Source organism: Castanea sativa, chromosome 3, assembly GCF_040712315.1.
Source record: "Castanea sativa cultivar Marrone di Chiusa Pesio chromosome 3, ASM4071231v1".
NCBI lineage: Eukaryota > Viridiplantae > Streptophyta > Magnoliopsida > Fagales > Fagaceae > Castanea > Castanea sativa.
Genome location: NC_134015.1, coordinates 39,921,142 through 39,993,230, shown reverse-complemented (window position 1 = coordinate 39,993,230; position 72,089 = coordinate 39,921,142). Strand labels below are relative to the sequence as shown.

At 32.7% G+C, this 72,089-nt stretch overlaps 1 pseudogene; it reads right to left on the bottom strand.

The window, feature by feature from the left end:
* Positions 1-31,241: 31,241 nt before the first annotated feature.
* Positions 31,242-32,992, bottom strand: LOC142628936 (uncharacterized; annotated as a pseudogene).
* Positions 32,993-72,089: the final 39,097 nt, after the last annotated feature.

Genomic DNA, 72,089 nt, shown 5'->3' with positions numbered 1-72,089 from the left:
AGAGAGAGAGAGAGAGAGAGAGAGAGAGAGAGAGAGAGAGAGAGAAAGAAAGAAAGCAAGAGGGGAGAATTTGGTTAAGATCTGAAGGAAGGCTGCAAAGAGGACCTAAGACCAACACTCAAGCCAGTAGCTCCAGTTCCAAGCCCATCACTCCCATCATAGTACTGAAGCCCGTGAGCATAGAGGAAACTCTGTTGCTGCAATATCACAATCCCATGTCTGACTTACGAGATACTTCAAACCTCAACCAAACAACCCAATACCTACAAATGGGGGGAGACACTTCAAACCCCGATCAAGCAACACAACATCCACAAATGGGGGGAGACACTTCAAACCCCAAGACACCAATCCTAATGACCCGACAAAAATTGCCCAAATTACAAGGGGGGGGACACTTCAAACCCCCACCTTTGGAGACAGACAACCCAAAGCCAAAGTCCATCGAGATTTCAACCTTTTGGATCATAAGTTCAAGCCCATCAAGCCCAAGAAATTTTCAATGCTAATGAGCCAAGAAAGAATTGAAGATGTTCTCAACTCCATCTTGGAAGGTCAAGAGAGAATAAATGAAGAGCCAGCCCAAATCTCCCAGATAGCCAACTCTGCATTACAAGTTAGCTTAGCCAATAATTCCATGCTCTCTACCTTGTGCAAGGATAATTCCCCAGAACCAGAAGAGATCCTACACTTCCATCTAAAGAAAAGAGCCAGGGATTTCAACAAGTTGTCTTCCCAACTATCCTCTCCAATTACAAGAACATGTCAATAGATTCAATCCCCAAGGAGGTAGTGTCTTATCACATCAGTAACGGTGCAATCAAACCATCAACTGGTGATTATCGGCATCGAAGAAATTTTTCAAAACTACACATGACTTTGAGTGAAGCCTTGGAGAAACTACAAGCTAAGGGATTACTGAAGCCATTGGATCCCAGGCCAACACCACATCCCGTGCCTCGAAGATACGATCTTAATGTTCATTGTAGATATCATCAAGGGAAAGGCCATACAACTAATAGATGTTATACCCTAAAGCATGCCTTTCAAGATCTGATTGACCAACAAGTCATTGTTCCACCATCATCAGCCAGTCATCTTGACTTTGTTTGAATTTCATTTTGGTTCCTTAGTTTTATTGTTTATTTAGGATTTGCTTTCTAGTTGGTTATTTGCTCAATAAAGTCCATGTTGTGTTTGATGCATTCATCATGTTGTTCATATGTACATAGAAAAAAAAATAAAAAAAAATTAAAAAGAAATAAAATCAAAAAAAAAAATTCAAAGAAAATTTTTTTTCGAAAAACTTTCTTGCACTAGGGGCATTGGGCCTTCTTCGTAATCTTTTTCTAGGAACCCTTTTCTTATTCCTTTAAAGACTCCAAATTTTTTCAAAAGCCTTCTTTTCAAGAGAACACAAGAAGATCCATTTGACAAAGCTTCTTCCAAATCATGATGATTAATTGCTCTACCAATCAATTTGTTCCAAGGAAGGATTTAACTTCATTCATCCAAATTCCTCAAACCACATACACTCAATCCTAATCTATACAAAATTTTTCACATTGTTGGAGCATTTATACTTCTATTCCAAGAATAATTTATTAAAAGAGTTTAAGTCGTTATGCTAGCAAGTAAGCATCACTAAGGATAGGAGGCCGCCTTGGGTAACCCACATTATTCCTTGACACCTATTACAATAATTATCCATTGCTAGCCAACTTGAGCCTTTAAACAGTTAGCCTATTTTTCGATGAACCCACTAAAAACTTGAACCTTGGGTAGGGAAATTAAGTATGCATGCTTAAATCTCAAGATGAGGAAGTGTTGACTTTATGGATCCAGCACCACTTGGTAAGGTCCTCAATGAAGACAATATGATAAGTTTAAAAGAGGAAGATTCATCAAGTTCAGAAAAGAGAGTTCATCAAAGCTAGGTAGAAAGGAAATCCATCAAGGAGAGATAAAATTTTAAAAAAGCATCAAACTGTGAGAAAAAGAGAAGGCCATCAAGCTAGAAAAGACTTCAACCAAAAACAAGGGAGAGAGAGAAGTGAATACAAGAATTTTCGTCGAGTTGTGAGAGAATACTAATTCATCAAAAGACACAAAAGATATGAGATTCCATGAAAGACCATTCAAGTTGAGAAGGATGAGCAACAATCAAGACTCATCAAGAGCAAAATCTAATCAAATTGAGGAAGATGAGGAAAAGAAAAAATAAGAAAAATTTCATACAAAAAAAAAGTGTGTTTAATCAAGTCAAGAAAAATGAAAGTGCATTCGAAAGGATAAAAGGGTATCAGGGAGAAATGCAAAATCATCCAGGAAAGATGGAAGTTTGTTAAATTGAAAAAAATGCAGTTAAGTGAAAGCCAATAAATTCCAAAAAAAAAAATTCAAAAAAAAAGAAGAAGAAGCTTGTTAGACTAAAAACCCGAAAGGGCGGTTTAGGCAAAAATTAGAGCAAAAAAAAAAAGCTAGGTTGAAAACCCAAAAGGGCAATCTACACAAAAGGAGAGCAAAAAAAAAAAAAAAAAAAAAGAGAGTGAGAGAGCCTACTAGGTCAAAAACCTGAAAGGGCAACCTAGGCAAAAATTAAGGGAAATAAAAAAAAATCAATGCAATACGTGATAATCTGATCCTTCTATCAAAAGGGGTACGTTGGCAACGATGCTTTGGTTTGGTCACAATTTCCAAAACCCACCATTTGCCCATTAACTGAAAATTTTCAACAAAAAAAAAATAAAAGAATTCTTTCACAAAAAAATGAGAGTGAGTGATTTGACCACAAGATAGGATGCTAAGAAGACCAAAAAGAAGGAGTTGAAAAAATTAAAAACCAAATGAAAGGAATCAATGAAGACCAATGAGAAGATGATGAACATGACAAGGATTTTAACACAAGAGTCAATGATGGGAGTTGTGAAAAATTTTTCCAATGCGTGAATTTAAAGTATTGCATACTTGGGGAAACATCATGAGGGTTTTTGGGCCTTTTATATCCTTCCTTTCAATAACCTAAACCCGCCCTACATTACAACCTTTGAATAAAGCCCTCCTTGAAGTCCTGCTGATTGAAAGCACACATTTAGCTCTGATGACATTTTCTCTTGGATTAAGAAGGAAATTGCTCAAGATTATCAAGTCCCACTGGCTAATATCTTTAAAAGACAAAATTCACAAATTCTTGAGTGACCAAATTTTTTTTCTAAGCCCCAAACACTCACTTTGTTTGCTCCCAATAAAAAATAACTCTTAAGAGAACAAATTTCCAAATTCTCAAAAATTTTCAAATCTTCAAACTTGGGATTTTTCCCTTTCTTGCTTACTCCCAATATGTGTGATTCCCAAGCATTTCATTTCTTTGATTGTCTTTGAAGACTTAATCTAAAAATTTTCAAAATGAAGAAGCAAATTTGATTACATGTTTTTAATGATTTCAAATCCTTTCTAGCCAATGAGATCAAGTTACCAATTGAGCATTATGATTGGTCAAAGAGGTTGTTCAAAGGATCACCTCTTGTTCATTTCAAAAAGATAAACTTTCAAAAAAAAATCTCATTCTAAGTAAACTGCTTTAAAAAAAAAAAGAAGATTCATTATAAAAAATTCATTTTTCAAAAAAACTTTCAAAACTTCATTTTTCAAAAAACTTTTGTTTCGAACTACGTTTAAACCTGATCCTCTATGAAAGAGGTACATAGGCAGCCTTTCCAAAGGCCCGGTCATAATCACTCAAGAAAATTTCTTTTTTCAAAGGCTCAAAATAAACAATAAAAATAAAAAATGTGTGAATTTAGGCTAGGAGCATTTGTTTTGCATTAAGCATATCATTGATTTTTTGTGCGAGCATGTCTAAACTAAGGGCATTGGCCCAAAACATTTTTATAATAACTAAGTACTTACAAGTTCATGAAAAGAATCTTTTGTAGGAGGTGGACATGGATCTTTCATCTACTCAACAATCATCATTAATCTTCAGTTTAGATGTGCCAATCGGCACTCCCACAGAGCCCATTGGCCCATCATCCCAGCAGTCCTTATTTTGCCCAGTTTTGTGATTTTGATCTTGTTTTACTCAAATTTTTCTTTATTGAGGTCATTACACAATAAGATTTTTCAAAATTCACATTGATTTTTAAACTAGGGGCATCCGGCCATGCCTCATTCATTTTCAAAAAAAAAAAATCATCATAACCAAGATTTCCAAAAATCATGCATTCATTTTAAACTAGGGGCATTCGGCTCTGCCTCATTCAAGTAAGTGCAAACTCCATCAAAGTCAATCAAGATAAATTTAAATTAGTGCTACAAGATTTCATCAGGTGAATTCTAAACTTATCTTGTTTAAAGTCTCTCCAAGATCCAAGAGGCAAAGAGCTAAACATGGAAATTAATACAAGATCGTCTCATGAACACTTCCTTTTCTTTTGTAGGAACATAAAAATACGAGTCATACATTGTTGGGACTTCGAGTCCACCTGCGTGAGGATCTTCTTGATCCACCTTTGGAGGAGCCGCCTTCAGTATTTCCTTCCTGACTTGTAAAAAAAGAGGATCGTACTGACGATTTTCAAGTTTGAGGCTCCTGATCCTTTTTCTCTAAAGCTCTCCTAGTAATGTCAGCAGTTTCCATTCGATGTGCTTGAAAAATCAGTAGAATCAAGTGTTAAGTCCACCATCAAGCACAATTCATGTAAGAGATGCTCAGAAAGAAACATGGCATACCCAATTCGCATCATTAAGCACATATTGGGAGGATTGAGTGCGAGCCAATGATTGTAAGCCTCCTATCATCCGCATGCTTTCCTCCACAAAATCCACATCAACCTGAAGCATAACCCTACCAGATTAGAAGCCATTCATCAAGCCAAGAAGAAATTAGAACAAAGACTGAACATTCAAGAACACACCGGATCGAGCCAAGGAATATTTGGTACATGCTCTGGCCTAGTCAAAGGCATGGAGCTGTATGTTCCATCAGGATTCATCACATCATATTGCCATGCCGGAAAATGAGGATAAGTTTCCGCAAAGGAACTAGAAGAACTACCAACAAGGTGAGGAAAGGGAATCTCTTCCTCTTCCTCTCCCCCTTCCTCTCCTTCAGAAGATGGAGGCTGAAAATACAACATGCAAGTATCGTTACCAAGCAGAAACATAAAAAGGAATTTGCCGAGTAAAAGGGAAGAAAAATACCATTCTGCCAACCATGCAGCCCTACAAGTGAGATAAGGAGGAATCGGAACTATGGTAGGAGGATAGACATGTTCAACTTGGGGCAACACCCGACCACCAAGATACCAATACTTTCCATGTCCACATTCAAACAATACTTGATGGCCATTCAGTTCTAAAGCCCGCCTACACTTAGCATGCCCCTCACATCCAACCCAAGGATTTAAGTTCATCTGAAAAATCACAAAAAAGAGCTCAGAAAGAGAAGAGACTGAATCATAACCAAGTGCTGAAGATTTAAAAGGAGAAGGAAAAATAACTCACATCATCAATGGTTAGATTGTCAATTACCAAGTGCCAAATCTCCAAAGAACACCTAGAGAGTATAGACATACAATACTGGGGCAACCAACGGTGAAATCTAGGAAAAATGCTAGCAACTTCCTCTTGTGTTTCATGGCCCACTCCAAAATACTCGTACATCTAGACCTGAAAACTCCACAACACCATCACCACAAAACCAAAATAATTTCCCAAAACTTACACATAGCAACAAAAAAAAAAAAAAAAAAAAATTTCCAAACCTCACCTACCATACAAATAGAGCTCCACCCAAGCTTGAGAGGCTCTGCCTAGAGAGTTGGGTCATGAAGTCCATTAGAGTAGCATAGGTCATGCCACCCTAGTCATAATTCTGGATATGTTCAATTTTTCTCAAGCTCTCCAAGTAGCGTAGATTCACAGTACCTCCCAAATCCGGACACAAGAAGGTCCCAATAATAAGAAGCATGAACATGCGGGCACTCTTTGCCACATCTCACATTGGGGAATATGCTCACATAGCCAAGACAAGGGGATGTTATTACTCTTCATTCTAGAAGGCACTACACCTAGAAGTTTTTTGAGTTCGGCTGAAGTAAATGAGTCATTGACAAAAATTCTTTCACCACCCAACCTCAAACCGATGATTATAGAAAAGTCATAAGGTGTCAACATTACCTCCCCAATACATGGAAAATGGAAGGTGCAAGTAGTGTCCCAAAAGCGCTCTGCCAAAGCAAGAAGCAACTGAAGATCTTTGTATTCATGTGTCTCATGATTTAATAGAGCTTCGAAGAAAGTATCAAAGCCTGCTTCATTGATGATGATTTTGATGTTAGGAGACAAGGATGCCCATGCACCTCTCAACATTTGGAGACTACCTCAACTCTTGAGGCAACACACAAATTCAGCTCATTAATTCACATGACCAAAATCTCATGCCTAAAAAAAATCCCACATGACCAAAACCACATGATCAAAAATTTCCATGTCCAAAAAAAAAAAAAAATTCATGACCAAAACCACATGATCAAAAATTTCCATGTCCCTAAAAAAAATCCCATGACCCAAAATCACAGGTCCAAAAAATTCTCATGCACCCAAAAAGTCAATGCCCCACAAAAAAGAAAACGAAAATTAATGCCCCACCAAAATTTCACCACAATCAAAATTCTTCACATATCCATACACAATTACCAAATTTTTCCATAGCCATGAAAAAAAAAAAAAAACCTACATGACCAAGAGAAAATCCCTCAAGCACATACACAAATAAATTCCCACATAGCCAAGATCATAACCACACAAATTTTCCAAGAATCAACATCACATGCCCAACAAAATTCTTTAAAAATTTCATGCCCATAAAATTTTTCCATGTCAAAATTTTTTTTTTCCATACCCACAAATTCACCCACAAAATTTTGCCATGTTCATAAAACAAAGTTTACACATGCCAATAGACTTTTTCCATACCTATCATGAATACATTCACATAAACTTACCACCAATTTTTTTTACAATGCCAATATTCCCAAAATCCAAAATCCAAAAAAAAAAAAATCATCCAACAACATCAATATCTACCTACATTGTCAAAATTCCATAAGCCACCCACATTATCCAAATTGCACCATGATCACAAAAATAATACTTCAAGAATGCTCCAAAACCAACACTTTCTAACATAACCAATCAAACAATGCCCCAAATTTCAAACAACCAAATGACAAAATCTCACCATGAAACTAATAATGAAACATGCAACAACATTTTCCAAGCAAAGAAACCCAAAGAAAAACTCACCTTGGTGTCTACATGACATTATGGAGCATGGGTCCTAGGGTCTTGAAGAAGTTCATCCTCCTAATGCCAATCAAATTTTGGATTATATTTCTTACCATGAAAAGTAAGAAAAGAAGGTCCTTTGGAAGAAGAAGTCATCTTGATCCAAAGAAAAATGGATTTGAAGGATGGGTTTTCACCAAAATGGGTGTGTGGAAAAAATGCTTAAAATATAAGGATCTAAAAAAATATTGATGGAGATAGATAAGGGAGAGTTGAGGAGCTTAGAAAAGTGTTTTTTGTGAGAAGAAATGGTGAAATGAAGAACAGAATCCAAGGGGAAGAAGAGAGTGAATAGTGACAATGGAGGAAGAGAGGTGAAGAAAAATGAAACAAAAGAAAAAAGAGAGACAAAAGAGAGTGGGGGGCCAAAAAATTCGACCCCCACACTTAAGACCCAGCAAAAGCTGAGTCAACTCAGTCAAAATGAGTTGACTCAGTCCACCCTAAAAAAAAATCTTTTGGACTCTAATTCTCAAAATTTCTACCTCCACATCGTTAAAAAAAAAAATTCACATTTTTCTCAAAACCTCTAGTTTTCAAAGGAAAAAAAAAATTCAAACCTTAGGTATCATGATCAAAATTTCAAATATTAAAATTTTAGATTTCATTTTCCAAATTTCAAATCAAAATCTCAAAATTTTAAATTTCAATTTCAAAATTCTGAGCTTCCAGAAAATCAAATATTTCTCAAAAATAAAATCTTTTTCAATCATAGCTTTTCTTGATAAAATTCAAAATCAAGAGTGAGCAAATAAAAATCACCCATCTCATAAATGGTAGGACAATGAAACAACTATCAGCTAAAGTCTAACTCTAAATTTTCACTTTTTTGCAAAAAGCAACTCCAGATTGAGGTAGAGAAGATCCCCTTCATCATCAGGTTATCAAAGTAGAGTAGATCCTTTTGATCATCACTTCAAAGCTAGATCGAGGTAGAGGAGATCCCTTTGATCATCAATTTATCAAAGTAGAGTAGATCCCTTTGATCATTTATTCCAAAGCCAGATCGAGGTAGAGGAGATCCCCTTGATCATTAGATTATCAAAGTAGAGTAGATGTCTTTGATCATAATTCCAAAGCCAGATCGAAGTAGAGGAGAACCTTTTGGTCATCATTTCAGTTCTAGATTATCAAAGAAAAGGAGATCCCTTTGATCATCATTCCAAAGCCAGATCGAAGTAGAGGAGATCCTCTTAATCATCAGATTATCAAAGTAAAGCAGATCCCTTTGATCATCATTCCAAAGCCAGATCGACGTAGAGGAGATCCCCTTAATCACCAGATTATCAAAGTAGAGTAGATCCCTTTGATCATCATTCCAAAGCCAGATCAAGATAGAGGAGATCCCCTTGATCATCAGATTATCAAAGTAGAGCAGATCCCTTTGATCATCATTCCAAAGCAAGATCAAAGTAGAGGAGATCCCTTTGGTCATCATTTCAGTTCCAGATTATCAAAGTAGAATAGATCCCTTTAATTGTCATCCCAGCAACTCTAAATCGAAGTAGAGGAGATCCCTTTGATCGTCATTCTAGCAACTTCAGATAAAAGTAGAAGGAGACCTTTGATTGACATTCTAGAAAACTCCATTTTTAAGATCAGGATAGAAAAGTCCTTTGGTCACCCCAATTGCCAAGAATCGTGTCAACTACCAACTGAGTCTGGTATTTTCATTTTGTTCTTGCATCACATGCATTAATTTGTCTTTGCATTACATGCATCATGTCATTCATTACATATCATCATAATGATCTTGAGTTTCTAACGGTCGCAACGGTGTTTCCAATTTCTAAATCAGACCATTGGATCGAAAGATATCGCATGATCAAGTTTGCACGGTCCATATGCATTGTGTCTAGGAGCAGTCGACCACACACGATTAATTTAAATTAATTCTGATTGGTCAAACAATTAAAATTAATTAAATAATTTTGTGATTGGTCCCCACTCACAGGGACGTCTCCCATGATAGGTCCCACAAAGGCCACTACAAACCAAGCGGCATAGTCTATGCTAGTGTCCACATATGCGTCAAAAGATCCCATCACATAAGCCTGATCATCCATCACAATGGACTCAAATGACAAGCTGAATAGAGGTGGATCTCTAGGTACTCCATAGACCAGCATTACCTGGTGGAAGGTCCTTTCAGCTTAAAAGAACTCCCAACTCGTCAAGGCCTAGAACCAGCGTCGTACTTTCAACTAGCCCATGGCAACAGTGAGCTCCGACCTCACCAGCAGTGATCCATCATAAGGGCGAACCACCATCTCGCCCCAAGTGACACAGTCCAACGCCATAGAGATAGTGACCGATTGCACCAAAACAACCCTGGTAATTGTGCAAATAGCCCAAGCATATGCTCGAGGGTACAAGGTCACGAACAAACCCGAGAACTGAGGTCGCAAAGCCGTGATGTACTCATATGTACACCATGTCAGAATCTACCAACATCCCTTCAGGCTCCTGAAATCCCGCTATGAAGCTCGCCTTAAGAAGGATATAAAGAAGCCATAAGTGATAGACCCCCAGTCATAGCTCCTAACATCTGAAACTGCCTTCAAAGTCCATAGTAACTGGCAGGTCAATACCGATCGGTTGTTGTTAAGGAAGCAACTACCAAGGAAGTACATGAAAAACCAGTAAAGATAGATGTCGGTCGGTGCTACACCCCAAGGGATACTACCCTTTAGCCATTCAGTATGGACCTGGGGTGATGTGGTGGGTCTGAAACACGCTCTCGTACCCTTGATCAATGGAAAGGGGATGCCCAAGAGCTCGCAGGCCATCTCAAAGCTCATATCATCGGTCGAGATCGGGTACCTACCAAATCTAATGCCTAGTATGGCTGTCCAGTCTAGTGGGAGAACTACATACTCCCCATAGCCTAGATGAAAGGTGCCAGTCTCAGCATGAAATCGCCGCACCAAAGCCTTCCTGATGCCGTGCCTCATAGTGTACAGAGGGATTCTCAAGAAGTCCTTGAATCCCTGTTCCTGCAGGAAATCCGCATAGCGCTGGTGGATCCCAGGAGCGAATAACAAATGTAGGAAAGTAGACCAAATGCCCCGACCACAGATCTTGTCGGGCCTCTACATTTTCAACACCAAAAGCTACCCTATTAGCACATGCATGCAACAGCAACCTAATTGATGAGAAATGAAGACAACATACTTGTCCCTTCTATGCCTAAGCAGAAGGATGCCTCTTCAGGCCTCGCTGAAGATGAGTGTCTCTGATGTGATCATTCACCGATCCAGTACAAGCATTAGCACGACACCGAAAGCTACCCGTTAGCACATGCATGCACCAGCAATCTAATTGATGAGAAATGAAGATAGCATACTTGTCCCTTCTGCGCCTGAACAAAAGGATGCCCCTTCAGCCCCCGCTGAAGATGAGTGTCTCTAATGTGATCATTCACCAATCCAATACAAGCAATAGCACTAGCCTGGCATAGTGGAAACCTTGGCCTCAAGCTACGCCTCCAAGGGCCCAAGTCTGGGTGAACCACATTTCCAGACAGATCATCTAAATCGATAAGGAGATCCTTAGCTCACGTCTCTTCTCCAGAGGTTCCTCTCCCTGTGGGCAGCACGCGCCATGAGGAAGCCCAACTAGAAATAATGCTTGACTCAGATGAAGCACTGGCTTTCCCAACTGAACGACGTCGCCTAGAATGGGTCTCTATAGGAATACTGCCAGTGGGCCTGACATCATCACCTCCACGATCGAAGTGGCTCTACAAGACTTGAGCCACCTGTTCTTCAACGGATGTGGTCTCATCATCAGAATAGGAATCCCCCTTATCAAACACATAGACAGGGGCCTTCCCCTAATCTCCTCCAGAACTCGCCGTGATATACTCTACACAACAACAAGAAAACCAAAGCAAATCAGTAAGCCCATAAGTTAAGTGGCAACATAAGTAGACTAATGCTATGTTCTAAACATGCCGATCTATACCCAACACACAATTGCGAAAAAATCCAAAAATCGAGACTGTTATTCAGATATCCTCTGTTTCTACCCAGCCTAAGTAAGAATGCTATTCAGATATCCTCTGTTTCTACTTGGCAAAAATCAAGACTACTCAAATATCCTCTGTTACTACCTGATGCTCAGTGGGATTGCTATTCAGATATCCTCTGTTTCTACTCAGCCTAAGTCCAAGATTGCTATTCAGATATCCTCTATTTCTACTTGGCAAAAAATCAAGACTGCAATTCATATATTCTCTGCTCCTACCTAACACCCATCAGGACTGCTATTCAGATATCTTTTGTTTTTACTCGGCCTAAGTCCAAGAATGCTATTCAGATATCCTTTGTTTCTACTTGGCAAAAATCAAGACTATTATCCAGATATCCTTCGTTCCTACCTAACACCAATCAGAACTGCTATTTAAATGTCCTTTGTTTCTACCCAGCCTAAGATCAAAATTGCATGCCTCACCGTTTTCACTAATCCTAACTACCAAGTAAGTCCCCTTACCTACGTCCCACATTTTATTTTTAGCATTCACAGGTTCATTATATCAAAGCATTCACACGTCCCACATTCCTGGCTGCCTAATATACTGAGATTTTGATCATGACTTTAGATCTCACCCTTGATAAATCAAAGCAACCTACACTTCATGATCAGGTTCATTATTCTCTCAGGATTGAGAGTTGATGTAAATAGAAGTTGTGAGATTTATTATTCATCTGACAGTTGTTAGTAGAATAATGAATAATAAATCTCACTGCGGTCCAGTTCATATGTCTTAACACTTAAAACATATTAGCATATCAACTAGAAGTCTCCACTTCCATAATCAAGACAAATCGTTTTTGTATATGTTATATTCTTCGCAAATGAAATGCCTAATTTCATCATCGCGCTACGAACTAAAATTCTGAGTTTACAAAGAACTTGTGATTTATATTTTCTGTAATTAAATCACATGCATCTTATGGACTATATGATAATGTCCAAATATTCATGTTACCATTATTTTAGATAATACTAAAACAACTTTATTAATCACAACATAATGTCATACATAACATCATACAATAGGATTTAAGGGCACTAATCCTAACAATCTCCTATTTGCCCTAAAGACTATTGTGCACTCTCATTCCCTCCAAATGTGACTCAAAAGTCCTTTGGGGCAAGACTTTGGTAAAAGGATCTGCTAGATTATTTGCACTATCAATCTTTGCTACTACTACATCTCCTCGAGCAACAATGTCTCGAATGATATGGTACTTTCTTTCAATATGTTGTCCTTTCTTATGATTTCTTGAATCCTTGGATTGTGCAACCACTCCACTATTGTTGTAGAACAATGTGATAGGAACTTGCTTTATTCTCACAACACCAAGATCAGAAAGGAATTTCTTGAGCCAAACAACGTCCTTTGCTGTTTCACAAGCAGCAACATATTCAGCTTCCATGGTGGAGTTAGCAATACAAGATTGCTTGACACTCCTCCAACTTATGGCTCCACCTCTTAAGGCGAACACACAACATGAAGTGAACTTTCTGAAATCAAGATTTGATTGAAAATCCAAATCTGTATAACCAATGGAAATCCTTAATATGGTAAACAAGCATATAATCTCTCATTCTCCTTAGATACTTGAGAATATGCTTTACAGCTTGCCAATGTTTAAATCTTGAATTTGATTGATATCAGCTGACCATGCCAACTAAATAACAGATATCTGGTCTAGTACAAAGCATGGCATACATTAGACTTCCCACTGCTGAAGCATAGAGAATTTGTCTCATCATATTTTCTTCCTTAAGAGTCTTAGGCCTTTGATCATCAGACGAAAGAAGTCCATGTCTAAAAGGGAGTAATCCACTTTTGGAAATTTGCGTGCTAAACCATTCTAGAACCTTATCCATATATCCAGCTTGTGGCAAGCCTAACATTCTATTCTTTCGATCTTGTCAAAGCTTGATCCTTAGAATAAAGTTAGCTTCGCCCAAGTCCTTCATATCAAATTGGCTTGACAACCAAATCTTTACTGATGACATTGCCCCTACATTATTTCCAATAAGTAGAATATTATCAACACAAAGCACTAAGACCATTACTACTTTATCTCGATGTCTTTTGTACACACATGGTTCTAGATTTTGTTCAAAACCAAATGACTTGATTGCTTGATCAAATTTGATATTCCATGATCTAGACGCCTGCCATTAAGAAATGCAGTCTTGACATTCATTTGCCAAATCTCATAATCATAATGAGCAGTAATGGATAAGAGAATTTTGATAGATTTAAGCATTGCTACTGATGAAAAGGTTTCTTCATAATCAATACCTTCTTTTTGTGTATACCCTTTCGCCACTAGCCTTGCTTTAAAGGTTTCAACCTTTCCATCTATCCCTCTCTTTCTCTTGTAAACCCATTTGCAACTAACAAGTTTAATGTCATTAGGCGTCTTTATAAGATCCCAAACTTGATTGAAATACATAGAATCCAATTCAGATTTCATAACTTTGACCCAATGATGTGCATCTATATCTTTCATTGCCTCTTCATAAGTGTGAGGATCAAATTCAGCCTCTTCGGAGAGAGCTTTATAAGTTTCTCCCAAACCTATAAATCTTACAGGTGGCCTTATAATCCTCCCACTACGACAAGGTTCTTGTGTACTAGTCATCTTATGAGTAATATATTGTGGTGTATCCAATACAACCACATCATCCCTAGTTTCATCTATTGGTTGTTCAACTACAGGTTCATCTATTTCAGCCAAGACAACTTTACTTCTAGGATTAAAATTATTCATATAATCATCTTCCAAAAATTTGGCAATAGTGCTAACAAACACTTTGTAGAATAAATAACCCTTAGTTTCCTTTGAATAACCTAAAAACATGCATACTTCTGTTTTTGCTTCCAACTTATCAGACTTCCCTTTCAACACATATGCTGGACATCCCCAAATGTGGAGGTATTTCATATTAGGCTTGTGTCCACTCCACGATTCCTTAGGTGTGTTGGGAATTTATTTTAACGGAACTAAATTTAAAATATGCATTGCAGTTTTTAATGCATATCCCCAAAAGGAAATCGGTAAAGTTGAATAACTCATCATGGACCTAACCATTTCTAAAAGAGTCTTGTTCCTTCTCTCTGCTACACCATTTTGTTAAGGAGTTCCAGGTGCAGTCAATTGGGATACAATCCCATTTTGAGTTAAGTAATCCTTGAAATCCCTAAGAAGGTATTCGCCACCTCGATCAGATCAAATGGCCTTTATGCGTTTACCCAATTGATTCTCAACTTTAGCCCTAAACTCTTTGAACTTTTCAAAGACTTCAGACTTCCATCTCATTAGGTACACATAACCATATCTTAAGTAATCATTCATAAAAGTGATGAAGTACTCATAACCTCCTTTTGCTTGGGTTGACATAGGACCACATACATCTGTATGAACTAATTCAAGCAACTCTTGGGCTCTTCTACCTTTTGCATTAAAAAGGTCTTTTGGTCATTTGTCCCTCCAAACAAGATTCACAAACTAGAAATCCATCAAAGTCCAATGGCTCTAAGAGTCCATCTTTGATCAGTCTTTGAATTCTATTTGAATTAATATGACCCAAACGCAAGTGCCAAAGATATGTATCATTAGTAGAAGGAAACTTTCTCTTTAATGATTTTACATGAGAATTATTATCTAATTCAGAATTGTATAACTCGTGCTTATCAGGAGTTAAAATATAAAGACCATCAACAATATTGCTAGAACAGATAAACACTTTATCATTTTTTATTACAACATTGTCTTTCAAGATAACATAATATCTATGTCTACCTAAATAGGTTGCAGAAATTAAATTCCTGCGAACATTAGGTACATACAAACAGTCTTTCAATATTAAAAATCTAGAACCAAAACACAAATTAAACACTCTAACAGCTACAACTGGAATTCTGCTTCTATCAGCCAAAGTAAGAAACATTTCCCCTTCATTCAGTTTTTTGGTCTCCTGAACCCTTTGCAAAGAATTACAGATATGATTAGTACAACCTGTATCCACACACCAGGAATCCATGGGATTCTGTACTAAACATGTTTCAAGAAGGAATGTACTTTTCATACCCTTATCACCAAACATCTAATTCAGACTTAGCATTATGTCTGAAGCTAGTTCTACATTCTGCATTTGATATTGTAGAACATTTGAGATAAATACTAGGATATAGCACTTGGTCATCTTATTAGATTTCTGCCAAAGATCATATCGCTGTTTTTCCTCAGGAGGAGCATCTAATGATGGGAAGTTAGGACAAGGTTCAAAAAGCACAAATTTGTGCTCTTCAGCAGTAAGTATAATGTCCAAGTTTCTTTTCCAGACAACATATAGTTGGATCTAGTTAGTTTGTTTTGATTAAGAATAGCAACAAGTGGGCTAAAAGATGCCATGATTTAAATTTGAAAATAACAAACATGAATATAATAAGTAAACCGGATATTATCAGTTTAGCATATAAACATATAGTATGGAACCTTGGTAAAACCATACCATAAAATATGCAACGACAACCCAGTCCATGTCTATAATTCCTTGGTAGCAAGTATATTATAAATATCATGATTGATTGGGAACTATTCTCATTATTATTGTTATCATGATAACTCTTATCAAACACTAATAATATGCAGTATGAACTTTAGCCTCTAAGTAAATAATGACATAGCTCCTTTGAGAGGTTAACATTACACTTAGTCTAGTGTACACCATTATCTAAAATCATGGTCTAGTGTACATTTCATCTCCCTTATAGTGTTTAAACTTGTAGTACCATGAAACAAAACACACTCCTTTGGGATCACGAGGCATATACGCCAAGACGAGGTGCTTTTTCTACTTTGAATGGGTAAGTTCAATCTTGTAGTACTATGAAGTAAACACCCTCCTTTGGGATCGCGAGGCATATACGCCAAGATGAGGTGCTTACCCATACTACTATGAACCGATAATGGAGGCCGTGGAATTCGACCCCTGTATCTCTCTCCCACTAGATATTTTAAAAGAAAGGTTTTTAATTAGAAATCATGTGTAATCTACACACACATAGCCTTGCACTTTTAAATGTGAAAATTCAAAATTCATAGCTTTCGATTGATTGAATGTATCCCTTGATTAATCAAAATTATGAAGAAAATCCTAACAAACTTTTTGCAAGACCCGATTGCTTCTTGATTGCTACTCGATCGATCGAAAAAGATCATCTGATTGATCGAAAACAATTCTCGACCAATTGAAAATTTAAAGAAAATCATCACAAACTTTCTATCCAATTCGATTGACTCTCGATTGCTAGTCGATTGATTGAAAAGGAACATTCGATCAATCCAAAATAAATTTCGATTGATCAAAATATGTGATGAAATCTTCCAAAAAGTTTCTATCTCACTCGATTGATTGAAACGTGAAACCGTATTTTCTAGAATTTTCACCAAACAATTTTTAATGGTTTTTCAGGGACAAACTACCATCATATGAACATAATATATTGAGTTTGAGATCAAAAACTGAATTCATTAATGCTATAGTCTTAAAGTTCAATCTAACATACTTAATATCAAACTTAAACAACATCATAACATCAATATTAGTTTTTATCAAACAATAATTTCAATAACCATGTAGAAAATTAATTGTAGAATCTTCTAACATCATGAAATTACTATCTTTGATTTCAAAACTCGCAAAACATGTAATACAAATTTGAAATTGAAAACCACTCTGATACTAATTGTTGGAAAAACACATGGAAAATATAGTTTTGTATCTCATACAAAACACATGCAGCGGAAAATTAACGGATCTACTTCATTCACAATTGATAACATGTACTATGTAAATTTCAGAATTTAAGAACAAGAAAGCGTACTTTGGTGAGGTGAAATTCAAAACCAAAGATTAGAAGTACTTGGGAACACTCTTAATCTTCACTCCAATTCCACTTATGCCGAAGAAGTGTGGTCTCTCAATCAGTTTACAAGTATGTGTTCAAGGGAGAATAAGAGAGTGGCTTACACTCACACACACACACACACACCATTTCATATATTATAGAATTTTGTATATTTCTCTCCTTATATATAACTGATTATCTAATTGGGCTAGCCTTTTGGGTCATTCCAATTGGGTTTTAGTATGTGGCTTGGAGTGGGACCAAAAGGGATAAATAAGACACTAGCTCCAATGGGTTTTGGGCATTTCTGTCAACTCTTGACAAGCCCAAAATTACCATTAATTATATTTAATACCACTATATAAATATAATTGCACTCTATGCTTTATTAATAAATTATATCCCAAGACTTTATTATACATTCAACCCCTTCTTTAAAATATTTGTAATAATACAAAGTCATGAATGTTGACTACCACTTTGAAGATTACTACATCTTAATCCTTAAGTACCCAGTTTAATCCTTTAAGTTATTCATCATATATTTATGAAATTCAATTTGATAAATATATACTTTAGTAACTTCTTACTAAAGTAGTTAGGCCTAACACTTTGAATAACCAAACCCATTAAACTTATCTCAATGGAATATTTTATATCTTCGTTAAGAGATTATGAATTCCATCTTGAGAATCTATGTTCATTCAACATAAAATATGGCTGCCCAACATACTAAGGTTTTGATCGTGACTTTAGATCTCACTCGTAATATATCAAAGCAACCTACACTTCATGATCAGGTTCATTATTCTCTCAGGATTGAGAGTTGATGTAAATAGAAGTCGTGAGATTTATTATTCATTTGAAAGTCGTTAGTAGAATAATAAATCTCACAGTGGTCCAGTTCAATATGTCTTAACTCTTGAAACATATCAACATATCAACTAGAAGTCTCCACTTTCACGATCAAGACAAATCATCTTAGTTGATATGTTATAGTCTTTGCAGATGAAATGCCCAATTTCATCACCGACTATGAACTAAAATTCTGAATTTACAAAGAACTTGTGATTTATAGCTTCTGTGACTAAATCACATAAACCATATACTATGCATCTCATGGACTATATGATAATGTCCAAATATTCATGTTACCATTATTTTAGATAATAATAAAACAACTTTATTAATCACAACATAATACCATACATAATGTCATACATAGCATCAAACAATAGGATTTAAAGTCAATAATCCTAACAATGCATTAATAAAGTTATTCGATAAGATTCATGCATTATACAAAACATGTGTTGTATGATACACGGTTATGGTTGATTCGCACAAATGAAAACAACATCCTTGCACGTACAAAAAATAAAAATCCCTTATTAGTATGTGGTGCATCACAAAGTTAGTACATTCAAGTCTACTTTAACAAATTACAATAAAAACAAGAATATGATCCTCAGTATTCACAACAAAAAAAAAGAGGTTTTGCCACTTATTTTTTTATTGGGTAAAGGAAAAACCATGTTTTGAATTTTTAAGTCAACAAGTCAAACCCATACTCGATCCATTATTTATGGGTTGGTTTGGAGTTGACCCATTTACTCATATGTCATACCCTCATACATCCCTCGATCCATCCCACAATTTTCATCATGTTCGGGAGGGTTGACAAATTTGGGTCCAATTTTGTTAGGTATATCTTTGCTCTAAATCTTGTCTTGTTTTTTTTTTTTTATAATTGTTTAGCATGGGCTAGTTTGAAAATTAAAAGCTATGACCACCAAATCTAACTCCCTTGATGATGATGATGATGATGATAAACATATTGTTAAAGCTGTCTTAGCATAAAAATTAATGTTCAAAAGGTAGCATACACAATCAAGGACCATATTTCATGCAGGAGAAATAACTAGTTCAACTTTATTTTTTGTCCCTCTCCTTAAGGTTATTTTTAATATTTTAGTTTGTGTGTATAAACATCCTATTTTGCAACCTTTTATTATTCCTTTTTTCCCCCACCTTTTTAAGTACTAGGGGTAAAATGGAAATTTTTTGTGTAAAAATTACATAAATGACCTATACCCTAAAATTAATATCCTCAAATGCTCATAGAGCAAATAGGGGTAAATTGGTATTTTTATTCCCGTATTCAAAATAGTGTTAGTATTTTTGTTTTAGTAATGCTTAAAATCTAATTAGTTGATCCATGATCTTATCATAGGCATACATGCATTTATCTTATGTCAACTTTTATTGGCCCTGAAAGGATTAATTAAAATATAATTGAAAGATAAAAGAATAACGTCATATTTTATTTTAAGATAATAATATTTATATTTTAGATTATCTATGTATCTTATAGTTTTAATAGTGGGAGAGCACAATCAAGAAAGAGCAATCTCATTGGGAATCAATCTTGCAAGAAACTAATTCCATTTGTACTTATTTGATAAGAAAATTTTCAATTTTATTTATATTTTTGTAAGAGCAAGACATAGATACAGTATTTAGGTGCTATTCCTTAGATTCCTCTCTTAAGATTTTGTCATGTGGGTTTTTTTTTTCATAAATGGAAGTATATTTTTTAAGTTAAGTAACCACATGACAGAATTTTAAGAGAATAACCTAAGGAACAGTACCTAAGATATTGTACATAAGTTTTGCCCTTTTGTAATTATTTTTTGGAAATCTTTTCAGACCTTTTTTGGAACTAAAAAATTTCTATTATAATACTAACAAATCAAACTCAACTATCAAAACCTTAATTTCAATAACCAGAAATGGAACCCTAGAATCAATGATAAGTATAGAGATATAATTAACGTAGGGTAAATTAGACTTTTCTACTCTAAATTGTCACTTTGGTTACACTTAACCTTCTAAACAATCAAAACATATGATCGATCCCCAAATTTTAAAAATACCTTACACTTAACTCCTGTCGTTTGTTTTATTGCTAAGTTTGACCAAATTTAGCATTAAAAGACTAATTTACCCATTTGTTTTCTATTTTGGAGATACAAGTAAATTGATCTTTCAATGCTAAATTCTATTATACTGAACACCAAAACAAATGATAGGGGCATATTGAAACCAAGTTATAATTTTGGGGGATCAATCATGCGTTGCGATAGTTCAATGGGTTAAGTGTACTCGAGGTGAAAGATTAGGATGAAAAAGTTTAATTTGCCCATTAACTTATTAGGAGTTCCCAAAATCAAAGAAGTGAGCTAGATAACCTAATAATAGGAGGTGTAGTTGGTTGAAGAGTTTGAATTACAAGTCTTCATTAACAACTTTTTCTCTTTTCCCCTATTTTCTCAGGAAAATCTTTTAAAAAAAATCTAAAATCTAGACCTTTTGTGAAAATTTCACCTAAAAACCCTAGATAGGATTTCCAAACAACAAACCAAAAAATAAAGAAAATGATAGCCTGGACTTCCTTTTATAAATTATATTTTGGTAACCAAGACCTACTAGACCATTTTTCTCATTGGTTAGAACTTAACTATGTTTGGGTTTTATAAATTATATTTTGGTAACCAAGACCTAGACCTGCTAGACCATTTTTATCATTGGTTAAAACTTAACTATGGTTGGGTTTTAGTTCTTAAGAGCAATTTACAACTTTGCCAACTATGGGAATTTGGCCTTTCTATGTTTTTATCTTCTGTGTTTTTGTTTTACAACTGTATGGTACTTGTATCTAGTGAAATAATATGGTTTTTTAAAGAGAAGTCAACTTCTGTTAGTGTTAGACAATTTTGAGGTCAATAGATATAAATAGTGTCGTGTACTATCATCGCTGCATTAATCGTTCCATTTTCTTCAACAATGATTCAAGAGTTCCCCTTGAAAAACAACGTAATCAGTAGCCAAAATATAAAAGAAATAGTAGAAAAACAAAGACAGATAAGAATGAAGTGATAAATAAGGACGAAAATGGCAGACCACGAAAATGCACCTCCAGTTTACTTAGTGGTAATGACTCAGAAGTGCCGGTGATTTTCATGAACATGTTGATCACTTGTTGTATTGGTGTTGAGATTGTCAGCGATTTTTTTCAAAAACAGAGGTGTGCGGTTGAAAAAGAGAAATTGCTTGCAAATCGCAGTTTTCTTGCAGTCCAGTTATATTTAACTATAAGATACAGAGTAACAACTTGTTTCTTTTGGTTGTTGTTAGTTATTTAAAATCCCAAAAGTCACAATTGTTCAGTGTCTTATTCTGGAAAACGAAAAGACACAATTGTTCAGTTTTTAAACATAGGTGTGTGGCATAAATTTATGTATCCACGTGGCGCAATAAGATATGGTCAACAAAAAGTCAAACGTTTTGACTATTAGTTATTACTAGCCTCTGAGCATGCGCGTGCTCAAAGGCTCTTCTATTTTTTGGATAAGGGTTAGTTTAAAGTATTTATTATAATTTGGGATTACTACATTTATTAATCACAAAAAAAAAAAAAAAAAACCTAAGAGTGTGATGAAAAATTATTTCACCACACATAATACTCATCACACTCCTAGGTTTTTTTTGTGATTGGAGAATGTATTAATCCCAAATTATAATAAATACTCTAAATTAACCCTTATCAAAAAAAATAGAAGAGCCTTTGAGCAATATTCCGTAATTATTATCCATTTTTGCAAATTTTGTTTATGTAGTAATCAACGTATTATTAATTGGAAGATGATGTTATACTTTAGTATTAACCATTATTGGGGGGAAAAAATCCTCTGAATAAATCTTATAAATAGTGCATATATTGAAAATGCATATGGAAAATGTAACAATAAAACTACTTACAAAATATATGTGATGACCTTTACAAAAGCTATTATGATAAAATTATAACTTTAGCATTTCAAAAAAAAAAAAAAAACACATAACAAATAAATATATGTAGTAAAATTCCTCCCACAATAAAAAGAAAAATGAGTGTGATGAAAATTATGCATTTTTTGTGTGTATTAATTACTCCGGTAACAAATTAGATTAGCATATAATGTCTTCTCAAAAAAGATTAGCATGTAATGTATTAATTAGATTCAAAAAAAATTACAAAACCAAGATAATTGATAGAGCCCCTCAAGACTCTCGGGAAAAAAATAACAAAATCGGAAATAGAAGTCTAAGAATGTAGGATGTCTAAAATCATTTTATTACTAAAAAAAAAAAATTCTCACTAAAGACCATTGTTGCACCCAATTTATTTTCTCAAACAAAAAAAGAGAGATCCTATCCAAAAATTATACTCTCTTTGTGATCATGGCTCGTACACCACTCAACTTTTGTAGGATAACCTAGATATGATGATTTGATTCACATGAAGCCACACATGTTTATCTACTAGTGCTTGCAGGGACAAATATTGTGTCAGTAAAACTTTTTTTTTGGTTAAAGTGTCAGTAGAACTTATTTGGGTCTAGATCCTTTCTCTCCAAACAAATTTTATGCATTTTGTTGTTTCGGGGCATAGTGGACACTGATCTTTAGATGCCATTTGAAAGAAATTTTCTAGAAGGTAAACCATTCACCACCAAAGGGTTCTCGGTTCAAAAGCTCTTGACAATGGCAAGGTTTTTGCCTGGATGCTCAGGAAATTCCTTGGTGATTTGTCACATTCATGTAGATGAAGTCAAATACAAAAATAAAAAGAGAGAGAGAAAGAGGAATTAAAAAATGCAATCAAGATCTCCATAATGTCTAGAAAATGCAATTTAGGCCAACATTGTTTTATACATATGGACCATACAGATCTACCGCAGAATACAGTTTTTCAGCAGAATGGCTTCGGCAGATAAAGATAAATTGGGCCGAAGACCCTTTTGATCCAGTTAACATTATTTGGTCCACAAAGGCCCAAATCCTTTTGTATAAAAAAGATAGGCGTGAAAGCTAATATGAAAAAGCACGATGAAAAGAAACAAGGAACAATAGGAAGTGTCAGTAGCAGGAATCATGTGAAGGAAAGAAAAGTCAAACCAAAGGAAATGACAAACGTAGTAGGAAACGAATGAAGAAATAAGACAAAAAACACGCAGCCGAACGAAACGAAACAAAACTAATTTGCTACAGCAGAAACAGCGTGGGAACAAAAGGAGACAAAAATAGAAGATAGTGGAGCAAGCATAAAAGGGCCGGAGCACCACCAACTTGTACCCAGCCAATACAAAGGAGGTGTCCCCACGGTCAAAGGGATTCAGAGGGTGTGGTTTGGTAGTGGGGGGAAAAAGGGATCTATATTTGGTTTCCTGCCATGACTTATTTTGGGAATATATCTTGCTGGGATGGTATCTTACCCAAAAGAAGTAATAGATGGTTGGGACCATTTGATGCATGCCATAGAGCTAGGTAGTGAGGTAGCCTAATCCTTATCCACCTACAAGTAGAGGTATATAGCAAGAACAAACGAAAGGAAATTTTGTTGTGAAATGAGTAGGGGTGCAGTAAACATGTACTGAGAAATGACAGTAGTCGGGACAACCAATGGGTTGGTGGGTAGCCCTAAAGGGATGCCCACAACAAACCAAAAATAATTGATGAAGCCCTAGGGGTAAAAGGGAGAAATCTTATTGAATTAGTTCACTATAAAAGGATGACTGAATAGGGACCAAAGGGAGGAGTACCTAAGGGAACAACCCACGGCAAGAGAGTAGTAAGAAACTAAGAGTAAAAAAAGAACGGAGAGAAAGAAAGAAAGTGGTAAAAAGAAGAGAGAAAACATGGCAGGAATAGGGACATGCATCAATAGACCATCTTTTCCCTCCCTTTTAAAAAACCCATTGTTTGAAATTTCCAAAAGTAATAGCTAGTGGCCATTTAGGCCTATTCTCCAAAATGCACAACGTTAATGGCAGAAAACTATGACAAGGTTGTTCAAGTTGGGGTTTGGGTTCCTTTTTGTTTTACTTATTATATGGGAAGATTCAATATTTGATTTCGATTGCAAATATATTTGATTTCACTCATTAGAACTTATATCTGCTGTATTTAGTTATTCTGTTGTAGCATATTTTTAGCACGTCTGCCGCATCAGTTGTCCTGATGTGGTATCTTTACTTGCTATACTAGTCATTCTGTTGTAACACACTTTTATTATATTTACCGTGTTAGCTATTATACTAGCTAAACCTTTTCTGCCGAAGCTTTTTTTTTTTTTTTGTTATTACGTGTTTTACTTTTGACTCATTATGCTGCCATAAGTATATATATACATATAACTTGTTTCTCATGTTCTGCAGAATATATTTTATAGATGTATATGTGCATACGTATAAGTATATTTATGAATATAAGTATGTATATATATGAGAATATGCTAACCCATGTAACCTAACGTTTGCTCGATTGGTATTTTCTTTGGGTTTTACATTTGTTTATGTGTAGGAAGTAGAAAAGTATTTCTGCCGTAAAAAATGAAGAGTAGTTATTCACATTGCGGAAGGCTTTAATGCACAGCAAACGGCTTTATTGCATAGCTACAGCAGACGGCTTTAATGCACAGCAAACGGCTTTATTGCACAACAAAAGGCTTTACAACAGACAGCTTTAATGCACAATAGACAGCTTTATTGCAGCAGAAGGCTTTATAGCAGACGATTTTAATGCATAGCAGAAGGCTTTACTACACAGCAGACGATTTTACTGCACCGCAAACAGTTTTACTGCACAGCAGAAAAGTTAGACCTGTGGCAGAAACTGGAGAAAAGTTCCATTTGCGGCAGAAACAAGGACTAAGCCCACTTTACAGCGTCTTTCCTTGGACTTGGACTCAACGTTTGCGCACAAATTGGCAGCGGCAAAATGGTACTTTGAAGCCCATTCCGTGAAGCGCCAGGCCCAACTTCCTTCTTAGAAAAAGCCTAGACCAAGTGTTGTCCAATAACATCAAAATGCGTGTCTAAGGTACAAGAAACGTAAAAAGAAACCCCGACAAACCTAAACCAACAAAGAATCTACAGGGTGCATAAAAGTAACAACATAAAACTAAACTGTGACCTATGGTTTTCAAAACAGCAGTAATGATTAAACCAACTAAAAAAAATCACACAAAAAAAAAAAACCTTGGATTTGAGTTTTTGAATCTATAGCAATGGAATTATCAACAATAAAGGAATAGATATTCTTGTCTTCTTGATCCAATGTTTGGAAACTCTTGGCTAGGAATGCACGTTAAAGAAGCATGAGTACATACGGGTTTCAAAGAGAATGAGGTATAGGATATGTAAAAAGTGTTTGAAATATATCTAAATATAGATAATGCATGCGAATTTTTAGGAAAAAAAGATGTGTTAAACTTTTGAAATTTGATAAACCGTTTAGTGATAAAAAGTTGTAGACAATTTCATCTTGGCAATTAGAAAAAAGAAAAAAGAGTACGTTTATGGGAGAAAAAAAAGTTTTATATATATATATATATATATATATATATATATTTTTTTTTTTTAAATGAAGAAGTTGTATTAGTACTTGACTACTAGCGTGAGAGAGAAATGTTAGTGATAAAAACTTGCGATCATTTCATTTTGGCAATTAAGAAAAAAAAGTACATTTGTTGAAAACGTTTAACCAAGAAAGTGGTCCTATTTTGTTAGAAATATTTTAGTAGAAGTTAAAAGACGTAGTTTTACCAAATTATCCTTTAGTTTTGTCTCTACTGAAACTTAGGAAAATATGAGTATTTTGGAACAAAAAAAAATCCGGTCCAAACAGGGAAGCCTCTTAAATAGTAACTAGCCTCAGAGCACGCGCTCACGTGCGTGCTCAAAGGCTCTTCTATTTTTTGGGTAAAAGTTAATTTAGAGCATTTATTATAATTTAGGATGACTACATTTTTCAATCACAAAAAAAACCAACGAGTGTGATGAGTATTATGTGTGGTAAAATAATTTTTCATCACACCTCTAGGTTTTTTTTGTGATTGAAAAATATAGTAATTCCAAATTATAATAAATACTCTAAATTAACCCTTACCCAAAAAATAGAAGAGCCTCTGAACACACGCGTGAACGCGTGCTCTGAGGCTAGTATTTTATAAGGTACGTAACATTTTCTATAGAATAGTATATTAATAAGTTATTAATACTTATATTGTATTTTATAAGGTATGTAACATTTTCAAATTTTATGTATGACAGTTATCATTTTTTGTCTAATCCTAAAATGTAGTTTTTTTAATCCTAAAATTTAGTCATTTACTACACATCCATAACATAAGTAAAATTTAATAACATTTATCAATTTTTGTTTAATCCAAAAATTTAGTTTTTTAGTCCTAAAAGTTAGCCACTTACTACATATCCATAACAAAAGTTAAAAATCTAACCCACAATCCCACGTTTTATTTTTTTTTTTTTTTTTTTTTAATTTTTAAACAACCTCAGGTTTCCTTTCGGTTTGTTCAAAATCCAAATAATGCTAATGTTCTATCTGAACTCAACTAACTTCTTTAATTAGGTCTCATGCGGTTTGTTGGAAAAAAAAAAAAAACTATACATCCTTATGATATTATCCAAAAAGATATGCTCACCTCACGTTCTCTCTCTCTCTCTCTCTCTCTTTTTCTTTTTTTTTCTTTTTTCCTTTTTTCTTTTTCTTTTTTTTTCTTTTTTCCTTTTTTCTTTTATCACGATTTATCTTCTTTTTTTTTTAACTTCATTTTCCTTAATCACGTTTTCTTTTGTAAAGAAAAACATCTCACATTTTCCTCTTTTCTTTTTACTTTTAAATCTCTTCCATAATTTGGAAAAAAAAAAAAAAGACTCCTAATATAAAACCACTATTATTACTTCTCCATCCATATCCTTATATTTAGGCACTAACATATCTACTTTTGAAAGAAAATAAAATGCTAAATTTTAGGGAAATTTAAAAGATTAAGGTGGGAATTGGTGTGACCCTATTCTTATTTAAAAGTTTATCCAAAAAAATAAAAAATTACACGTTTAAAAAAAAAATCTCATGTTCTATCCATGTACTATTTAAAAAAATCTCACTTTCTATCCCACATTTAAAAACTACCCGACCACCTTTTTTTTTTAACCCAAATTCACGTTTTCCTCTTCTTTAAAAAAAAATATCTTCCATATTTTGCAAAAAAAATTACACGTTTTAAAAAAATCTCATGTTCTATCCATGTACTATTTTAAAAAATCCTACCTTCTATCGTACGTTTTAAAACTACCCAACCACCTGGTACATGACTTGCATTTTTGGATTGGGATTTGAATGCTTCTCCTAATTTTTAGGAAATGCTCCTAGAAAGATCCTAAAATTTAGTAACTACACATCCACGTTTGTTTTTTTTTTTTCAACTTTTATGTATGGCAGTTATAATTTTTTTTCTAATCCTAAAATGTAGTTTTTTAATCCTAAAATTTAGCCACTTACTAAACATCCATAACATAAGTAAATAAAAGCTTAAATTTCAAATTTTATAGCATTTATCAATTTTTGTTTAATCCAAAAATTTAATTTTTTAGTCCTAAAAGTTAGCCACTTACTACACATCCATAACAAAAGTTAAAAATAGTTTAAATTTCAAATATATCAACAATATCAACAACCTTTAAAACTGAGAAAAAGGTACGTAACATTTTTTATGAAGTAGTAAATTAATACTTATGGAAAAATTTTAAATAGAATTTGACATAGAATTATACAAATGATAAATATAGTTTCTATTACAAAAGAAATTTTTTTACAACAATTTCTGTGATAACAACCACTTTATGTGACGTTTAATACATATAATAATTCTTGTAAAGTCTCTCACCCGAACTTATTTAATATTCCATTCTAATGACTCCTCAATGCAATCCAAAACATTTGTGCGTACGTGAACCTGAGAGAGATAAAAGAATTAGGATTAAACCAAGTATTTAAAAAAATAATTTAATCAACAAACCAAAGTTAGAATTTAACTCTATTATGGACTCTTTAAAATCTAATCACTACATCATCAACTATTTAAATAAATAACTAAATAAAATAAAATAAAATTTAATGCCAAAAACATATACAATGATGGTAAAAAAAAAAAAAACTAAAAAACTTTAAGGCCAAAAACATGTACAATGATGGTAAAAAAAAATTCTTAAAAAGAAAAAAAATATATGAAGAAGGAAAAAAAAAGAATTGAGTAAATAGAAGGAAATAGTAATTGATCATTAAACAGGGAGTATTGTAGTAACTATTTTTATTTCAATTCAAATTTTCAAAATTATATTTAAAAAAGAAAAGAAAAAAAAAGAGTTAACGTGTTAACGTGATACATATATATATATATATATATATATATATATATATATACATATATATATATACATATATAAAGTAGAACTCAAAGAAAGTCATTTATAAACTAAAGAAAATAAAACAAAGAGGAACTTGCAAAAGATAGAACCTGAAAATTTGTTGGTTGAATGCTTTTTTTGTAGCATAAGGCAGCCCTGTCTTTGGATCACAATACCTACAACATGAAATGACAATTCATTAAGAAGTACAGTGATAGAGTATATGAAGGAACCATTCATTTCAAAATTACATTTAAAAAAAAAAGAGTTAACGTGATACATATATAAAAAAAAAAAAAAAGTAGAGCTAAAAGAAAGTCAATCATAAACCAAAGAAAAGAAAACAAAGAGGAACTTGCAAAAGATAGAACCTAGAAATTTGTTGGAGCCTCTGACAATAAATGTCTTTAATCTGAAGAAAAAGAAAGGAGGATGTAGAGCTAAACTAAATGTCTTCAATCTGAAGAAGAATGGGAGATACAAAGTGAGATAGAAACTGCAAAGCGTACGTGAGTTTGTGAGTTTTAAATTGTAAGAGTTTTAATTTACATATTTACCCTCGTTAGTTGAAAACTTGTAAGTGGATATGATGAGGGTACTTTAGGCATCCAAAATGTGGAATCCAAACAAGTGCAACCGCTTAAATAGTACTATAGATAGATATAGATATAGATTATATATTATTATTATCAATATAATAATAATAATAATAATAATAATAATAATAATAATAATAATAATAATAATAATAATAATAACTAGTCACGCGCGTGCTCAGAGGCTCTTCTATTTTTTGGGTAAAGGTTAATTTAGAGCATTTATTATAATTTGGGATTACTACAATTTCTAATCACAAAAAAACCTAGGGGTGTGATGAGTATTATGTGTGGTGAAATAATTTTTCAATCACAGAAAAAAAACCTAGGGTGTGATGCGTATTATAATTTTTTTGTGATGAAAAATTATTTCACCACACATAATACTCATCACACCCCTAGGTTTTTTTGTGATTAAAAAATGTAGTAATCCCAAATTATAATAAATGCTCTAAATTAACTTTTACCCAAAAAATAGAAGAGCCTCTGTGAGCGCGTGCTCAGAGGCTAGTATTCCGTAACTATTATCCATTTTTGCCAATTTTATTTATGCAGTAATTAATGTGTTATTGATTGGAAGATGATGCAATAATTTAGTATTAACCTTTAGGGGGAGGAAAAGAAGATCCTCTGAATAAATCTTATAAATAGTGCATATATTGAAAATGCATAATAAAATTGTAACAATAAAACTACTTACATTACACACACAATAAAACTACTTACAAAATACATGTTATGACTTTTACAAAAGCTATTATGAAGAAGTTGATGGATCAATGTAGAAAACTGAAATATTTACATTAGGTAAAACTGTAAAATAATGCACTACATCTGAAATATGGAATAGGTGAACTTATTAATATTATGCCGGCTACGGTGGAGAAGTTGGTGGAGCAATGCTATTTGTTCCACATTCTAATTGGTTTCCAGTAGCATTTGCCATGAACCTATGATGCAAAATGTGTTAGTTTGTGTTATTAATAGAGACTTTAAAACGTACATGATAATAATAAGCACAATAAATATCAAGCATAAACTTGTAAAATGAAATATTTGAACTGACCTTGTGATGATATTGCATAGCTCCATGTATGTGAAATGGTCTACTTCAGCTTGGGACTTGAAGAACTATCATTTAATTACCAAAAATTTTTAAAAAATTTATATAGTCAACTATGTAATAGAGTTTTATTTTTTTTAATTTATTTTTTTTAAAGTAGACGTGGTAATGATTTGTACCTGCTTTATTATCGCATCGTCATCGACTCTCATTTTCTGTTTTTCTTTACTATTTTGGGTCTTGAAAATTGCATCGCCCTTGGTTTTTTTTCTTCGTATAATTTTTTTCTCCTGGATGTTGGAAACCACATTGTCCTTGATTTTCATTCTCCGTTTGTCTCTGTTGGCATGAGTGTTAGAGATCACATCGTCCTTTTTTTTTCCTTTGTCTTTATTCCTATGGATGTTGCGCACCTCATTGCTCTTCTTGACATTGATTTGTTGTTTGTCTTTGTTCTTGGAACTTCAAAATGAAGAAAAAAAATTGTTTGTATATTAAGACTATCAATTAGTTATTTTCCTATTTTAAAAAATACCGTAACAAACCTTTCCAATTCTTGTGACTCTAAAACTCGTTTCACTTCTTTCCAAAGCTCTTTCTTGTCAGCTCGAATAGTGAATCCCCAACCAGGTGAATAAATTGCCAATTTACGAACCTAACCCATACGCAGCATGACATTTTTAATATCAATTTTGATAAAACAATAGAAAGGGATGCTGATTAAAGATATCATTAAAAAGAAATATACCTTGTTATCAATGGCCTCCATGTTTAATAATGATTGATCATCCTTCCAATTCTCCCAATGAGCAGTAGGAACAGCATGCACTCCATTATTTAGCATAGTGGACTCGATCCTCACATTTGAGTCGGGCATCCTTCTTGTTACCAATTAATTGTATACATAAAAAAGATCAAGAAATAAAATATTAAAATGTAGACCGCATAACCATTAAAATTTGTAAATTATTAAAATAAATTTATATGTAAGACAATTCTGTCCAATTTTTAATTAATACCTGTGATGAAGGGAACAAAACATCTTTATACACAATATTTCTTGTGTGAACACCTTCCTCCTTAGGTATTGTTCCTTTTTGCACCGATAGTTTTGTGGTGGATTGGGAGACTCCCCTTGACAACGCCACATATAATTGGCCATGATTAAAAACATGATCAGGAAGATAAATTCCAACTGTTGGAATTGTCTGACCTTGCGCTTTGTTTATTGTAAGTGCAAAGCTTAAACGTACAGAAAATTGTCATCTGATCATTACAAATGGCAAGTGTACATTTTCTGTTGTCTTCAAAGGGATTCTTGGCAAGAAAACACGTGTACCTGCATATTGCCCAGTCAATATTTCAGCGTCAATTACGTTGTTAAAACATCCACGGCATATCAATCTTGTACCATTACATAATCTGGCTTTTGGATCTATATTGCGCAGCAACATAATTGGAGCACCCTTTTTTAACCTTAATATATGTGGTGGTAAACCCCCTGGAGATATAGAATTTAGGAATTCTTGTTGATATAGATGATTATTATCTCCTTCAACCTCATCAAAAGAATGTAACGTAAACTCATCTCCTGAGAACTGAGAAATTATATTTGCATTAAACTGTTCAACATCATCATTTATAGGTGTTAGCAAAGCCCTACCAACCATATACCTTGCATCATTGGCATGTTCTTGCAAACTTGGAAAAACTTGATCAATCAAGTTGTATATAGAATGCTGACCCTCCCATTGCATTGCCATTGAAGGGGGTAGTTTAATCAAATCATCCATTATAAATGGTTCATTCCCATCACCAATGCATTGTATATACTCAGCAAACTCTTCATCGTTGATAGACCTCATATTCTGCTTCAAATGTAACACTTTGACATTTTTTCATAATGGGGACTTGACTATGCATGCATCAATCATTTCTGCCTTTGTACCCTTTGGAATAACCGAAAGTACTTGACTAAATCTCCACTCAAAATTAGCACCTTCCCACCAAAAGGTAAATTTATTTCCATAATATCTTTAAATGTTCTATCTAAAGATTCGAGTGCATGTCGATTTACCATTGGGGCTTCATCCCAAATAATTATGGTGGCACGTCTAATAAGTTCAGCTAAGTCTGATTGTTTACTTATTGAGCAAGTAAATGAAGCATCGGGAGTTAAAGGAATCTTAAACCTGGAATGCGTTGTTCTTCCACCAGGGAGTAATGTTGCTGCTATGCCAGATGTAGCTGTGGCAATTGCAATGTGACCTGCTTTTCTCAAGGTTGCCAATATTGTGTGATACAAAAATATTTTCCCAGTTCCCCCTGACCCATCGACGAAGAATATCATGCTTTCCTTACGATCAATAACTGTCATGATGTTCTCATATGCAACTCTCTGGTCATTATTCAACTTTTCAATTAAAGTGAGTTCTTCATCTACATTAGGAACAGATAGCTCAACTTGAATGAGTCTTGGTACAGTTGAATCATTGTCACATTCTCTAGTTGATATCGGCAAATCATACTCTGTAATGCGCTTTCCATGTTGCAAGAGTAACGCCCTTAAATCATTGAGAAGTTTATTTGTACGACGTGTCTCTGTTGTAACAGATGTTGATGGGTAATCTTCTACCATATATGGGTAAAACTCATTCCACAATTCTCTTACTCCAGTCGGTAGACAAAATACCAATATTGTTGCAAACAATCTTCTTAAAGCTGACGGCATTCGAATGTTTCTTGCCTCAAGCAGACACTGTCGTATGCTGTTATCATTCTCTAGTAAACCCCTTTGTTCAGCTGCTTACTTAAAAGTTGGATAGGTTATCCCATTGATAGTCAATAAATCATCAAATCCAGTTGGCCCTTTGACATGATTAAGAAGAATACACAGATTGAACTTCTCTCCATCAAATGGTGAAACAGTATATATCCTGCCCACTACTTTTTTATAAGATCTTCTTCGTGTCCATATATTTTTTTTATAATCCCAACAATAATGCTCAAGAAACTCTCTATATAGATAATTTCGTGCATCATAATCAATCATATTCATATAAAAAAATTCAGTGAGCCTTGTCTTTTTACTTCGCTCCAAAACATTAGCAATAGGTTCATGTGGTCTAAAGCGTACCTGTTGTCTATCTGGAAGATGAATTTGCAAACGAAAAACGGTAGGGTACATTCGATCCATAGGAAAATAAAATATCTTCCAACATGCCTCTAGAGCACATACCCATCTTGCATCAATGTACTGTTGGACCTCATCATAATTTGGGCCTGGCCTAACTTCCATAGAGACACGATCTGGGCCTTTATACACATATTTATATAAGTACTTTACACTCTTGATACTGCAACATATTTGAACATTAATATGGCAATTATATTTCAGCAATAACTAAGGATTATATGGAACAACCCAAGTGTTGTCTACCATAATCTTGCAATGATCATTCAGTGGCATGGGATTATTAGTATCATATTGTTTGTAAACAGGATATGAGTCATTGCCTGGGTAAGTTTCTGGTGAGAAAGGCTTTGGGTATCCTTTTTTACATCGCCCATTTTTCATGCACGGTGATCTTGGATTTTGTACTCCGCAAGGGCCATGTATCATATGCTTCAGTACAGCTTTATGTAATTGAGGTTGTTCCTCCTTACACGGTATTTCTGCCTTAACAACTCGATCGTAATCCTCTGGATTATGTAATTTATCATCTTCATCGAGAATTATAAGCATGTGTACATGTGGTAACCCCTTTTTTGGAACTCAAAGACCTGCACGTATACAATAACTCTTCCGAGAACCCCCTTGACCACGATATCATCTTTCAATTCTTCAAATTTCGATTTGAAAACTCTTGCAAGCAAGTCTGGACGATCTTGTGCTATTTGTGCAGGTAAAAGCTCATTTTGGATTTCTTCCCATCTTGGATTACACATCATTGTCATGAATAAATCTGGCTTTCCAAACTTTTGAACCAATGACATTTCATCTTGAAATCGTTGGATCATATCGCGCGGGCTTCCCATAAATGATGAAGGTAGAATGGTTTTATGTCCAACATTTCCTATATATAAGATTAAAAAGTTGGGCTATTAATAAATATTGATACTAATTCGTCATTAATAAAGTAATGTAAATTTCAAATGTAAAGTTTACATTACCAGTATCACTCTCTCCTTCATTGAAAGCATCTTGTAGGCCTTGGTACAGATCTGCCCTAATAGAATCTTGATTGTGCTCAAACCACCTAAGCTTGTGTGTTTCAATTTTTACATAATTATCAACAACATACTGTTGGGAAAGGTGTCCTCCAAACCAAATCATTGATAGAGCATCGTCGCGAATCTTTGACATTAGTAAAAATAGATGTAGGTTCAGTTAGTTTATAATGTAAGCAGCATTTTGCAGTAATAGATTGAAAATAATAAAACTATTACCTGAAAGATGTATGCATAATAATTGCGACATGACACTTTATTTCTATTAGCGTCACGTGTGCTGATATCCCATCCATATGTTCCAAATGGAAAAAGTATTGGGTACTGCAATGGATCATAAAATCCTGCTGTATCTTGAACATTGATCAAATTACCACCAAAGGTTTGAACCAAAATTTCTCTGCCACTTAAATGACCAGCTTCTTCTCCTCCTACAATAATAGCTGCCACTTGGGAAGCATTGGGAAGGCAATATTAAGATTGGTTTAGAGGTTGTTCTTTAATGAAGAGTTTACATTGATGTAAATTTGGACTTCGAGATAGTTGACGAAATTTCTCCACAAATGGATTGTGCATGTCTAAGATCCTTTGAATAAGTCGCACAATATCTTCATGAGCTTCTACAGATTGAGACATTCTGCATTGTATTTCAAGTTCGGTGTTGTAGATATACAATTGTAGATGCCGCACACTTAGAGGTGTATGTGGTAAAAGACTACCAATTCTATGATAGATGGCACCTTGGGCACGAAATGTATATATTCCTCGACTATTTGAGGCCACGCTTTCATCCACGTGCACACCCATTGAGGTAAATGCAAACATGTTGCTGTAAAACCGTATATATTGCCTGAAATGTCTGCCCCGTGGTGTTTGCTCACAAATGAGCTCCATAAATTTAGGACAAATTGGTATATTGGGGAAGGATATTTTTCCATCCTTGCAACACATCGAGGATGTCTCTCGATGGAACAAACGGGCATTACAAAAGTGACACGTCTTTGGTTGTGGTAGTTGGTACCTAATGGTCTCTACACCTTCTTTAAAATCCTTTGCACAATTGTATCTGCCTCGCATACAATTTATTACATGTGCAGTACCGTCAAATGTGTTGTCAACACCTAATTTTTATTTTGAGGAAAAAATTAGTGATAAAGAGTGTTATGATAGTTGTGAAAGAAAATATTAAAATTGTACCAAATATTATGTTGTGAAATAAGCAAAATATTAATAATGTTTCGAATATGCAGCTTATTAACAAATAATAAAATTGATAATGATAAACATGTAAATTGAAATGAAAATGGTGACATTGAGTGACGAACCTTGTTCTCTGTAGCCATCCCCATGATTTTGATCATTTATATTTTCAACTTCTTCAATTCTTTCTACAGCTGCAATGTGATTATAGAAAATGCTCAATTGGTGTAATTATATATAGAAAATAATGGTGAAAGCTTTATAGAAGGATATAAACATGAAAATAAAAATAAAAATGGTGGCATCAAATAATAAACCTTGTTCTCTGTAGGCATCCCCTTGGTTTTGCTCAACAATATTTTCAACTCCTTCAATTCTTTCTGTAACTACAATGTAATTATATAAAATGCTCAATTGGTTTAATTATATATAAAAAATAATGGTGAAAGCTTTATAAATATATTATATAAAACTTACCATTATTAACATTAGAATTTATATGACTTGGTCCAGCCTCAAAGTCATTTGTCATTATAGTTGGATAGGTTGGAAGGAGACCTAAATTTAATATTATAAATATTAAATTAGTAATTTTGTATACATTGACATACAACTAACATGCCAAAAACTATGGATTTTCTCAAAATAATAAGATTCCAAGCAATGAAGAATGTTTAAAGATATAAAACTATAATCTCACCACTGACTTCTTGCATAGCCCTATGCTCAACTGGCATATTGCGTGCCAAATTACGGATATGTGTAAGACGACAACTTCGTCCAGCCTCATGATTAGGCGGTATTAGTGATGGGTTTGTTGATGTTGAATTAGAATGTACATCTTCTTCATTCAAATTTGTTGGGCCTCCCACTAAAATGTGACCACCACCCAAAGTTTGTTTTCTTTGTCTTGTGTAATTGGCACGACATCTTGCCAATCGAATATTTCTGCTTTCATTGTCTTCTCTTTGTATTCTCAAGCGAGCATAATATCTCCATTGTTCTCGACGACGTACTATGTCATCGGTATTCACCATCGCTGTATTTTGCGAACTCATTTCTACATAGAATTAAATTAAATTTATAGTGGTCATTGCGCATACATACACAATAATGAATAGATTTTTCCTTGTCACAAATAGGGTGTATTAAAACCTCAATAAAGTGAACTAATTTTGAACAAATTAATCACATGTAAGAGTTGTAATAATATGTGTAATTGTAATAAATTTTTAGTAAAATAGGAGAAATAAGTTACACTTCTTAACCTTCTCCAAAAAAAAAAAAAGTTACACTTCTTAAAATTATTAAATTATTATTTTAGGTATAAGTTTTGAGAATATATTTAAATTTAGGTTATGATTTGTTAGATCAATATGACGAAAACAAAACCATGCCATTTTGGTTAATTTGGATGAGAAAATAATGTGTCTGTTTGTAACTTTGTGTGTCTATGTGTAAGTGTAAGAGAGAGAAGAAGTGGCTTAGTGAGTTTAGAAGTTGAGAGTTGTGGAGGTGATGAGGAAGATGAAAGTCTTTAAGGGTATTTAAAGGATTTAAATGTACATTTAATTTCTCACTTTACCGGATATAAATATAATATCAAATAAATATGCAAAGAGGCGCCGAAGTTTGAAAAGAAAAATATTGTTGCTTTACGTTAAAACTTTTTTAATCTTTTGTTTACTAAAGTGCCCTTAATTATCCATAAATAAATACCCTTAATTATGTGGGACATACTGATACATGGCTTGCATTTTTGGATTGGGATTTGAATGCTTCTACTAATTTTTACATTAGTGAGTATCTAATGAGTTTTAAATTGACAGACTATCATTATCAATACTTATATTGTATTTTATAAGGTACGTAACATTTTCTATGGAATAGTAAATTAATAAGATTTTTGTTAAGCCTTCAAAAAAAAATAAGATTTTTGTTAAAGGAAATGTTCCTAAAAAGATCCTAAAATTTTGTAACTATCCATCCACGTTTCTGGTGTTGTTGATGTTGTTCTTTTTTTCAAATTTTATGTATGATAGTTATCATTTTTTGTCTAATCCTAAAATGTAGTTTTTTTAATCCTAAAATTTAGTTATCATAGTTTTTACTACACATTCATAACATAAGTAAATAAAAGCTTAAATTGAAATTTTTATGGCAAGAGATAGACGTTAATTGTATAAAACTACAATTGTATTTTGAGATTTTTTTTTTAATAAAGTATATTAAATGGTGCTTTAACCTTAACAAAAGGCTAATACAATTGGGAATTAACAAAAGGCTAATAAGCGGTTGTGTTTTCAGTTTGGGAAGTTTCTAATTTGTTTATGGGAACAAAAATGGTTTGTTTAATTTTGGTGTTTTTGTTTTAAGTTTGTGATGGCGGGAGGGAATTAAAAGCTGAAAGGGTCGGTTAATAAAAGAGTCAATATATAGTTGATGGAGAGAAAAGGTGGGGGTTTTTGAGAGAGGTGAACGTGGGGTTATAGATTACACCGTTTTTCATGTAACCACTGATAACTTTTCTATGTAATCACTGATAACTTTTCTATGTGAAACTTACGATGCTTAGAGAGTTTGTTACATTGGGTTTGTTTTAATCTTGCGTAGAGAAAACATAGTAAAAAACTAAAAATAATAATATTAGTAATAGGCTAATAGCAATCATTAAGACCATTAGACAATACAAAGGAAATAGCGATAATACTATAAAGTACTATAGACTTACTTCATGATTGTTTGTTGAGAAGAAAAAAAAAATACTATAAAGTATTATTAAAGGTGGTTTAACAAAAACCCAATAGGAATAATAATGAATTTTTATTTTAATTCGTCAACGCTGTTCTTCTAAATTTTTTATTGAACAAAAGTACACTAAATGTAGTTTAAGGTCATAGCAGTAGGAACAACATCCACATTCATGTTTAAGTTCAAATTCACGTTTTCCTCCTTTTTTTTTCCTTTTTTATTTAAAAATCTCTTCCATATTTTGGGGGGAAAAAAAAGACTTCCACTATAAAACCACTACTATAACTTCTCCATCCATATCCTTATATTTAGGCACTAACATATCTGATTTTGAAAGAAAATAAAAGACTAAATTTTAGGAAAATTTAAAAGATTAAGGTGGGGAATTGGTGTGATCCTATCTTTATTTAAAAGTTTATCAAAAAAAAAAATACACATTTTAAAAAAATCTCATGCTCTATCCATGTACTTTTTTAAAAAAAATCTCTTACTAAAAAAAAAAAAATCTCACTTTCTATCCCACATTTAAAAACTACCCGACCACCTTTTTTTTTTAACCCCAATTCACGTTTTCCTCTTTTTTTTAAAATTTTTTTTTTTAGTTTTTTAATCCTAAAATTTAGCCATTTACTAAACATCCATAACATAAGTAGATAAAAGCTTAAATTTCAAATTTTATGGCAGGAGATACACATTTCTTTTGGTGTTGTTGTTCTTTTTTAAAAAATTTAATAACATTTATCAATTTTTGTTTAATCCAAAAATTTAGTTTTTTAGTCCTAAAAGTTAGCCACTTACTACACATCCATAACAAAAGTTAAAAATAGTTTAAATTTCAAATATATCAACAACATCAGCAACCTTTAAAATTGAGAAAAAGGTACATAACATTTTTTTATGAAGTAGTAAACTAATACTTATGGAAAAAAATCTAAATTGAATTTGAGATAGAATTATACAAATGATAAATATAGTTTCTATTACAAAAGAAAATTTTTTACAACAATTTCTTAGATATGGATTAGTGGGAGTAGATAGTTTTAATGTTTGAGTTGTATTTGAACTGTATTATACTATTTTTAGTGTTAGTGGTTTCCTACTGTGGGCATAAGTTTAGGAGATGTGGTTCTTTTATTTTAAGTCTTTAATGTTACTTGAGAAGTTACTACTTAAACAGTTGAAGTTATTTTCAAAAAATCTTCAAAGTTCCTACTTCCTAGAAGTTAGGATTAATTTCTTCGGTCAAATTCAAACTTTTATCTCCTTGTTTTCTTTTGTTCTACTAATTTTTACAATAGCTAAGTAGCCGATGAGTTTAAAATTGACAAATTATGATTATCAATACTTATATTGACATAGAATTATACAAATGATAAATATAGTTTCTATTACAAAAGAAATTTTTTTACAACAAGTTTTTAGATAACGACGACTTTATGTGAGGTTTAATACATATAATAATTCTTGTAAAGTCTCTCACCCGAACTTATCTAATATTCCATTCCAATGACTTCTCAATGCAATCCAAAAAATTTGTGCGTACGTGAACCTAAGAGAGATAAAAGAATTAGGGTTAAACCAAGTTTTTTTTTTTTTTTTTTAAATTTATCAACAAACCAAAGTTAGAATTTAACTCTATCATGGATTCTTTAAAATCTAATCACCACATCATCAACTATTTAAATAAATAACTAAATAAAAAAATAAAATTTAACGCCAAAAAACATATACAATGATGGTAAAAAAAAAAAAACTAAAAAACTTTAACGCCAAAAACATATACAACGATGGTAAAAAAAAATTCTTAAAAAGAAAAAAAAATACATAGAAGGAAAAAAAAAAGTGAGGAAATAGAAGATAATTTTTTTTTACAATTTAACTCTATCATGGACTCTTTAAAATTTAATCACCACATCATCAAATAATAACGAAACAATAAAGATCTCATCAGTGAGTGACGTTATTTACCTGCTCATACGAATCCTCCAATTTATTCTTGGGAAGCTTGAACTGAGACAGTTGAGGCAGTATGGCGTCCCACCTGCCGCTATGTAACGTCTGGAGCGTTAATTTGGTGCAAAGAATTCTCTTTGCAGAATGGGAGCACAATCTTGATCACACTGAAAGGAAAACAACAACAAAAATTACAACACTGTAGCTAAAACACTAAAACACTAATACATATCACAAATTTACTTCTTTTTTTGTAAAAAAAAAAATTCTTAAAAAGAAAAAAAAAAAGTAGAAGGAAAAAAAAAAGTGAGGAAGTTAATCATAAACCAGAGAAAAGAAATAAAGAGAACTTGCAAAAGATAAAACCTGTAAATTTGTTGGAGCCTCTGACAATAAATATCTTTAATCTGAAGAAAAAGAAAGGAGAATGTAGAGCTAAACTAAATATCTTCAATCTGAAGAAGAATGAGAGATAAAAAGTGAGATAGAAACTGCAAAGAGTACGTGAGTTTGTGGATTTTAAAGTGTAGGTGTTTTAATTTACATAGAGTACATGAGTTTGTGGATTTTAAAGTGTAGGTGTTTTAATTTACATATTTATCCTCGTTAGTTGAAAACTTATAAATGGATATGATGAGGATACTTTAGGCATCCAAAATGTGAAATCCAAACAGAAGAAACCTCTTAAATAGTAGTATAGATAATAATAATAATAATAATAATAATTTCATCACGAGTCACGACCTTACAAAGGCCCTTATCTCTCATTTTTCGCTTGGTCAATACAATACAAAGGTCCTTATCATGGTCTTGGAGCCCAAGTTAGGCCGACCTATTTTTACACTTCAAATATAAATTCATGGGCTTTAAGCCCAAAAGGTCTCGGCCTAGACATTATCTTCCTTTGTTAACAGCTCAAACTTATTTATTTATTTTGTGAAAATGAGAATGAGAAATAGTGAAATACTAGGAGAGCTAGCTGAACCGTTCCCTGTATCGTTCCAAATAATCACGACCGTCCTTCAGGTTCGATCAGCGTCTATTTTTTTTTTTTTTTAAATTCTAATAAAATTAATATAAATTTCCGAAGAATTATATACTTAATGACGTTTTTCAAACACAACCGTATACCCAAAATGATTAGTTTTGGTGCTGCATAGACGCACAATTCTTTAGTTTCTTATTTTTATAATCGGGTTTTATTTATTAGTGCCTTAGGTAATGGTTCTAATTTCCTCTGGCTTGAAAACTCTCTTCACTTGGATGAAAGCATTTTACTACCCACTTCTGATTATGCATTTTCAGGTGGTAGTTACACTGGCATTTCTGTTATGAGACTACTGCTGACATGGCCTATTGCAATTGGTGTAAATAAGAGTGGCGTCCGCGGTGGGCCTAGGTGAGAGAGATGTAAGCACTTTGTGTATGGAGGGTTATCATTGGTGATGTTGTTTCAATCAAGCAGGATATGTTAGTAGTCGCGAAAAATGTTTATGTACCCCAAAAAAAAAGGAGAAAGAAAATCCATGTGCCCGCGTCTTTGAGTGTAACAATGTAAGTTCAATTTGAGGTAAATGCATTTGATTATCTCAACAATATAGCTGACAACATGAGGAATACAATAAAGCTTATAAATATCCTGTCTGGGCACGAGAAGTCTATTTATTTGATTCTGTTCTATCATCTAATGGGGATATAAAGTTGGTTGAAGATTGTACAAGTGATCACATGGAAGGCATTGTTGTTGCCAACTTGCCATTGTACTTTTAATAGTTCTATGATCATGTTGGTTGTAACCTTTTTTGTCCTGTATGATGGAGAAGAAGGTTTTTGGTGTGAAAAATATATCTTGTACTGTAGAAATGCATTTTTCTGTGGGTTATTGAGGTCTTTACAATGAGGTTGCTAGAAGTTCTTTTTGGAAATCTATCTCCAATCCCTTCTCACTTTGATTATGGTTACTCTCATAGTGTTCAACATTAAACCCAATCCTTTTTGAGTTTGACTACCATAGGCGAAGATAATACTGAGGTTTGTACATGAAGTCTATTGATATTACCTTTTTGAGAGTGAAAGATGATAGATTGATCCAATTTTAGTTCTGCTTGTGTTTTTGTTCTTTGGCTTGTATTGATGTTGCTTAGGATGGGCTAGAGCACCTTTTAATAGTAATTCCTTGGCTAATTGGCCTTTTATTTAGTGTTCTTCAAATATGTGGAGCTTTGTTATGGTAGTTATTTTTTTGGCTTCTGGAGTGAGTAAACCTTTTGGCTTCTTAGAATGGAGATTCATTTTTTTTAGGGGAGTGGTACTGTTATCAATCGTCTAGTTAACAGCATATTACTAATTCAATATGTTTAAGACTTTTGTCAAAGTTCTGAGACGTTTAATAATGCTAAAAAGGAAGAATTGGGTACATAATGGAGGGAGGAAAACAAGTGAACTGGGATAAGTGATGTCCTTACCAGTTTAGAAGGTTTGCTGTTGATGGTATAGGCATGAAGGATATTTCTTATGTGCCTGCTTTGGAGGTTTCCTGAATATCCCATTTCTTTATGGCTTTTGTATATTTAGAGGACAAATTGCTTTCATTTAAATGGTAGGATCTAATGCAGTTATTATGACACTGACACACTGTTATAGATGAGCTTTCATCCTTTGCAAAACCAAATTAATATCCTGCAGTTGAGGACATTTGAAAACATTCCAGCTAAGTGATTGCACAAGAAAGACTATTTTCAATTAAATGTAATAGACTTTAATTTTTATTTAATACATTGCAAGTTCTTTCAGATATATACTGTAGCTATTGTTGAAGCCAATATTTAGAATCCTTCCTTGGTCCATTTATGAAATTTCAGTGGACAGACTAAGTGCTAAATTTATATGCTCTGTTTGCTTTAAAATTTCTTTTGCCTCAATGGATATATGCATTCATAAAGTTCATAGATACCGATCATTTGATAGGAAGATTTATTTACTCGACGCAGATTGGGGATGCAATTGAGAATATGGGGTTCATACCCACCCCATTGATCAGTCCTCAACACAGCTCCTGCGCAAAAAGGCAGTGCAAGAAGCTTATTGCCAAGGACATGTTGTGCTTATTGCTGCCATATTGTCTGCAATAATGAGGCAAGGACCTTAATTCCATTTGGTAAGAATACCATGTGTAGATATAGTTCGGAAAACTCTCCTGCACTTTCGGTCATCATCATTGATTGTCATAATTCTTTGGCCCTGTATTTGATGCTATGTTTACAGATATCTTTTTAACAGAAAAAGGAAAAGTTAGGCGAAAGTTATGACCCCATGATTTTCTAACATGAGCACCTGGATCAAATTTGTACCGCATCTGGCCCATCAATAATGTTGAATTATCGAATTCGATTTGTCCTATCTGCAATGCAAAAGGCAATTACATTTTCTTTTCTTTTTTTTGAAAGTGGTCTGGCTCTTTCAGTAGTTGAGAATTTTACTGGATCTGAAACCTAGCATTGTCATGATGAGACTTCTTGGTTGGAAGATGAAGTGTTTCTTCATTGTTTTTCCAATACTAGAAATTAAGGACCCATTCCACTTAAAGTTTGTCCTCGTAAATGAACTTGACCACTTGGTTAATTCTCTCCGTCAAAATTTTCACATTCCTTGGTTGTTAGCTTTTTATCCATTTGATGTTGCATGTCATGAATCATGATAATGATTTGTGAAGTGCTTTGTTTTTTTTTTCTTCTCCAATTGGGTGTTATTTCTTTTTCTTTTACTGAAACAACAATGATTGAACCAACCATTTGCCTGGCTTGCAGATTGTGACTAGCTTGGCGGACCCATTTGGTTGAAATTTTTTCAAAAGGCTTTGTTGATGGATTCTTTTATCATCTAGTTGAGGGGTTCACAAGTGGAAGTGCTTCCTACGCCAGCCACTGCGCTTATCGTCAACTACGACACGTGTAAAAAAAAAAAAAAAGGTTTCATCATTGGTGTCTTTGCTGATTAGTGCCACGTGGCACTTCTTATGATCAAACCACTCTCCTTTTCACTACTTCTGAGTGGAAGAAATTTCTTTCCAGCTTTATAATTCTATTCTTCATTTAGCAGTCTCTTGTTAGAAACAAAATTGCCCATGTGGAATTAAATGGTTAATATGAATGTAGTTTTCCTGGAACTATTCAATTCAGGTGCTTTTTCCCTTCACCTCATTGCATATGGTGGGTCTACCTAACTTAGCAGGACAGTGATTGTTTGAGATGCATTTCACCTTGACCTTCTTTTATTGTGGGAAAACAGGTGAGACTTTCAACTTTATGCTCTAAACCAACCAAGGTGTGGCAAGGTCTAATTGGATTTGGAATAGACCGACTAAATTGGGATATATTTCAGAAACTATGTATTAAACATAGCTGGAAAATTGGGATAGCTTTCTTGAAGCTATTGCTCTTTATTAAACATGCAATCCTGCTTGGACTTGAAATTAAGCACTGAAAACAGTGGTGTACTTCTTGTATATCAACTGTTTGTTCATTTTCGGGGTTGAAATGATTGTTACAATTTTACAGGACACATGGTTTTATGGTGTAGGCAAGGACACAAATTTTCCTGTGCGACACCGACACTTATGCCAGTCATAATACTTCTTGTTGGAGATTTATTCACTATGTTGGAAAATTCAGAAGAGGGAGGACCAAATGGATCAATAATTGACCAAAATTAAATTTGTTTCAGGCCTTACAATCTAATCTGTTCACGGGAGTTATTAACCAGTATTCAATGAGCATCAGGTCCTTACACATTTTTGGTGGCTGGAGGTATCTTATACCAAGCCACAGTGTTTCTCTTTGGCCTTAACAGTCAATGTCAAAATTAAAGGGGCTGCATTGCTATACTATTTGTAAAGCTACTAGAATTGTTCTTTTTCTTATCTTGTATCCATCAACTCACACAAAAACAAAAAAAAAAAAAGTGTTAAAACTCTTCTCTTGCAGTATTGGGTTTCCAGTTCCTTTCCAATGTTAAATTATAGTAATGCATTATCATTGGTTGGGGTTATTGCGGTATGAGTCACCCAAGAGGAGGATATAAACAGCTATAATTCATTATGATTTGATGGTGCATGCGGCGCTTGGATTGGCATGTTTATTATGACAAACTCGTTGTTTTCATTTCTGCTCCTAATTAAAGTAAATTATTATTATTTTGTTACAGATAGAAATAAGAAATTTTATCAATCTGATCAATTAAACTAGTTAAAACTCACAAGTTAATTATTATTATTATTCAACTATTTCAAGTGTATTATTCATTTTGATAAGTACAAAAAAAATTTCAATATATGACTTCTGTTCTATTATGATTGGTTATTATCATAAGATACTAAGATGTCAATTGATTTTTGGTGTAAATGAAGTTTAAACCTTAGATCTTATTATAGGATGCTAAAACATTAATCGGTTTTTGGTGTAAGTAGAGCTCAAATCCCATATCTTATCATTGGAAGTTAAAATACTAATCGGTTTTTAATGTAAATAGAGCTTAAATTTCAGATTTTTTATTTGATGATAAAAGACTTTTTTAATTAACTAATTGAAATCTAGGTTTAAAGTGTATTCATAATTTCTATATTGTTGTGCTGATAGGTTGTTAGGTTAAGAAAAAAAAAATTATAAAATTTTTTGGGGGAAGGGGGGTTTTGGAGGAGGTTGGAAAGGGAATAAGGTTTGGCGAATTATCACCATAGCTCATGTGGGCGTATCGCTATCACACAAACTCTTAATGGGCTTGTTGGTCCACCATGGAAATGTTCTTGTGAATAAAAATCTCAATTATTTTAATACTAGTGAATAAAACTGTTTAAGTTGAATTAATTTAATACATTTATCCTCACGTTCCTTGCTTTCTCAAATCTCACATCACATCCTCCACACGTAAGCATCCATCCAACGGTCCAAAAAATGCCACGTGACATCAGCCGGCATTTCAACATGTATTACAAAGAACAAAAAACAATACCATAATATAATAATAACATATAAATAATTATTAAACATTAAAATAGTTTATCAGATTAAAAGAAAGAGCCTAAATGAGCAAAGAGAGTACTTTACCACTTTTGTTTGAGAAACTTTAAACCTTTATTCTCTTTGTTGACGAAAGCATCTTGTCAGCCGTTTTCGTCGCGGTGGGTGAGATGCCGTAATCTCTGACATCTGGTTTGTTTCTTAATGAAACCGGGTATGAACTATGAAGCTTATGAGAGTGATCCAAGTATGTTTATTTATTTTTTGCTTTGGTAAGATATCAAAACAGACATGTAATTTTCTTTTGTTTAATTATCATTTTAGTTCTTAACGTTTGTTCTATGTATCAAAATGGTTTTTAATGTTTTAAATGCGTTAATTTAGCTTCTATCATTAGTGTTGTGTCAAAATAGTTTTTACTATTAAGTGACTAAACTGCTTGAAACATTATAAACCATTTTGACTCATTAAGCAATTATTATGGATCAAAATAATTTTTTGAAAGACCCTATCAATTTCTTTACTTAGCAGTCTGGACAAAGCTTCCTCAGGCTTTATAAATTAAATTAATTCCTAGGAAGTCTCTCTCTTTCTCCTCTCACTCTAGTTGAACCTCAAATAAATATTTTGAAAGTTTCAAGTACTTCATTTTTTTCCTACTCCATGCCCCAAGTTAAACTATTTCTTCTTTGAATATTTGGGTCAGGCCAAGCGTTCTCCATGTTTTTTGTTAAGAGTAGGAATAGCTTGTCGTAAGTGAGTACCTAAGGCAGTTTTGCATGTTTAGATTAGTACATTAGTTTTCTTGGTATTTTAATCTTTCCTTGCTAATATTATATTTGTAAGCTGCCCTCTCAAGTCATTGAAGATTGAAGTTGAACTAACACACGCACACAAAGAACCAAAAATAAAAAGGAAAAAGTAAACCTTTGGGGAATGGATAAGCGTTGATAGGAGGATGGATGGATTAATAAAATAAAATCTCGCACAGGAAGAAGCCGGCCGATGCCTAACTCCTAAAAGAAATGTCCCACTGAGGGAACAAAAATTCGTCGATACTCAATGTTGCGTACACATTCTAAACTGGACTAATAAACCTGTTCAAACTCTTACTTTAGTTGCAGAGTTGTTGTCAATGTAAGACAAATAACTATTTGTTTATGCAAAACATACCCGAAAATCAGTAATTTAGGTCTCATTTATTGCTAAATTTATCATTAAAAATCAGAATTTCGAAAGTCATAAAGGCTTTTTGGTAGAGTTTCATTCACCAGACTCTTTGACATTTTGAATGCTCTAAATTTTAATGCCCCTCTGCTAATGTCAACTTCTTTAGAAAAATAGCTCAACTTGGGAAGCCATCACATAATTTTATGGGTGAAAAAAAAAAGAAGAAGAACATTATACTTTTCTCTGAAACAACTAATTAACAACAAGGTTAGTATGGTTAGTGGTTGAAGACCTTATGAAAAAAAAAAAAAAATAGTTTGTTAGATGCATAAGATTTGTTCCATCTGTTCTTCTAGTTCAAACTCGCTGACCACAATCTTGTGAAAGTGCCTATGACAGTAAAGGGCTAAAGGACATAGAAGTTGAAATGACAAGGGGTTCATCAAATCACAACTTATAGCACTTGACATCAAAATATAGTCGATTGGGTTTTTTTAGTCAAAATGTATCCAACCCACCCAAAAATACATTGCATCCGGTGAGTTTGTTGGTAGGAATATTTTCAAGGGGATGTTTGGTTCATCATGATGTGTGTCATATCAAGGTCACATTGTGAACATTAAGGTGTTTGGTTTACTTCATTGTCTTCAGGATTACAGTAATTTAAAATTATAAAATATATCACATCATTCTAATCTCATTATCTTATTAAATAAAGATAATCTTACATTACTTTTTGGTTGGGACATAATAATTTATATAATCGACAAAATTGTCTGCACTAATCAATTTTATTTTACTCATGAGAATGACTAAAATGCCAACAAACTTCTAAAATGCCTCAAAACTTCTTAAATAACCAAAATACTCTTGAAATCACCAAAAATGCACTACAAGTGTCTAAAATATCCCTAAAATCTTTAAATGACCAAAATGCCCCTAAAACCACCAAAATGGCCACAATACCCCCCAAAACCATTAAAATAACAAAAAAACCCAAAATCTCTAAAATGACTAAAATATTCCCAAAATCTATAAAATGACCCAAAATATCTAAAATGACAAAAATACCGCTAAAACCTCTAAAATGAACAAAAATACATTGTGTAAACACTCTATTTTGCACCCATGATTTAATCAAGGAAGATGACTGGAATGACCATCCATGTACCCCAAAAATCATGATTGCATTGCACACATCAATTTGTTCTTGCATTACATGCATCAATTTATTCATTACATATCATAAAAATGATCTTAAGATTCTAAAGGTCGCAATGGTGTGTCCGGTTTTTAAATAGAACCATCGGATCGAAAGATATTGCATAATCAAGTTTGCACGGTCAATATGCATTGTGTCTGGGAAAAGTCGACCACGCACAATTAATTTAAATTAATTCTGATTAGTTAAGCAATTAAAATTAGTTAAATAATTTTTTGATTGGTCGATAATTAGTGTCTAAAATAGGATTGCATGCATAGGAATAAAAGGGATGATTGGATAATAATAAAATTGTAGATAATCTGAACTTTATTAAGATTTATTTGAGGGATTTATCTACAAGATAATTGTTCTCAAAAAGTCTGAATTATTCAGAAAAGAGATAAAAAAAAATCATAGATTAATGATGAAAACACGTCTAGGTACAAGGACTAGATTAAAAAACTCTCAAAAAAAGAGTTCAAAACGCACCCGAACACGAAATTACGTTCGGCATCCAAGAGCACCATTCGGCACTTTTGGAGTGCCGAACGGCACCTTAAAAGTGCCAAATTGGCCCCTTTTGGGCTTTAACTTCCTTTAGGTGGTCTTTTCGCAAAAGGATGAGTCCCAATTCGCGTTCTACACATCAGAGCTATTTTTTAGAATTTTCTGGACTCTATAAATAGAGACTAGATCTCATAATTCAAGAACTTTTTTTTGGTGCTCTGAGAGGCATACATTCTTCGGCTCTCAAAGTGCTTATATTTGCTGATCATCTCTGATATTTACTGCCAAAATTAAGGTTTTTAGGTTTCAAAGATAATTGAATAAATTTTTTTAAACCCTAAAGCATCCTCTCAAGAACAAGGAGTGCTCCATGCAAGAGGTTGTTTTCAATCACCCTATTTGTTTTTCTCTTTTATGGTTCTTGTTTATGATGATGCATTTTTTTTTTTATCAATAACATGAATTGTTAATCATTGTTTTGTTAAAGCATGATCTTGGTTTTTTTTTTTATAATTGTTGTGATCTCTTTTTTTAATTTCAATAATTTGCATATAACTAATTCTTTTTTTAAAATAAAAACAGATTTGCATCTTTCTTAGATGCAGATCTGAATTTTTCTTAATAAAAAACTGATCTGCACCTTTCTTAGATGTAAATCTGAATTTTTTTTAAAATAAAAATGGATCTGCATCTTTCTTAGATGTAGATCTGAATTTTTCTTAAGATAAAAACAGATTTGCATCTCTCTTAGATGTAGATTTGAATTTTTCTTCAAATAAAACGGATCTGCATCTTTCTTAGTTGTAGATCTGAATTTTTTCTCAATAAAAAATGGATCTACATCTTTATTAGATGTAGATCTGAATTTTTCTCAAATCAAAAACTGATTTGTATCCTTCTTAGATACATATCTGATTTTTCTTTAATATATGCAGATTTTAAAACAAAGAAAAAGATTATGCATGATTGTATTCATAGTTGTTTGTTTTATTTAGTTCATGTAGCATAAATTTATCTTATGAATGAAATTTTCTTTAAAAAAATCTTTTTTACATTTTTTTTTGAACTTATAAAAAACAAATCAGATTTTTTTTGTTATCAAAAACCATTTTTCTTATCATCACAAAACAAATTTGATCTTTTACAAAACTTCAAATCATTTTTTTATTTCTCAAAAACATATCTAAATTTTTTAAGAAACCAAAAGACTTTTTTTTATTAAATGCCATCTGAATTTTCTCTTCAAAAACCATTTCTTTTACACATACAAAAACATATCTGACACTTTTGACAAACCAAAATAAAATCAAATTTTTTTATCACTAAAATAGATCTGAATTTTTTATAATAAATAAGAGGATTCATTCATAAATAAATTTGTGTGATTTAGTTTTGTGTATATACAACATGTCATTCATAGCATGCAAAAATGGTACATTAGTCACAAGAGTCTAGAAGATCAGACTCTGTCTAGGCGGAATGGATGCCTAACATCTTTCCATTCTGTAACCTGACCTTCGAATCTAATTCTTTTGGATAGGTAGATCCATGCATTGTCTTTATTTTTTATTTTGGGTAGAATGTAACTAGGACAAAAAGCCATGTAATTATTTGGTAGTTTGTAACTAGGATCCAAAGTCATGTAATTTTCAATTTTTCAAACATGTATTTTCTATTCAATCAATGAGAAGAATACTATTCAGTCATTTATTTTATATTTATTTTTTCTTATTTTTTTGGTATAAAAAAATAAGTGGCGACTCCACACCACTTACCTAAAAAGAGAAGTACCCTAAAAAGCACTCCAAAAATCTCTCTTTTTTGATAGGCACTTTTGGCAAGGTCTCTCACACATTGAATCTCCAAAATGACAGAAAATACTCTGAAACCTCTAAAATAACCAAAATACTCATTAATACACTAGAATGCCCAAAATACACTCAAAAACCACTAGAATAACTAAAATACTCCTAAACCTCAAAAATTACCAAAATAATCAAAACCTCTAAAATGACCAAAATACTTTTGAAACCACTAGAATTACCCAAATACACTTGAAACCACTAGAATTATTAAAATACCCTCAAAACCTCTAAAATGACCAAAATAATCTAAAACCTCTAAAATAACCAAAATAGACCAAAATACCCCTGAAACTACTAGAATTAACAAAAATACCTTAAAACCTTTAAAATGATCAAAATACTCTCAAAACCTCTCAAACGATTAAAATATTCCTGAAATTGCTAAAATGACAAAATGCCCTCAAATATTCTTTAAAAAAAAAGAAAAAGAAAAACTCTAAAACCTCATAAATGACTAAAATACCCTAAAATTGCTAAAATGACTAAAATACCCTAAAATTGCTAAAATGACCAAAATACCCTGAAACCTCTAAATGACCAAAAATTCCCCGAAAAATTTTGGCAGTTATGGAGGTATCGAGTATTTTAGGCCACTTTAATCAATGGTTTTGGTGAATTTTTGGTCATTTTAGAGGTTAAGAAGTCTTTTGGCCATTTTAGAGATTTTAGGATATTTTGGTCATCTTATAGATTCAAGAGTATTTGAGTCATTTTAGATATTTGGGGTATTTTGGTTATTTTAGAGGTTTCAGGGGGTATTTTGGTTATTTTAGAGATTTTTGGGTATTTTGGTCATTTCAGAGGCTTTTAGGTTTTTGGGTTATTTTAGAGGTTTCATGGATATTTTGGTCATTTTAAGGTTTCAGGGGTATTTTGACCATTTTAGACATTTTAGCAGTATTTTGGACATTCTAGCAATTTTGGGGGTATTTTGATCATTTTAAAGTGTCGGGGCTATTTTTGGTCATTATGAGGTTTAAAGAGTATTTTGGCAATTTTAGAGTTTTTGAGGGTCTTTGGACACTAGAAATTTTGGGAGTATTTTGGTCATTTTGGTGGATTTAGGGTATTTTTGGTAATTTTAGAGTTTTCATAGGTATTTTGGCCATTTTAGAGGTTTCAAGTCTATTTTTAAGGTTTTAGAGGGTAATTTGGTCATTTCAGGCCTTCCAAGGGTATTTTGTGGTTTAAGGGTAATTTTGGCATTTTTTGGTGTTGAGGTTATTTTCAATCAATTTATTATTACAATAATTTTAATTGTTTCTAATAATTTTTATGAATTTTTTTTTTTTTTTTTTATATATACAAGATAGAATTCTACTTTAGCTTAATCTAAGTGTATATATGTGTGATGAGAATGTAATTAATGAACCAAACACCTTAAACTTATATTGTTTTAATGTGATTACATGGATCAAAGATTACAATAATGTAACATAATAATGTAATGTAGCATTAAGCGAACCAAACACTCTCTAAGAGTGTGTTTGGATAGAGGGAGATGAGACAGAGTAGAAGGAAAGGGATGGGAAGGGTTTAATGAATTTTGCTCAATTGTTTATTTTTTTTTATAAAGGAGGAAGGGTTTAAGGGAAGGATTTAATGAATTTGGCTACACAGGGTAGAGTTAAGGGGATTTGGAGAGGTATCTTATTGCTCCCCTCATTTTTAATTCCACCAAATGATGTTCCACTTATATTAAAATAATTTAAATTCTAAAATTTGTCTTTGTGATGTCAATTTATATATATATATATATATATATATATATATATATATATATAATTAGCAAAAGAAGGGGTTTAATATGTTATAGTATTTAGAAATTTTGTTATCCTTTGTGGTGTTTAATATTTATGGTTTGAACTTTAAATTACACATACACTGATTCAATAAACATATTACTTCTTAACAGTCCAAAACTCAGTATTATAAAGCATATATAGTTGATTTTTATAGCAATATGTTGGAATCTTTATCTTATTGTGACACGCCAACGGTTTTTTTTTTTTACACTTTGATACTAAGCGGCTAGAATCAAATCAAGTTTTTTGGAATAGTCGAGTTCAATACTTATGCTAATTGTCATCCATTAACCACTATTATTGTATTTTTTTATTAGTTAATAAAATTACATAATGTGCGAGGAAAGTTGGAAAATAATGAGAAAAACATTTTTTTTTTCATGTGGAAGTATTCTAGGATATAAAACATATAGGAATACATTTAACAAGTATTAAAAAAATACATTTAAATTGAATATATAATTATAAACATGTTCATCAATGCCCAAATAAGCATATTCAACAATAATTCAAAGGATATCTAGGAATAAACGAGGAGAGTGAAATAAAAAGGGAGAGATACTCTGAGATAGTCACATGCTTTCATAAAGATTTGGTAAAACCAATCGTTATCCCTTTGTTGAAACAAATATGAGGCATGTGCAAGAAGGTCAAGCCCAAAGGTTCACATCAAAAAGTGTGAATTTCAACCATTACAAATGGATCTTAGTACCCTATCACTTTAGTGAAGTACAAGAGAAAGAAAATATAAGGGAGATAATACATATGAATTTCTTTATTGTGGGATATTAACTTAAATGAGTTTGACTTACCTCCAGTACTTTGTTAACTGGAATCTCCTCTTGTTTTAATAAGAAACTAACATATCATCCACTAATTAAATAAAATGTAGAGATTAAAACTCACTACCACTTACCATTGTATATTTAAAATAAAATAACATATCCATTTAAAATAAAAAGATATATCCAATTAAAAAAGTATTAGAGGTAAGCCAAACTCAACTTAAATAAGGAACATGATATGAGATTGGTGAGAGATGAGAGAAAAGACACTTGAAGAGTGCTATTGAATGAAGTAGAATTATTTTAGACCGCTGAATTAAGAGAATGAGTTGGAAAATCTAGTTAAAATGAACATGAGAGATTTTATAAAGCAACTTTGATGTTTTCTTTGCTGTAGGAGTTACAAGGTGTTCAGCTCCTCCACTTTTTCCTCTTAGCCTCACATCCCTTTTATGTCTAGCCACCCCCTTTGTGTTCTTTGTTTTCTAGCCGAAAAATGCATCCCAAAGTAACATGTAAGAATGGGTTGGCTTGTAAGTATGGGGTTTCACCACAACCCAAGTTTTAGGAAATAGATTTTAAAGGTTTTGGTTTTCGGATTTTGGTTTTTTTTTTTTTTTTTTTTTTGGCACTTGGCAACTTGATTTTTGGGTAATGAATTTTGTAGGCAACTTGATTAGATTTTTGGACATTTGATAGCTAGATTTGGTTTTGCAATGGACAAGGTAATTTGATTGATTTGTTTTTATAAAAGCATCTCCAGTAGACTCTCTATATATTTGAACTGTTTGGAGAGTAAACATTAACTTTTACCTTTTGCTTGCTTACTTTTACAAATACATTTTTCAATAGAATCTCTATCATTTCTCTATTCCATTTAAATATTGTTTCTTCTCTCTTTCTTTATTCTTTTTTAATCTTTTTTTTATCTTCCTTTATTAATTTCAAACACTATATTTTTCAAATTCCTAAGATCTATATTTTTTAAATCCCATATAACAACATTTTCAAAATTTCCAATGATCACATTTCCCAAGTCTTTTTTTTTTAAGTAAAAAAATTTAACAATCGTATTTTTTAAATGGTCATGTTTAACAATTAATGGTCATATTTTTCAAACAATCATTCATTTTTAGTACAAATAAGACTAATGTCACCCTAAGACTGAACAATATCTTTAAGATTAATTGATAAATATAATGTTCTAATGGCAAGTTTAAATGACAATAGCATCAAATCTATCAACTACTTGTAATGTTAGATGTAAATGTTGTAAGGCATCAAATGATAGTTGGATCACATTGCAGCAAAACAAAATGAGTGACCCAATACATTCTAGTTAGTTGGATCACATTGCAACAAAACAAGCTTAAAGTGCTCTCTTAATCATACAAAACAAGAGCACCCTATGTCAAGCTAATTCTTTTGTTTTTCAAGGATTTCCATTCGACGTTGAGGAACATATTCTTGTTGCATTGGAGGCAACACACTTGCATCCATCATCATAATCTTCTTTTCCTCCATCTATTCCAATCCCAAATTTTCCATTTCCCTATCCTTTTTTATTTTTTCCATTTCCAATTCCATTTTTCATTTCATTGTATTTTTTAGCCTTAAGATGAATTTGCATCATCTCTTGCCCATGGTTTGCAAGACGCCCCTTCTCAACAGTGGTCATTTTCATCTCATTCAATTTTTTTCTTTCTTCCATCATGACATTTAATAAGTCTTCCATATTTGGAGTTGTACATTCTTTGCTCTTTTGTTTTTTCAATCTTTTTTTTTTTTTTGGCTTCTTTCCTAATGGTCTCACCAAGTCTACATTGGGAACATGTGGGGTATTTTCATCCTCTAAATTTATTGACTATAGATTAAAAGATGAAGATGTTGTCTCAAATCTCCATATATTTTGTCTATAATCATGAATAACACAACTATTTTGGTGAGTGTTTCAAAACGATTATTTCCAACAATGTTGTCTCAAAGTATTTCCAACAATGTTCATATGGAAATGTGAAACCATGGAATTCTTGATATTTTTTTCTAGCCTTATCAAGCTGAAAAATTAACAAATGTATTATAATTAGTATCTTCAAATAGTTGGAACAAATTAGCGAACTAACACAAATTTCTTTGTAAAATGTACCTTGGTTTCTTCAGTCATACTACTTTGATTCATTGATTCAATTTGAAATAAATACCTACAGAATTTATTGTTGCTTGGTTGAATCGTTGACCTCCAATTCATTAGAGAAGTCAAAGTATGCTTAGACTTAACGGTCTTCCACTTGTAGTACAATAGTAGTACCCCATATTCTATACAAGTTCCTTTTTGTTTTTAGTACTTTGCACTACATCTTGGTTAACATTGAGTATTGCAGACATAAGAAAATTGTCTTCTTGGATAGAGAAGTTAGTGCCATTTCGTGATATTTTAGTTAGGAATTCAATCTGGATTAGAAACATTTAGTTGAATGCTTGAGCTTGTGGAATACTATTTTCACCGCTTATATGTGAAAATCCTGCCACATATTTCAATATTGGGATCTTCTAAAAGATTAGTGAAAGATATGTCTCCTAATAAAAACCAGGGGAAGATTTGACCTAACTATCCTCAACGTAAACAAATTCACTAGAAAGAATTGAAGTTTACAAAAGATTTAACTCCTAAACCTAATGCTACCTCCAGTAGAACTTACTAACACGACCATATGTAGCTCCGACTCCGCAAACTCTTCTCTCTTGGATTTGTAGAACACAAGCTTTTACGCTTATGACTTTGATATCTCACTCAAAGGTTTCAGATCACTAGTCATTGTTGATCTTGTAGCAGCAACTTGATTCCACCAGTTCTTGATTGTAGTTCTCTTAATCTGGTAGATGCTTGTTGAGTTATAGGCACAGAACCTCTTAGATCTCACAGGAATAACTCACAAGACTTCTAAGAACCTTTAAAACGTAGTTAGGGTTAACCTTTTATACCAAGGAGTGTTTCACTTAAAACCCTAAACGTTTTTGTAGTGTGTGGATTGAAATAGAATTCTACAAAAAAATCCTGACTCCTATCAGTCGAAGCTTTATTTCAATTGGTCGAACCTCACTGAAATTAACTTCTTTTTTTGCAACTTGTAGGTTCTTGAATCCTGATTTGTACTATCATGAGCAATGTCTAATACATAATCTAGAAATGTTTTAACCTCGGTTTGCCAACATACATACAAATAGAAATTAAATATTTAATCCTAAATATTTAGAACCTAACAATCTCCCCCTTTGGCAATCTGTGACAAAACATACATACAGATAAATTGCTCAATTTCAAGAAGTAACCAAAGTACAAAAGTCCAAAATAATTCTATCATCATTTATTATCTACCAGTTGCTAAAGTAGTCAGCAGTTGTTGAAGAATCAACCTATAAATTCCTAAAACACTAAAACAAACCATAAATGCATGTGTGGAAAATACAATATAAATAATGTAGATAATTGATTTCACTAAACTAAACCCCAAGAAATAGATATCCAATGAAAGTCATCAATATCATCAATGTATCAACAATACACATAAAGTTTTGTGAAACAAGACATAAACAAAGTCAAAAACTAAAAATAAACATCAAATATCATCATATCTCACTCTAAGTACAAAACTCTATTCATCTACTCTCTCCCCTTAAGCACAAGAGCCTACACCATCCTACTCCCCCTTTTTGTTACGTATTGCCAAGGCAACACTTAACCGTCCGAAGATGGAGGAGATGGGAAAGCACTACTATACTCATCAAAATCTGTCCTCAAGGCAACAACCTCTGTAACGAGCTCATCAAGAAGCAGTCCATGAGCCGCCTGTGTAATCACAAACATCTCCATCATAGATATAAGTGAGAGACGTGGAGGAATAGAAGGACCAGCAGTCTAAGCACCATTAGCATTAAGATCTACCTCATCTACACCATCATCGGCCACTGCAATCGTAGTCAAAATGTCTCTCCTCTAGTAGTGGAGAGGGATCAATAGTAGGAGTCCCAACTTTGGTCTTTTGGATGAACCAACACTTGGCTCAATCGTCTTCATTTTTGCACTCTGCTATCTAAGAAAATAAGCTTCCATGGGTGCAGTGAGGTGTACAGAGGCAAGAAAATCCTCAAGTTGAAGATATTCTAAGATCCTATGAATGAAAATAGGGAAGTAGAGAGCATGTTTCTTAGACTTGCTCCTATGTGCTTCTACAATGGTTTGAATGAAGAGAGAGGGAAAAAAGATAGAACCATTGGTACTAAGAGCATAAAGAAAAACACATCTATCTATAGGAATAATGTGTACATGGGGGAGATAGGTTCCATACCCATGTGACAGGTTTGCCACAAAGAAGAGAAATCACATCATCAATCGGAGGAGAATGATTGTATGGATAGGTAGGACCACGAACAAGAGGTACACAAAGAGCCTAGGATACTATTTGCTTAGTTATCCTAAACTCCATACCTCAAATCCAAGTAGAAAAAATATGACTACTTGAATAATTAGACTCAATAGAGAGATTCTCATAGAATTCTCTAATCAAAAGAGTTGGGGGAGGGGGGGGAACAAGATTTTGACATGGAGGTAACCAGCACTTAGACTCTATATTCCTAGGAATAGGAGATTCGAACTCATCTAGATGTATTTCCCTTTCACCCCAGATGGACCTAAACTTAATCAGCTTCTTATACTTGTTAAAGGAGGCTTGAGTTTGGAACCTAGTCAGTTCATACTCAATAGACTGAGATGAAGAACCAAAGACACAGTTTGCTTTTTTCTTAATGTTTCTGGATTTTTTAGGAGCCATAGGAACTAAGGAATGAGAAACACACAAAAAAAACAACACACACACACACACACACACAAAACCAATTGCAGACTGCATTAGAGAGAGATAAACACAGTATATGCAAACTTCAAAGTCTATATAATGCATGAAGCATAGAAACAAATGATGCATGAACTAATGCCTTTAAATGTTCAACTTTCTCAAAATTTTGAAAAATTGACCTAAAAACTCAAATTTTATGAAAAATCCCCAATTTTTGATGAACAAAAACCCTAATTTTTCTAAAACACACAAATTGACAAATTGATTATCTCACAACAAGTGTAAAACAAGTTATAAACAATCAATCAATCAACAATAATGATCAATTTTAGCCAATTATGCCAAATTGAACAAAATCCCCAATTTCCTTAAGAACACATGAACCCTAATTTCTAAATTTCCATTGAACCTCGAAAATTTTGAAATTAAACGATAGGAGTCATGTTTATAACATGCATGCACAAAAACCCATTGGTTATTTTGAATTAAAAACACCCAAAACATAAAATAAAATAAAATAAACTCCCAAAAATCTTTAAGCCATAAAATTTTGAGAAATTTTATGCAAAATGGATGAAATGCATATAAATGAATGAAAAGACAAAGATAAAAGAGTAATACCAAGTATGTAGATGAAAACCTTTGAAGTTTTGACTTAGAAAAGGCCCAAAGAATTTTGAGTGTACAGGAATCGAGAGGGGCCGAGAGGAAGAAGACAAACTTTTGAAAAACATTGATCTGATTCTTGTTTAAAATTTGAAAAACACGAAATTCGAATGATCAAGAGAAATCAAGTAGCAGTCAAAATTTTTTTAAAAAACAAATTTTGACTGATTGAAAGGAATCTAACAGGAATCAAAAAAGGCAGTGAGTTTTGGCCTAAACACTGCTCATTTTTTATCAGTCGAGAGACAGCTTCAATTAATTGCAAAAGTTGAAACTCATAATTTTGAGAACTTGAAATTTTCTGCAAAAACACAATTGAAAACCAGTTTTCATGATATGAAATGCATATGAATGATTCCAAAAGTTTTCAAAAACACACCTTCTTTAAACAATGAAATTTTCCACATCAAAAATTTTAACCCAAACCCTAAAAAGGGTATTAAACATCACACAATGTATAATTTCAGATGGCCACATTAGTTAACACACAATCATTTGTACAAAGATTAATAGAGATTTGCGTGTAGTGTGTGCAACTAGTAGTGTATAAGATACATAAAAGGTGATATGTAGATAGTAATTAAACAGATTTTCTATATCATCAATCACATTAGTTTGAAAGTGACTATCACCTAAAGAGTTATATCATATAACTTTAACATCTCCTAGAAAACACGCTTACAATCGTGTAAAAGCATTTTGTTTCTTTTTCTTTATTTTCTTTTGAGTTTTTCTTTTAAGCACAATCAAAGATATCATGCATGAGAATATAGGAGATAGAAAATAAAATACCCTTGTTACACTTTTTTTTTCAACACCTCGTTTAATTTTGCTATGCAAGTGCTACACCTTACCGAGCACGACTTTTATAATTTGCATACAGGTGTTCATGATTGGCGAGTAACAGTGGTGAGATGATTATTTATACTTTTCTCCTATGATTTTCTAGTCTTTACAATCAAAAGAATGTGACATCAAAATCAAGATCGTTTGTTTAAAGACTATAAATAACTCACACAATTAAGCACTACATAGCACAAACTAGCAAAGTGCAGAAAATGGCTTATCTAAGCAAAACAAGGTACACAATCATGAAATGTAAATTTCATAGGCCAATCTCAATTATACACTTAGTGGTGTGTAATAAAAAAAATCTTTTTGTATTTTTGTATTTTTTTTGTATTTTTTTTCTTTTAAAAAAAGTTAAAAAATCCTAATCAACCTTAGAATGAAATGCATGAAAAAAAACAAATCCTAGGCAAAAACATTTTGATCCAAAGGAGATAGAGAGATTAAGCACGAGGACCATGTCAAACAGACTCATTGAGATTGAGTCTTTTGCACACTCTCTTAGATGCAAACATAGAGTTGGAGTTTCTAGACATATCAGAATTCTGATCAACTTCAGTATTGGCATAAAGGCTGAGAGCCTTTACCAATTTATGAATAAGTGTCATGGGATCTTATGCTTTTGATATAGACATTTTTTGTTTAGTTGCTTTCTTGGTTGCTTGCAACTTGAAGTAGTTTGGGCGAGTATGCCTAGCTCCACCATAGAAGTGACAAAACCACTGAGGCTTGTGTTGTTTCTTACCTCTAGATTGAGTAAGTTTCTTAGCTTTTGTTTCACTACGATCTACCATAATCTCTCTAGTAGTTAGAATCTCTTCCTTAGGTACCCTAACAGCAAGTTTAGGCGTAGATACAACAGGAACAAACTTGGTGGGGCTCACAACAGAAGATGCACCGCTCACAACAAACCTTAACCCTGTCTTATCAGATGAAGATTTTTGAGCATTCAACATGTTATCAAGTTTAGAAGAAGAAGATCTATCAAATTGTTCTCTAGTAAAAATAATTCAGATTCTAAACTTTTAACTTTTTCAATCAAAGACATGTTCTCAATCTTAACAGTAGTTATAACTTATAAGTTCATTGGCATCAAGCAGTTTGACTAAAAGATTTTTCTTTTCATGTTCAAGAGTTTCTATTTTTTTTCAATCTTAGGTCAACATTCATGACATCTTTTGCTGCAATCTTGCAAAGTTTGTTGTATGCCTCTTTCAAGTTAGCGTTTTCATGGAGTTCTCCATCAGAAGAGTTCTCATCAACAATCTCAGTTTCTTCTCATCAACAATCTTGCAAAGTTTACTTCTTGATCACTTTCAGACTTGTGATCAGTTTCTTTATCATCACTAAGAGTAACAGCCATAGCTTTACCCTTTGACCTCAAATATGTGGGACATTCTAACCTAAGATGACCATACCCCTAGCAACCAAGACACTATTGGCCTAAAGAATAGTTAGAAGATTGAACAACTTTATCTTTTAATTTTTTAGATACATTGTTTTTAGTTTTTAATTCTTCTTCACATTTTTAGGGTCAGCATTTTTCTAATTTCTTGTCCTTCTATTATTGTTTCTTAGAAAATTTCTAAAATTCTTAGCAAGATAAGCAATCTATGTAGAAGAGATCTCATCATCAAATCCACAATCATCTATAAATGTTAAAGCCATAGATTTGGATTTGCTAGACTTAGGTAGGTCAGACTCATAGGGTTGAAGAGATCCTACAAGTTCATCAACAGGTATAGTGTCAACATCTTTGCTCTCAGTTATGGCAGTAACTTTGGGTCTAAAATCTTCAGTTAGAGATCTAAGGATCTTCCTAACTATGTTAGGTTGATCATATACTTCACCCAAGTTATAAGCAGAGTTAACTATGTCATTCAGTTTGGCATAGAATTCATCAAAGGATTCATCATCTGCCATTTTGAAGCTCTCATACCTAGAAGTCAACTGTTGAAGTTTATTGATTTTTACTGCTTTTGTGCCTTTATGCACAGTTTGCAAGATATTCCAAGTAGTGTGGGCAACTTCTAAATTAGAAATCCTCTTAAATCCCTCTATGGAAACAGTATTGAATAATGCATTCATAACCTTTCTATTAAAGTTAGTCGTTTCCTTTTGAGTAGTAGACCATTCAACCACATCCGCATCAGGTCATACTCATGGAGTTTCCACTGCCAACCAGACTCTCTCATCAAGAGATTGCAGAAAAGTCTTCATCCTTACTTTCCAGTAGGCATAGCTATTCCCATCAAAGTGGGGAGGGATCACAAGAAAGTGGCCGTGTTCCATGATAGTAGGGGTCAAGGATCAGCTCAAAGTAAAACTATCTAAGCAAGCTAACCCACTTTGATACCACTTGTTTATTTGTTAAGACCCTTTATAAACAGATTATTTAACCTAATGAATTAGCCCAGTATTTACTTAGGTTAATTATGAGATCTAGGTTAAACAGTAGTATATCATATCATGCAGTGCGGAAATTAAATAAGACAATGATATGATTACCCATAAAAACTAATAAAACCAACAGTTTCAAGGTAAAAACTTAAGAAGGATTTGATCTAGTTATTCTCAAGGTAAACAAATCCACTAGAAAGAATTAAAGTTTACAAAAGATTTAACTCCTAAACCTAATGCTACCTCCAGTTGAATTTACTAACACGACCACGTGTAGCTCCGACTCCACAAAATCATTTCTCTTGGATTTGCTAAACACAAGCTCCCACGCTTATGACTTTGGGATCCCACTCAAAGGTTTCAGATCACCAATCATTATTGATCTTGTAGCAGCAACTTGATTCCACCAGTTCTTGATTATATATCTCTTGATCCGGCAGATGCTTGTTAAGTTAGAAGGCACAGAATCTCTTAGATCTCATAGGAGTAACTCACAAGACTTCCAAGAACCTTTAAAGTGTAGTTAGGGTTAACTTTTTATACCAAGAAGTGTTTCACTTAAAATCCTAAATGTTTTTGTAGTGTTTGGACTAAAATAGAAGTCTGTAGAAAAATCCTGACTGCAATTTTCGATTGATCGAAGCTTAATTTTGATTGGTCGATCCTCACTGAAATTAACTTCTCTTTTCTACAGCTTGCAAGTTCTTGAATCCTGATTTGTACTAGCATGAGCAATGTCTAATACATAATTTAGACATGTTTTGACATCGGTTTGCCGACATACATAAAAATGGAAATCTAAATATTTAATCTTCAACATTTAGAACCTAACAGGATCCATCCCTAGTACATCTATTATATTATTACAAAGTAAAACAATAGCTCATTAGTAACAAGGATGGAAACACGGATATAATGTAGTGTTAACAATTCTTATGCCAGAACAAGTAGTGCAATCCTTAAGGAAGCAATCACGATACATACATCGTACAAAGATAATACTAGTTTCTTCAAAAGATTTACTCAACCAAGAAAAGTTTAAATCGAAACCAAGATGGAGACAACAAATATTAGAAATAGTATAAACCCGGATATTAGTAACTCACAAATAGGTCATAATATTACTAACAATCGTTTAGACTCTTTAAGTGGTCAATAACTACATTAAACAACTCTTTTTTTTTTCATTAACATATAATCAAGAGAGCATATACCATAAAGAGGTTAATCTATCTTCTATAGCAGTCCTACAACTTGATCAACTACAATGAAATCAGTACATAAATTCTACACAACCACCAAAAGGTTTACTGTAGCAAAACGGTGAAGTTAAATAAGAGAACAACAATTCCATATTATATGAAAGTCTGACTAAAAAATTAAAGCATTCTAGAAATAAACCAAAAGATTGATTTTGTTACCAGTTGCACATTTTAGCTGCTTCATTGTTTTGGTCACATTAACAATATGGTTGCTTTGAATATGTTTTTCCAAATAATTGTCAAACGCCATCCACTAAGTTTAGACTCAAACTAAACTAAAAAATGTAGTCTAAATCTTCCCTAAAGCTAACAACACAGCAACACCAAAAATACAATAAACTAAACTAAAAAACAAAAAAGCCAACCCCCCCCCCCCCCCCAAAAAAAATCCTCATTTTTCACTCAACTGAAACCACATCACAACAAAAAACAATAGCCGGAAGAAACTTCAACAAACAAGAGCATCCAACAATAAAGAATACCATCTATGAGTTCTTTAAGACTTAATAAAGGCATGAAAAATATTATTTGGCCTTGCAAACCAATGGGTGAAGGCTTTTCTGTACAATTTGGACAGCCGTTGTACAGCTAATTTAAGTTGAATTCGAATTTAAATACGAAAATCAAACAAAGATAATATCTCTTAAGTTCTAGCTTTAAATACCTTTGAGTTATCTCTTCTATTTAAATTTAAATGTGATAGTAATCTTTGAGTCTTTGAATTTGGTTGAGCTTTATCTGCTGATAGCTGGACATTATCCTCATATGTAACAAGTTCTATTCAATGTGTTTACTCTAATATGAACATGGTAATGATTGAACACAAATTTCACACACAAACTCATTCACATATATTTTGCAGCCACATACCTAAAACCCACATCCAAATTCCCTTCATATTAACCTAAATTTGAACCCATTTTGAACTCAATCCTAGACCTGGCCCGAAAATTGCCAACTAACCACTATTCTCTCTAAACCCCAAAAATCCAAATCAGGAGCATTTAACAGAACACAAACCCATCATACCCATAACCCCATTTTTCTAAACTCGAAAATAGCCAATTAGAAAAATGATTTCAAATCATTGATGTTGGCATACCCATTTGATTTCAACTCTACGATCATTTGTAGACCAGAGAGCTTTAGCTCTACACCCTTTGTGGCAAAAAAAGTACAAGAGGAGAGAGAAGAATTATTTCTTTTATTCAGCTGTTTGATTTTCTTGGTTGAGTCGACGTTCTCATAGGTGGTTGAGGCAACTCCGATTGCAAGCCATGGTACGTCTTGGACGTTTACTTGAGAGAAGGAGTTGTGCCTCCTTTCCTTTGTTCTTTGTGAAGAAACCGAGAGAGAGAGAGAGAGATTCTATTCCTAATCTATAGTAATTCACCTTACCTGGAGAGGTATTGTAGATGAACAAAACACTTTTTGAGATTTGGAGAGACAATTGGATCAGTGTTTTAGGTTTCACTCTTTACAACTAAGAGTATTTTGTGTTTAGCATGACTGTTGGAGATGCTTTAAAAGGAACAACAACCTTTGATTTAACTAAATTTGATGGATCAAGAAAATAAGCATTATTTGTGATCGAGTTAGTATATTTTGGGAGGTTTGCAATTTGTTTGAAAGAAAATCACAGCAAATGCAAACAAGTTTTATGCGTCTTCTTAGTTACTATACAATGTATTATTCATATGCTTATAGATTTCACAAATCCTCCAAGCCCATTGCAAGATTTCCAATAAAAAATAAACTAGCGTAACTAGGATAGATGAGAAAATATCTCATTTATCAACAAGTTGGTAAGATCTTTTGTATAAACTCAGCTTATGCACTGCGTATTTCTTATAGGCTATCATGAGCTTGCAAGCATTCTAAGCATATTTACAAGTCTACTCATGGAGCCCAAAGAGGATTGTCAAAATGCCATTCAAATCAAAACTACTGTATCTACAATAAAAAGCCTACATTTGGGCTTTGGTTTTTTTTTTTTTTTTTTTTAAATTTTATTTTATAATCAGTATATCAATTCACAAGCTCATAGATTTCAAAAAAGTATTCTTAACACAATGTTATAATTTTTTTTTTTTTTTTGCTTCAACTTAATTAAATAAGTACTCTATGGTCATATAATACTTTTAATATTCTTCTCCATATCATCTACCATGTTATTCACACCCTCTCAATTTATGGTTTATCAGTCAAATATGTTGAAAACTCTTACTCTTTAGTATTTCGTAACCATTTAGTCTTACAACTCCTTCATTTTTGTTATATTTTACTAAACTTATATTCCATATACTCTATTTTAGTCATATTTTTGTTTTGCTGAATTGTTTTAGTTGTACTTAATTGAAAACATTAAACTATAAAATATTACTCCAAATTTTTTTTTTTTTTGATACGATTACTCCAAACTTTTAACTTGACATTAACTCTACATTTTAGTTTTACTAATTGAAATTTAGCTAAATTTTAAAGAGTTACACATGAAAGCTCCTACTCTTATATATTATTGCCCAAGAAATTGTTTCTCACAAAAAGATAAAAGAAAATATAATATCATATACACGAAGTGGTAAACTTCCCAATGTCTTTAAAATAATCACTTTAGCCATCGTATTGGAGTGGAGTGGGGAGGAAGATGGACTGCAATGGTCTTTTCAACCAATGGCATCAAACCATGTATATATATTCAACATGTACAGCTTCTCGTGATGGAGCCCAGTCCTTGAAAACGAATGAGCTTCAACAATAGTAGCATATGATGTAAGCTAGGCAATAATGCCTGCTTGGGGACCCAAAGCTGCCCATGTTGGCTGTTGCTAATCACTAGTTGAGCATAATATCATTTCTTTTAGGCCTACTTCTTTTTTGGTTGAGTAATCTATAGGATTACTGACTACAATTATAAATCAAATAATGCATGTTAATTATTTACTTCGACATGTACCATAGTCTGGTTTAATTAAGACTCATATGCCTTCTGAAAATTACGTACAAAGCCCCTATAAGGTTTCCAGATGACTTTATGGTCATTGTCTTATTCATTTTTCAGTTCCCATAATTTCTAAACCCACTCCCTCCTCTTTCTATTACGATAAGAAGGCATTGACTCATATTTGTTTATATAAAAAACACCAAGTACTATGGCATTATAGCAAGGTAAGTAGGGTACTCAAGTATTTAAAATTGGCTTCCAAACTATGGATGCTCTTAACTCAAGTGGTAATGACTCTCCTTTAGGGAAGACTTCGAATCTAATCTCCAGAAGAATTGTCCCCTTTAAAATGTTACTATATGAAAAAAAAAAAAAAAAAAAGAAGAAGAAGAAGAAGAAGAAGAAGAAAGAAGGAAAGCCGAGCAATAAAGTGAAATAACAAATGAGCAACATAATACTGCCAAACAAACGTATTGAAACAATAAATGAGCAACCTAAAAACAAACTACCTGGGGCCCCTAGGTTATGGCCCGTTCTTGCATGGAGATTGTCTTTTCTTGAGGATGTGAAAAAGATAGGTTTGAAGGCATTGTGGGTGTTTGAGAGAGAAGTTTGAGTTATGTTATTTGAATATTTTTGATATTTGTGTGGGTGAAAATGTGTGTAATGTTGTTTAAAATGTGTGAAAATATATTAGAACTAATCTATCAAACACCCCCATAAAAGTTGAAACTCATATATACTGTAATAAATATATAATGCGCATACGAAATCACTTCTTGCATTAAAAAAAAATAAAAAGAGAGACAAAATATATATAAAAAAAACCGAAACACAGATCGATTTTTGGTATAAGCAAATATTAAACTCTTGTTTTTTTATTCAACAATAAAATACTTTACTTTAATTGAGTTAATTAGAATCTACTGTATACACTTTTATGATCTAATGAAAATGATACTATCAGATATATATAGGGACCAAATAATATTTGTGTATAAGAGAGAAAACGGGCAAATAATATCATACATTAATCTTATTAGTAAAACTTTATACGGTATTAATCACGTGAATTTTTTGTTTTTTTTTTGTTTTTTTTTGTGGAACTTTGTACTTTCTTTGATGGCCATAAATGGTGCACCAAATATAAAGGCACACAGTTCTGTCGCTAGGCAGAATTAAGTGAAAACAGGCTTGCTAGATGCATAAATCATAAATGTAATATAACTAACAAGAAGAAAGTGACTTGGCTCCTGCCGCTTGCTGAGTTGATAAGTCGATTTTAAATGAATTGAGTTGCGCGCGAAGAATGTTGGAGGTGTTCCCCTTCCATGGAGAAATTAAATCCATTTTAACTTCTGTGTACAATTAGTAAATTTCATGTTTCAGATTAATTTTATTAATGGCGTATAAATTGTCACAGTTGGATCCAGAAATTTGATCTCCAAATCAGTTAGTATATAACAAGCAAATTAAGGAATATTATGGGATTTAATTTTATATTTCTTTGCCATAATTGATTTTACTAACCATTTTAAGTAAAAAAAAAAAAAAAAAACCTTTTTAAGTAAAGAGCTTTGTAGTTTAGTGATATTTGTATACTCTCATTTTAAAGTAAAACAAGGGTTTGAATCTATTTTTTCTTATTGTTGTAACTATCAAATTATAAATAGAAAACCTCTCAAAATATAATTATTTTTTTACATGAATATAATAATAATAATAATAATAATAATAATAATAATAATAATAATAATACTTTCTTTTCTCTCTCTTTTGTTTTTTTTGTTTTGTTTTTTTGGGGGGGGGGGGGTTTAAAAGCTGAGGTGCATTTAGATCAAAGCAATAACCCTATATATATATTAATTAATAGGAAAGCTTAGAGAAAGTTCAATTAAAATTTGAAATTAGAATCCAATTTTGCATCATGTGTCTATTTATGTGGAGACTACACCATAATTATCCACTTAAGTTTTTTAATTTTTGTGCCAAGTGAGTTAATGAATGCAAAATACTAAGAATCTAATATTAATAAACTATAAATTTTATAATAAAAAAACAATCACATACACTCAATAAAAATTACCACACGTTCTATCTTATTAAAAATTATTAAAAAAATAATCATAAGTAGTATTAAATTTAGGTAAGAATCTTTATATGTGACTAATTACGTTTAATTTAAAAAAATAATTTGACTAATAATTTATATTTTTAAAATAACAAATTTGCTTAATTTTAAATGTACCCATACGTTTGTATGTGTTACATGTTAGTTGAGCATAATGTAAGAATAAAAAGGAAAAAAAAATTAAATTATAAATTACGTACATATATAGTGTCAGCCATGCTTTCAATTTAGTTCTCTAATTTTTCAGCCATGCTTTCAATTTAGTTCTCTAATTTTTATTGCTCATTTCAATTATTTAACTTCCATTCATCTTTTTAATGTAGTCTATTTGTCTACCTCTATTTAATTTATACCGTTAAATGCTCTCAAATGACACTGTTTAGCAATTGCAAAAGAACAGAACTAAATGAAAGGATTAAATTAAAAATACTTTAAAATAAAACTTAAAAACTAAATTGAAATTAGATCAAAGTTATAGAACATAATTTATGTCTTAATCTAAATAAAAATATCAACCTAAAAATGTGGGCTACTTAAGGCTTGTTTGGTATCTAAATTTGAAGATTGTTCGCTGAATTTAAGTACATAAAATGGTGGGTCACACCAATAATAGATGTGTTTGGCACATGAATTTTGAAAACAGTTTTTAGAAAATTGTTTACCAAAATTCACTCTAGAAAACCGTTTCTGAAAACACCTTTTGGGGGTGTTTTTTTATTTTCAGTTTCAGTTTCCAAAGTCATTATTCATTAAAAATAATTTGTTACTTTATTTTTTAAATCCATTCTCAATATTTGATTTTGACCCACCTGATCATTTGACTTTCACAAGCATGAAACCACCATGACTAAGAAGTTGAGGGATTGTTTATTAGTGTTATTTAAACAACAGTTTTCGTTATTTAAACAACACAACACAATATGTATTTCCACAACACTTTTTCATCTACACGTATTTCCACAACACTTAAACAACGTTATTAGAACAATATTACCAAACGGGTCTTAAGTTGTTGGCAAAGTTGATACACCAAGCGTGGATTTGATTAATTTGATTCAACTTTGTGCCTTTGTGGTGCACAATCCAAATCCACTAAGTTCAAATTTTTTTTGTTTTTGTTTTTGGATTTGTCGATGGGGCTTTAATTGTAACATTATGTTGTTAGGTCATGTTGGGTTCAACTAGGTTGTGCATTTTGTTTTTGTTTTTGTTTTTTTAATTAAAGAGAAATAAGAATAGAAAACAATAGTCAATTTTGTAAGTTAAAAAAAAAAAAAAAAAACTTTAAAATTGTTTTTCGGAAAATTCCTCAAAAAACCTAAAATTTTTTTTTATGAAAATAGTTTTTGAAAATAGGACCAAACACATCCTAAGTTAGCATGCATTCTTATCTCGTTGTTTCTAGAAACTTTTTATATTTACCAGTACTAAAAACCTACAAGCTAACTTATTTTAAAAAAAAAAAGCTTTTGTTAACGAATGTATTAACACATCTGTTAATCAAGAATTTAATTTATAGAATACTGAGCCCAGTAGTTCAAACAACAATTTTTTGTATTTAAACAACATTATACATATTTTTACACATTTTTTTATTCTATACATAATTTCAAAAAATACAAATAACGTTATTAAAACAAGATTATCAAATGAATTCAGTATTTTAACACACATAAAAGAAGAATTTGATGTGTCTATCGAAAACCAAAAAAAAAAAAAAAAAAAAATTTTTCATTAATATATTAATTCAAAAACATAGCTTACAGTAGTGTAGTAGAATATTAAACTCAACAAGAATTAAATGCGTGTCCAATTTCTATGACGCGTTCGTATTGTGTTGGCTCGAATGCACGGTGCAGTAGACCTCGAGGCTTACCCTATTGTTGGCAAGCAGGCACACTTAGAAGCCGACAGGCAACATGGATTATGGATAGTCCAAAGAGGGGGAGGAGAGGAGTAGAGGGAGCCCTCTTTGTACACGTGAGAGAGGTAGATGCTTTTAATTCATCCCTCCCCCACAGATGACACGTAGCAAGGCAAAGTATTATGGGCATTACACGTTGCGCAACGTGATTGGGCAGGGGCAGAGAACCGGTGCGCTGACGTGGGACATCGCTGTCAGAAAGAGCTCCCCAGACCCAGAGGACACCAAAAAGAAGTGGGTAGTAGTGATGGCCTAATCACTTCGTGACAAGCCTTGATTGAAGTGCCCTTATACCTTTGCCACTACTTTTCACACTTATTTACTCTTTTGTCATTTCTGTCACTCTAACCACTTTTTCCTATTTACTCCTCTCCCTCTATGTCCCAAAATTACCATTTTACCCTCTAGTAATGACCTATTTTCTTCATTTCCCTAATTCCTTGTCCACCCGTTGCTTCTTGTTGCTTCCTATACGGTTAACAAATTATATAAAAAGCTAAAAAGGTACCCACCCTATTACCCTTAGGTTTGGGGGGTTGGTTACAACTACATTTTAGTACCATAAAAAAAACAAAGGTGTTATTTTATCATTGGCGTGGTGGGGACTTTTACTCCCTTTTTAACTTGTTGGAGTAAAATCAGCTAAGTTGTCAATATCATTAAACAAAAAAAAAATATTACTGCCACATTTTGAATGCTATTCATTTCCATTACTATGTAGCATCAAATTATCAAAACCTAATGTAATGGATCCAATTGGTTTGTTAGTTGGTTCGAGAAAATCAAGACCTTATAGTCGACTTTTAAAATAGAAATTCATTCAATAATAACGTTTTTTTTAGCTTTCCTTTAATAATGTACATCAAACTGTATAAAGTAAAGTAACATTTAAATTCAAAGAAAAGCTACTCTCTATTTAGTATTTACTATTTACTATAAGTAGAAAAGATTTATTTAAAGACTAATCTCTAATCATTAATCACATTCTTATCAAATTATCCAACTCTTAAAGGTGGGTTTTAAGCTGAGAAAAAAAGATGATGCTTCGAATGAATTTTAGAGCTGTATACCTGTAAATTGATTTGGATTACAGAACATAATAAAGAAGATGATAATAACACCTTGAGAGGTTCCTTCCAGTTTTAATGTGAGTGCTGGTTAGCTCTTTACCTAATCTTTTTGACTCTTGGCGTCTTTCATGGGCAAATGGCAATTAAGGAAAAGTACAAGGTATCTAATGCGATTGAGGCAAAAAAGTTAAAAAATGTTTGATGGTTGAAATTCTGTTTCCATGCAAGGGCACTTTTGCCATAGG